Here is a 66,840-nt window from a genome sequence, read left to right as displayed (position 1 = left end):
CTTATGGTGGAAAATTTTTATGCGAGCTTTTCTTCAAGCGCGTGATTTTCAATCATGGGTATATGTTGTTAATGTCTATGATCCTCCCGTTGTGGCAGTTGGACATGTAAACGTTCCCAAACCTATTGGTGAATACATCCCTGCTGAGATACTTGTTGCAAAGCAAAACTCCGACGGTTTAAATGCGATCATACATGCCATTACCCCAAATCTTCAGCACCATGTGACTAATTGCACTAAGTCGCAAGAAGCTTGGGATATCTTGGAAACCGTATTCGAAAGTAACTCCAGTGAAAAGGAAGCTAGGCTTCAAAAACTTAATTCCGATTGGGAAAACCTTCGTATGGCAGATGAAGAAACATTTGATGAGGTTAATCAATAAGTGTTTGACATTGTTAATGCATCTTTTTCATTGGGTAAGATTATTCATGAAAAGGACATTGTGATGAAAATTCTCAGATCGCTGCCATCTAGATACGACTCTAAGAAGCATGCCATCGTTGAGGGAAATAACCTTTATAATCTCTCCAGAAATACGCTGGTTGGGAAGCTTAAGATCTTTGATCACGAACATTCATCCAAAACTAAGGATGTTGCGTTCAAAGCACAAAAGGACACTAAATTACTTGATAAGAGTAAAAAAGTGTATATCTCTGAAGATGATCATTCTGAGACATATTCATCAGATGAATATCTTGACAAGTCAGTCTCGATGATCAGAAGACAGTTTAGGGATCTTCTATTGAAGATAAGTAAACGGTTCTCCAGAGATAAGCCTAAAGCATCAGTTAAACCTCATAATCGCATTCCTCCTAAAAACAGGGAAACAGATGAAACTGATTATGAGGATATGCCTCAGTGCTTTAAGTGTAAAGGATTTTGTCATTTTGCAAACGAGTGCCCAAATCGTAGAAAATACACTGGGAACAAAGGTCTTGCTGCAACTCTTGATGAAATGTCTGACAGCTATGATTCTAATGAAGACGAGAAATCAAGTGTTGCACTTCTTGGTGAAAATATTGATTTTGATAATTGTATCAATACATACATCAATCTCAATATTCTTTCAGAAGATAATCCAACTAATCTGGAAGAAAAAATTGACCCATTTCTTGGAAACTCTGTTTGTAATGTTTCGGGTTCCACCATGTGTCTAGCTTCATGCACATCTCAGAAGCCTGATTTTTATCCTAGTTTGACGTGTTTGTATTGTTCTCTAAAGGGTCATGAACTTTCAAGGTGTTACAAGTAAAAACACCAATTAAGGCACGTCAACAAACTTCAACGAAGAGCAAACCATTTAACAAGGAATATTAAACTTGCCCAGAAGACCGCTGAGGTATGTAGGATCTTATCTTCGTCTAAGAAGTTAGTTTCCAAGGATAAACCAAGACCATTAGAGAAGAAAGTATAGACAGAAGTCTGAGGATTTATCTCAAGAGGAAAATGGTGGACAAATTGTTGTTCACTGCAACGCAACTTGATTATGTTGATTTGGAAATCTTGTCTCATGTGCCTGATCAAAAGAGACAATGATTTTGTACCTCTCAGGCTTTAGGAAAAGTTTTCTTTCTTTTTGTTAGTTTTTGTTCTTCCCTGTCTATCAACAAAGGAGGGTTATTATCGACAATTCGATTCTTTATAGGGTTGTGAGTTGGACATGTACGAACCTGTTTAAAGGTTTCTAAACCCTACATTCCTTTTTCCTTCCTCAAAACCTCCTTTTATCTCAAGACTACTTGTTGAGTTCAATTTGTGATTTCCTCTCACAAACCCATACGTTATGGATATCCCAAGCATGATGTCTTCTGATGGAAAAGATGTTAATATGATTGTGAAGCCATCAATCATGAAGGAAAAAGAAAAATCTCCATTATCTCCTACCTTGAAAAAAAAAGAAGGAATGTGAGTAAGCCAAGAGTCGTTCCCTCAAACTCTCAGAAGTTTTCTGGTGTTCTTGAAGAGTTGAAGGAAATGCGAAAGGAGATTCAACAAATAAAGGATTTTGTGTATAAGACGCATGAGATTCAGAAGACCCTGGTTCGACAACATCAGTCGAGAAGGTTTATTGATATAAACTCCTACCTTAATGAACCTTATGTCCCAATGGCTGTTGAAGACAAGGAGTTCGAGGACGATAAAGAATTCTTCAAAGGTCTTATTGTCTAGTAAATATTATATTTTCTTGTTCTTATTAGAAGAATAACTAGAGTTTGGAATAGCCATTATTGTGATTACACATAGCTATGTCCAACATTTTTATCTTCATGTTTTTAGATTTATTGGTTTAAATTCTAAATTTGTTTGGAAGATGATTTTTGCGGTATTAATATTTATGATTTTATATATTCCAATATTGTCATGGGATGTGTGTGTTTACGTCCGTGAACTTGACCGTTCCATATCTTGTCAAAAGTAAAGTCTTTCGAATGTCGATATTCATATGTTGATAAAAGAATGAATGGACTTTTGACAAATAAAAAATTAAGCCTATATTGTCAATTTTTTATGGACGATGGGTTAAAATCTTTTGTTTGCAAGGATTATGTCTATTAAATGTCGTTATGCAAATAGTGATGGAATATAGAATGAATCCTTGTGTATTCCGCAGTAATTGATCTTCCCTGATCCATATTTTATGTATTACTGTGAGGCTCCATGAAGTGCCTTCTGTTGAGCATTGAACGACCAAGTTGATTATTTTCATGATTATCTATGTTGTTGTTCCGTAAAGTACTTTATGTCGAGCATATTCAACTAAATTGATCTTCTTGTTTGGTTATTTAGTTGTTGCTCTGTAAGTTCATTTATGTTGAGCATTTGCCGATTAAAATAATCATGGGTTCTCTTGTGTTTAGTTTAATTGAATATTTTGGATTCAAATACATAATTGTATGTGATTTGTTATGTCCAAAGAAATCCTTCTTTTCTTTCGAAATTAAGGTCGCTCTTGTTGTTCTCTCGGGAATGACATTTTATGGGGGAGAGTTCTTTTGAACTTGTGCTTAATTACCAAATCTTTGTGGTGAGTGTGGCTGTGGAATATTGTAGGAGTTATATTGTATCTTTACAAACTCCTTGATGAATGCATTTAGCTTCGGCTTTATGATTGCATCTAAATAAGATGATGCACTTTTGCTTTTTTTTGGTCAAGAAATGTCTCTTTCGGAAATTTCATTAGGATCCCGTTCTTGTACCTTTCCCAATTTTATTGACAAAAAGGGGGAGAATTTAATATGTAGGTCACACTACAAATACATATGGTTTTCGGATCATTATGTAAGGGGGAGTGGTTTCCATGTGAGTTGGAATATTGACTAAGGGGGAGTGATACATATCACCATAGTATTGTTGTTGAAGTTGTGATACAATTGGACTTTGACGCTGTGTAATGATACTATGACATTGTATAACAATGATTGAGGACTTTCGTTTTCTTGTTGTTATAGCTACGGATTTTCAACAACGATGATACTAAACTTACAACCTTTGGGATCATTGGAGTACTTTGAAGTGACGAAGATTTCGAGTAATGTTGAAGATTAGGCATGTGGAATAGGAGCTACAAAAGTTAATTTATTTATTTTTTGTATTCCATATGTATTAATAGTTTTGTCACTAAAATTGACAAAGGGGGAGATTATTAGAGCATTGCTTGGTCGAACTCGCTTGCGTTGCTATCTCAAGCATGTTTGTCAATGTTAGTGATCAAAACTATAAAGTCTTGATTTCTATCCTACTTAGCTAAAGGTCTCGGACTAGGATATAAAGTGTAGTGGAGCTCAAGACTCCATGGCAATCATCATACATGAAGAAGGACTACTCAAGGAACTGGTGGATCTTCATCGACTAAAAGGTATGTGGAGACTTGAACTTATCTGTCACTCAAAAGTCTATCTATTCTATCTCCTACTCTTGAGACAAAAGTCGTGCTGATGTATAGACTTTCATTATACACATTTGTTATTTCGAGCCGATTTTAACTCGCCTATCTATTTCTCGAAATATGTGTTGGTAAGCTTTCGCTTTAGCCAAATACATCTTTACCTAGTGACGAATTTCATGTTATGTTTCAATCACTTTGAAAATTGCTCTGACGAAAAATGGTCTGTGAATAACGGCTACATAACGTCCTCTGAGAATGTTTCAATGATTGAAATGATAGTTTAGATTACATAACCATTGGTAGGATATAAGCATTGTTGTGGAAACACATATACGTATAAGTCCTTATTCCTTGAACCAAAGTTTGCGAACTTTGTTGATCAAGAGAAACAGAATGTGGCGTGAGCCAAGTACGCGAACTGGCAGAAGTTCTCGACCCGAGAATTTCTGCTGGAGTTTGTGAACTCCTTCCGTGAACTTAAGTCCACGAACCCATCCCGCGAACTTGAGCATGTTATATCTAAAATCGGTTGTTCTTGAACTCATGTTTATTTAAACTAAGGAATGCTTTTGCAAACCGTGGCCATAAAGTTCATGAAACGATTGAAGTGAATCAAACCGTTTTTGCTTCGATTGTGTCTTGTGTGGTTACATAAGATCTAAGAAATTTAAAAACTCTCTAACTAGTTCATTTGAGTCATTTGAACTAGTTATGGTGAAGAAGAATATGGTGGATATGAAAGTGATCATATGGCTAACTTGAAAAAGCGGGGGTCTAACTACACCACCCAATATTTCGCTTAACAATCTGTATGGACTAACTTTGAAATACTTTGCTAGAGAATCAACTAGACAGTCAGACTCAATCTAGATAAAAGTATCCCAAGGAGTTAATTTCTCTCTCTTGATTTGATTTTTACTCAAGTTAAAATCAATAGAGAGTCTTTATCAAATACAAGGAATAACTTGGATGGTACCAAAGACCAATGTCCAAGGATCAATCAATATCAATCAACAACCAAAGGTTGGATTTCCAATTGATGATCACGAACGCACAACCTGTATTATTTCAATTATATAAAATATAATGCGGAAAAGAAATAAGACAGACACCAGAAGTTTTGTTGACGAGGAAACTGCAAATGCAGAAAAACCCCGGGACCTAGTCCAGATTGAATACACACTGTATTAAGTCGCTACAGACACTAGCCTACTCCAAGATAACTTCAGACTGGAATATAGTTGAATCCCAATCAGTCTCCCGCCGATCCAAGGTACAGTTGTACTCCTACGCCTCTGATCCCAGCAGGATATTGCGCATTTGATTCCCTTAGCTGATCTCACCCACAACCAAGAGTTGCTGCAACCCAAAATCGCAGACTTGATAATAAACAAATCTGTCGCACACAGAAAAGTCTATAAAAGGATAAATCTGTCTCCCAAAGATGAACCCTAGGGTTTGTTCCGTCTTAATATATGAAATCAAGGTGAACAGGAACCAATTGATAATTCAGTTTTATATTCCAGAAGAACATCCTAGATTAATCAATCACCTCTCTACAATCCTGCCTGACTACACAGGCGGTTTGCCGAGGAATTACAAACAGTGAGACGAATATGTTTGTGACTTTTTTTATCTTGCCTATCGGAGAACTCTCACAATCTCAAATCAATCAAAGATTGTACTCGTACGATAGAAGATGCAAGATCATATCATACAACTATGATAAAAGTAATATCGGTTTGGATTCACAATCCCAATAAAGTCTTTAAGTCGTTAACCTGGTTTTAGAGCAAAAAACCAAAGGTTAAAGGAGAATCGACTCTAGCGAGCGCACTAGTATCATACAGACGTGTGGGGATTAGTTTTGCACAATGCTAGAAGTCTCCTTTATATAGTCTTCAAATCAGGGTTTTGCCTTAGTTATAAAGCAATCCATATTCACCGTTAGATGAAAACCTGATTTAGATTCAAGCTAATATTTCTCAACCGTTAGATCAAAAACTTAGCTTGTCACACACACTTGGGTGGACGTTTACTGGGTTTGTGAAAACCATGCCCAAACGTGTACGTGTATGTTGGTTTAACATGGCAAACCAAAAGGTTAACCATATGAGCATTTCATATTAACCTTGTTCTTCCTCACCATAACTAGTTCAATTGACTCAAATGAACTAGTTAGAGAGTTGTTCAATTGTTATGAGATCTTATGTAACTACACAAGACACAATTGAAACAAAGATGATTCAATTCGATTGAATTGGCTCATGAACTTTATAACCACGGTTTGCATAAAGCATTCCTTAGTAATTTAAGTTTCATGTTCAGATCACATCTTTAGATCATAACCTCTTAAGCTCACAAACAAGTTCGCGGACTTAAGACAACCGGTGGAGTTTTCCAAACTCAGCAGAAAATCTCGGCAAATAGACTTTCGCCAGTTCGCGGACTTACACGCAAACGAGTTTTTGGAAAATCTCAGCAGAAATTCTCGGTACAAGAACTTCCGTCATCTCGCGGACTGAGTTCGCAGACTGGGTTCGCGGACTTGGCAAAGCCAATTCCTCCGGTTTCTCTCAATCAACAAAGTTCGAAAACTTTGGATTAAGGAATACATGGTTATATAATCTAAACTCCAATTCCAATCATTGAGACATTCTCAGAGGACATTATATATCCGTTATTCACATACTGTTTCGCGTCAGAGCAATTCTCAAAGTAATTGAAACTTTTCATGACTTTCGTCACTAGGTGAAGATAAACTTGATCAAAGCGAAACGCTTTACCAACACATGATTTCGAGATATAGATAGGCGAGATATACTCGACTCAAAATATTAAATGTGTATGATCCAGTCTATATAGCATACGACTTTTGTCTCATAAGAAGTAGGAGATAGAAGAGATATACTTTTGAGTGATAGATAAGTTCAAGTCTCCGCATACCTTTTTGTTGATGAAGTTCCACGGTTCCTTGAGTAGATCTTCGTCGTTGTATGATGAATCGCCATGAAGTCCTTGAGCTCAACTACACTTTTCTATCCTAGTCCGACACTTAGCTTTGTAGGCCAGAAATCAAGACTCATAGTTCTGATCACTAACATTGACAAACATGCTTGAGATAGAAACGCATGCGAGGTCGACCGAGCTATGCTCTAACAATCTCCTCCTTTGTCAATTTTACTGAAGAAACTATTAATACATATGGAATACAAAAAAGATAAATTTTAGTGGCTCCTATTCCATAGTCTAATTTTCAACGTTCCCTGAATTCTTCGTCCTTCCAAGTACTCCAATGATCCCAAAGGTTGTAAGTTTAGCATCACCGTTGTTGAAGATCCGTAACTATAACAATGAGAGAAATCGAGATTCTCGATCATTATTATACAGTGTCATAGTATTATTATGTAACATCAAAGTCCAATAGTGTCACGACTTTAACAATAACACTATGGTGATATGTATCACTCCCCCTTAGTCAATACTCCATCTCGATCATGGAAACCACTCCCCCTTACACAATGATCCAAAAACCATACGTATTTGTAGTGTGAACTACAATATTTCTCCCCCTTTTTGTCAATAAAATTGGCAAAGGTACAAGAACGGGATCATAATGAAATTTCCACAAGAGACATTTCATAGACTAAAATAAAAATACATACCAACTTAATTTAGATGCAATCATGAAGACGAAGCTAAATGCATTCATCAAGGAGTTTTAAGATATAAGATAACCCCTATAAAATTCCACAGCCGCACACCCCGCAAGATATTACCATTAAGCACAAGTTAAAAAGAACTCTCTCCCATTTGATGTCATTCCCGAAAGAACAACAAGAGCGACCTTAATTTCGAAAGAAAAGAAGGATTTTTAAATTGGACACCAAAACCCATAGAAATGATTTTCTATATCCAAAACTCAACTAAATTAATCACAAGAAAACCCATGATTAATTTAATTGGAATACGCAACTAAATCAAACCACAAAAGTGATCAATTTAATTGAAGGTGCTCAACATAAGTAAACTTACGGAGCTACGACTAAGATAATCATACGGAGACGACTAAATTAATCGTTCACATACTCAACATAAGGAAAAACCTTACGGAATATACGACTACATTAACCAATAGAACATGATTTGTATAGCCGTTCATATACTCAACACAAGAACTTGTGGAATATATGAAAACTCAACTAGACTAATTACAAGAGAACTTATAATTAATCTAATTGGAATACAAACAACCAAACTAATCACAAAAGTAAATCAGTTTAATTGTCAAAGGATTTGCTCGGCAAAAGAAGACTTTCGGAGCAAATAACTAAATAACCAACCAAGATGATTAATTTAGTTCATAATGCTCAACATATAGCATCTTATGGAACAACCAACAAAGCCAATAAGAATAATCTACTTAGTTGTATCGTGCTCAACATAAGACACACAATGGAGCCTTCACGGTAAAATATAACAAAATGGATCAATGAAGATCAATACCGTGGATAACATACAAGGATCTATTATATTTTCCATCATAACGACATAATAGACTTTATCCTTGTCAAACAAAAGATTTCATCTTATTTTCCATCAAATAAATGACTGCATAGGCATAACTTTTGTAATTGTCAAAAGTTCATCCGTCCTTTCATCAATACGAATACCAATTCATGAACGACTTTACTTTTGACAACATATGGGACCTTCAAGTTCACGGACGCAAACAATACATATCCCATAATCAAATTGCAATATCGCAAAATCATAACGATCAATACTGCAATAACATCATCCTCTAAATATTTTTAGAATTTAAAAACCTAATAAATAATATAAGAAGATGAAAACAAAAATAGCTATGTGTAGTCACAATCATCGCTATTGAAAGCACTATTTATTCTTCCAACTAATCCAAAAGAAGACATATTAGGCATATAAGAAGATGCATTACTCATCACTTTCATCATCGGACAATTTCCAAGTAGCTTGAATTGAATCCAACTCTTCCTTGAGCTTGGGACACTTGGTTCCAATTAACGACACTTGATCTTTTAAGCACTTTACTCTTGCATTCACCTTGCATACACCCTTGTAAACTTTTTGAATAAGCCTCAAGGTGGTAGGGTCTTCAACATCAAGAGGAGTACCTCTTTGTCGCTTGCGAACATTTTCCCTTATACGCCGAAGGGTACATGGACAAACAAGTTTGGGAAACCCAAGAGAATTTCCAATAAAGTCAAGTCCACGATCACGGCAAATTTGGCTAATCAAACAAGGATAGCCTAACATCTTGATGTGAGAAGTCATCGTCATCATTTGAGAGATGATAAAACCACAAATATCAAGATTTGTATTGCCGAATGCAAGGAAGAAGACCAATTCTGCAAACTCATAACTCCACCAAGAATTCTCAATTGTGGAGGGACAAAGGTTAGACATACCGAGTTTTCCAAACGCCATCAAAGAAATACTAAGATCATTAGTAGGAAACTTTCCTTGACTCGAAACAACCTTCTTTCCACAAAGTCCAATAGAGATATCATCATATGATGGACTTTCATCACTTGGTCTAGGTAACTGTACGTTGCCCAACGGTATTTCGGTGACCCTTGAAATAAGCTTTCTATTAACAAGAAACCTTTCTCTATTTATCATGGATTTGAATTCCATCTTTTTAAAATCAACATCATGAATGTTGGCATAGAAAATCCTTGTTAGAGAATCAAAACCTTCACCAAGGCCATTAAAGATATTCCCAAGATTGAACTTTTTGAAGCAAGCTAAATCCTTTTCATGTCCACTAAAGGTTTCCGATTTCTTTTCTAGAATAAAACCTTTGTAATCAATCCTATCAAAAGTTCTAGCACAAGAATCATTCACAAAACTAATTCTAAGAGAATTTGATCACAAGGAGGATTCAAACTAGAGGATTTTGATCTTTTAGAACTCCTTTTCATGCTTCTAGAAATCATCATAAAGAGATATACAAGAGGAAATTACTTACTTGAAGAGAACCTCAAACACCCTTCCTTTTGGTTTTGCTTTAATGGTGGAGAAGCACAAACCCTAGTACGAAGACGGAATATGAGAAAGGAGGAGGTATGCGGACCACCAACATATATAAATTCCTCATTCATGGGCTTGGGTTGTACAATAACTCACAAGACTTAAGGAAAAATCTTAGACCTTTCCATATTAGAGGTAAACAACCAACATAAGTGTGGAAGATAACAGAAGCAATAGAAAGTTAATCAATCAACAACATAATTGTACATACATCAAGCCATTTCTTGTCCCACTTCAAGATATGTACAAATGGGAAAAGCCAGTCTTGTTACCAAGAGGCATAATGCGCAGAGGAGTTCTCATGCGACACGTCTGGTTAATAAGTGTGACAGTCCCTGTAGTATAATCAAAATAATGATGATAGTCAGGGCAGCTTGATCTTTCTATTCTTCGTTGGTTCGGGCTAGAAGAAGGATATTTCCGATTTCTGGGTTGTTTAGTATTAACAGTTTTAACACGACCCACACCCTTTCCGGAGAGATTCTTAGACTTAACAAAATTAAGTTTTTCTAAGAATTTAAAAACACCTTCGAACGCTTTAAACAGACCTTTATCAATTGATCCATCATGATAGTATTCGTCATAGAGATCAAGAGTTAATCTAGTGAGGTTCCATATCCTTGAGCTTATTGAACGTTTTCCCAGTTTTTCCTTCTTTTTATTTTTTTCCTTCAGATTGCTTCTTATCATCTAAATCTCCCCTTTTAGATGAAGTAAGATTATCATGAGAACCCAGAGGTTTTAACCATAACAATCTCTGAACAATCTTTAAGGAATTTTGGCGTGCGTTACAGATGCCAGGAGCAAGTTTTCCAAAGAAATTTCCCATAGGGCAATTTATATGGAACGAACAAACACAAACTTATTAGGTTTACCGTGTTTTCCTGCTCTGATACCAATTGAAAAAGCGGGGGTCTAACAACACCACCCAATATTTCGCTTAGCAATCTGTATGGACTAACTCCAAAATACTTTGCTAGAGAATCAACTAGACAGTCAGACTCAATCTAGATAAAAGTATCTCAAGGAGTTAATATCTCTATCTTGATTTGATTTTTACTCAATCTAAAATAAATAGCGAGTCTTTATCAAATACAAGGAATAACTTGGACGGTACCAAAGACCAATGTCCAAGGATCAATCAATATCAATCAACAACCAAAGGTTGGATTTCCAATTGATGATCACGAACGCACAACCTGTATTAATTCAATTATATAAAATATAATGCGGAAAAGAAATAACACAGACACCAGAAGTTTTGTTAACGAGGAAACTGCAAATGCAGAGAAACCCGGGGACCTAGTCCAGATTGAATACACATTGTATTAAGCCGCTACAGACACTAGCCTACTCCAATCTAACTTCGGACTGGACTATAGTTGAACCCCAATCAGTCGCCCACCGATCCAAGGTACAGTTGTATCCTACTCCTCTGATCCCAGCAGGATACTGCGCACTTGACTCCCTTAGCTGATCTCACCCACAACCAAGAGTTGCTGCAACATACCGTGTATAAAAACCTACCATGCTTTCTTTCGTTTTCGATCAAAATGATCTCACGCAATTTTACTCCTTATTTAAATCCAAGCACATCCTCTTTTGTTATCTGATTTTTTTTCAGGCTTAGTTGACAACTCTATACAAACTTGGAATCGAAAATTGAAATGTTAAGAAGCAAAAACAGGGTAAACAAAAAAAAATAAAAAAAATCCAACATCAGGGTTCATCAAACAGTTTAAAACAAACTTCGAAATTATCAAAATCAAATTGTATTTATCAATTGTGAAATTTTATATCTGCACCCAAACATCTTCAGAAATAATTGCTCAAATTTTTACTTCAGCATTCTGTGAAGATAGGAAAAGTAAAAGACTCATAATAGTATCAATGAATCTCATCACCCTTCGAACATAAATCTTTAACATCATTACAGAAAATATAAATATAAATTTTCCAATTTTTACTTACAAAGAGTAATCCTATCCAATCTTCTCATTTGTATCTTCAATTAAATTTGTGCTCGCCAAAAGACTTAAATCAGAAACATGAATTCCTTACTGATGAATCACATGTTTATCAGATAGCATTCACCTTTGAAACCCAAATGATTCTATCTGATTCATAACCCAACATCAGGATGAATTTCGTAAGAATTAAAAATTTGATTCTTTTCAGAAAAATATTCACGTTTGATCTAATCTGATTTTTTTAGGGTTCTTGAATCAATTTTCTTTTTCTGCACATCGTTAAAAGCTTCTACTTATACTCCATCAGTTTATAACAACTCAAGAATGGTTATGCAGGGAGGGGAGACGATCGGTGCGAGCAGCCAAAATATTTGCTTTATTGCTTATTTTCAAGCAAATAACGCCACACGTGCGAGTTGTAGGGTGTGGCACAAAGAACAACAACCACTGATTTATATTTGTCTGGACAAATCCTGACCACCACTAACACAGGCAAACTTAGCCTAGCTTTGTTTTGTACTAATGATAATTTTTGGGACCAAATGTAGTGATCTACACTAAAAACAGCTAAATTAGGGGTTCAATCTTACATGATCTACACTGTAAAGATTGGGATAAAAACCTCAAAGACGCAGAGATAACTCTAACATAAAAATCTTCACTGGTTATTGGTTAGGGTTACAGAAACGAATAAAAGAGAAGAGTGTTTTGGTCACACGATCCAGACACACACACACAGGAGTTCACCAAAGACACTCAATACAATGATAAGGACACCCCCTAAGTATCTAAGTCAGACAAGGCTATGACAATGCCCACCCCTACAACATATCCTTGTCCTCAAGGATGAACTTAGGGAAAGAAGATCTGATGAAAGCTGTGTTTTCCCAAGTAGCATCTCCTTCAGTAGTGTGAGACCATTGGACCTGCACCTGTGGAACATGTTGGCGGCCCTTGATAAGAACACGAGTAATCAAAACCTTAACAGGCTTGACCTTGAATAATCCATCTTTGTCCAAGGTGGGAAGTACTGTTTGTGGAAGAAGTCCTTGTCCAATTTTCTTCTTTAATTGTGAGACATGGAAAACGGGGTGAATCCGAGAAGAGACAGGTAACTCAAGTCGATAAGCAACAACACCAACTCTTTCTAGTACCTTGTAAGGGCCAAAGAACTTGGCTGCTAGTTTGAGATTCTTGCGTAGCTGAATTGATGTCTGCCTATATGGCTGAAGACGTAAATATACCCAATCTCCTACTGTAAATGATCTCTCAACCATGCCCTTGTCAGCTTGCTGCTTCATTCGATGTTGAGCATTAAGAAGATTCTGGCGCAATACATCTGTCATAATGGCTCGCTTGTGTAAATAATCTTCTACTAAGGAGTTGTGAATGGTCCCAGCAGCGTGTAGTCCAAATTGTGGTGGAGGATAGCCGTAAAGAGCCTGAAAAGGTGTTAGCTTGATGATGAGTGCCAAATATTGTATATATTTATCCCTTTTTGTTGGCATTTAACTCATCTTTTATGCATTAATTCTACATTTTATCCCATATTCTGTATTTTCATTGTTTTCAAGAATAAATATTTTTCTTACTTAATTTTGCATTTTTAGGTAATAAATAAAGATTGGATGAGTTGCGGAGCAAAAAGAGCAGAAAAGTGGTGAAAAGCCGGGAGAAATTACGCAAGGAAGCCGCAAAGAATGGAGCGCACGTCCAAAAAGCTGGAAATGGGCTCAAGAAGAAGAAAGTTGCTCTTAAAGAAGAAGTGGGCTCAAGGTTTTCCAAGCCCAAACTCATTTCCCAAACCCATATTCTATACCCAAAAGCCTAAAACCCAAATCCATACCCGCTTGCGTCTTCAGCCGTCAGATCAGTTCTCAGAAGCATCCGACGGTCGCTCCCTTGTTGTACATCGAAGTTTGATATCTCCGCCTAACACTACAACACCTAACTCCATCTGGCGTCGTTGATTTTGTTGTATTATATAATCCAGCGGTCGCTACAAGCTTCACTCCATCTCGCCGTCAGATTGTTCTGCCATCTTCCCATCCATCGGTCCAGCTTCGCGAAACATCAAAATCCTCTACACCTGCTCAACACCCTAGCAACCTATACCTATACCCTAAACTATCGACCCATTCTTCTCCTCTTTCTTTCTTCTTCTTCCCCTCTCCTGCAACAGTACCACCATGTCCGTCTCCATCACCACTACCTTCCCCCAAATCACTCCATTATCTTCTCCCCAAATCACTCTACCACCACCACACCTAAACCCATCATCACTATCACGTTTTACCTCTTTTTCATCAACTAATCTCCTCAATTTCTCATCTCTCATCACTGAAACCCTAGGTGAGAAATTGGGGATATAAGTTGATGTTAGAGCAGCAATTGGAGCAGGAGATGAACGAGAAGAAGTAATTGGAGAGTGGGTCGACGAGATGGAGCGAGTATCTCATCAACATTAGGTAAATCAATTTCACCTGATTTTCTGATTTTGGGGAAAAGGGGCTGTGAACCCTAATTCTGATAGGGGGGGTATAAATTGGTGTTATGTGGAGTGTGTGAAAGACACTGTGTATCTCTCTGGATTAGCCAGTAGAGAATTGAGACCATTTTTAGTTAATGAATTTCAATTTCAGTTGCTTATCAGTTAACAGTTGAAAGTTGCTTATGTTTTTAGTTATCTCAAATGTTGCTAGTTGTGTCTGAATTATCACATATGATGAATGTTATTGCTTTATCCATGTTTAGCATGAGCTAAATAGCACTAAGCTAAGGCTCAGTTGAAGCCTTGTGTACTGTCAATTGACAGGTTGCTAGGATAGTTCTTTTGTGCCCTGTTTTGCTTGAGCAAATGGGAGATACCAATGCACATAGTGCCTGTGATTGGCTGTGCTGTCAAAAGACAGCCAATGCTAGGGGCAGACTATAGAGCAATTTAGTATTCTTCTATTTCTAGATGTATGCATAGGATCAAACTCAACCTAGAAACATGTCATTTGGTTAGGACACAAGGTGGATCCTAAGCCTTGGCTTACCCACCAATTCCTTCTCAGTCACTTACATTTTCAGTTCTGTGTGCTTTCAATTCAGTTTATTTTCTTGCCTTTTTTTTCTTGCACTTTGAAGCCTTTTGTGCACTGAAGTCAGTGCACAATCCTCACCTGGCCCTTGGCTTCCAAGCCTTGGTTCTTTGCTGCTTTACCTTGCTGTTTTCTTAGCTGTTTCTTTGCTGCTTTACCTTGCACCCTTGGTTCATGCTATTTACCTTGCTTTGCTCACTGCCATAGTGCATTGTCACCATTGTTAGCTTAGGTTTCTCTTGTATGCTCCCACTCCCTGTGGACTGACCCCCTGCTTACCTTCTATATCATAACTTGGCCTTGTATACTTGCAAGCTTTTGTGTGTCTTTGCTTGTCACACCAAGTTTTTGGCGCCGCTGCCGGGGATAATTTTTAGGACCTTTTAGAGGCCTGCCAAGTTTTTGGCGCCGCTGCCGGGGAGTGGTGTTGCCACTGCTGAGTTCCATTAGCATCTCTGCCTTGCAATCATTGCAGGCCTGCTTCACTATCATTGCAACCCTCTGCTTGCAATCATTGCAGCAGATCATTGCACACTTGCCTGACTATCTTTGCACTCTGTGATCATTGCAGGTACCACCTTGCCTGAGCTGCTGCTGTTGTTGCTGCTGCTGCTGTTGTTGCTGCCAAGCCTGCTGCCAAGCCAACTGGGCTGCCAACTGAAGCTGTCAACTGGGCTTGTGCACCCTCTGCTGCTGGGCTCTGATCCAACCTTTGTTGCTGGGCTTCAACCAACTGAGCTGGGCTTAGTAACCTCATTCTCTGCTGGGCTTCGCTGCAGATTCTGCTGGGCTTGTGTTGCTGAGTCACTTCAATTTCTGCTGGGCTTGAGCGTGAGCTGCTTAGGACGATCCTAAAGCCCAACTGGGCTGTGCAACTAAAAGGGGACTAAAAGCCTATTTTTGGGCTTCCCTCCAAAAACCAAGTAAGCCTAACCCATGAGTTAACCCACTTGGGCCTCATTTAAATTCAAATTCGGGCTTGTAATAATTAATTTAATTATTTATTTGGGGATTATAATAATTTTTATTTATTTTCTTTTTCTTTTCTTTTTTTATATTTGGGACTGTAATTATTTTTTTGTTTTTTTGTTTTTCTTTTATTTTTCTTTTTCTTTTATGGGCTTGTCTTAATTATTATTATTGTTTTTATTTTCTTTTATGAGTTGTGCTAATTTATGCTAGGTTTAGTTCAAAAACTTTTCCAAAGCCCAATTTTAAACCAAAAACAAAATCCCTTATTAAAACCAAAACCCATTCAAAACCAAATCTTCGTAACCCTTGTGGGCCAAATTGTTTCCGATTGCTCTGTCTGACCAACATGTTAGTTAAGGTACCTACTAGGACATGATTGTGACCTACAGAGACCAGACAAACAGACTTGTTAGAATTAACCCAGACGAACCTATCGAAATTCTAAGTTATGAGGGAGACAGTCCAGATCAACCAGAAACAATGGGAGAACCCCGTACCCTCAAGGATTATATGTACCCAACTAGAGCCAGTCAACCTTCTTGTATTTTGCTGCCCGAGGCTAATGGCCATTATGAGCTGAAATCAAGCACAATACAGATGCTTCCTATTTTTAGAGGTGTTGAGAATGAAAACCCGTACCACCACGTGAGAGAATTCGAGGAAATTTTTGGAACTCTGCGTTTCACTCAAATGACCGACGAAACCCTAAAGTTAAGGCTTTTTCCTTTCTCCCTGAAAGATAAGGCAAAGGCCTGGCTCTATGCTTTACAGCCTCAATCCATCATGACATGGGATGACCTCATAAAGGAGTTTTTCAAAAAGTTTTTCCCGAACCACAAGACTGCGACAATTCGTCAAAGTCTGAATAGCTTTGTGCAATTAGAAGGTGAGACCTTAGCTAGATACCTGGAGAGATTCAATGAATTATTGCTCCAATGTCCCCATCATGGTTTTGAAAAATGGAGACTTGTGCAAATTTTGTATGAAGGTCTAGATGTGTCCACCCGAACAACGGTTGAGTCGATGTGTAATGGTCTATTCGTAGATAAAACTGCTGACGCGTCTTGGGACTTCTTGATTGAAGTAGCTGAAAAGACGCAACAGTGGGAATCCATCCGTGAAACCAGAAAGACTACATCCGAAGCAAAGGCTTTTAGGATTGAAGCGGATTTTGAGGGTAGAGCAAACATGGCATCAATAGTTAGGAGATTAGAAGAGTTAGAACTACATAAAAATTCAAAACCTTCCACCACTACTCTCCGAGAACATGTCGCTTCGTATGTTTGTGCTGCTTGTAACGACCCCAACCATCAATTCCAAAATTGTCCCGATTTGCTTGCAGTCCAGGAGTCTAGGCTTGAACAGGCACATGCCATGTTTCAAAAACCAGAGCATAACCCTTATTCACAGACCTCTACAATCCAGGATGGAGAAACCACCCTAACTTTTCATGGTCAAAAGGACCCACTCAAGGAGGACCATCTCAACCCAATCAGAGTTATCAAAACAATCAGGGATATCAGAACAATCAAGGTTATCAACACCCGAGAAACCCTCAACAACAATCAAACTCTCAACAACAATCATATCCTCAACACAATACCGACAAGAGATTATCCACCTTAGAGGAAATGTTCCAGAGTTTGATGCAAAGTCAGAAAAATCTAGATCAAAAGATGGATCAAATATGTGAGAGAGAAAAGGGTAAACTTCCGAGCCAACCCCAACAAAATCCAAAGAGGATATTTCAAACAGGCACAACATCCTGCACTGAAACCTCACCTGATCAAATCCATGTCATTACCACCCTCCGAAGTGGTAAAGTCATCGAGAACAACGTGGGCGAACCTAATGAATCTGATACAAATTCCACGCTGTCTCCACAACCCCAGAAAACCAAAGAATCTGAGCAAGTTGGAAAATATGACAATTCTACTGCTGTGAATGTCCCTTTGCCAACTCATCTTCCTGTTGCCCCATTTCCTCAAAGATTGATCTATCAACAGAAAAGTACCCATTACAATGAGATGTTAGATCTGTTCAAGAGAGTCAACATCAACATTCCTTTTCTTGAAGCAATCAAGCAAATCTCTGCTTATGCCAAATTCCTCAAAGACTTGTGTACTCAAAAGCGCAAGCTCAATGTGCAAAAACGTGCTTTCTTAGCTGAGCAGGTGAGTTCCATCATTCTGAACAAAACTCCACCCAAGTTTAGGGATCCAGGATGTCCAACAATTTCTTGCACTATAGGAGAACACACGGTCAATAAAGCGTTATTAGACCTAGGTGCAAGTGTTAACCTACTGCCATATTCTGTTTATGAGAAGTTAGGTCTTGGGGAGTTGAAACCAACATCTATCACTCTACAACTGGCAGACCGATCTGTCAAGATTCCTCGTGGAGTGGTCGAAGACGTTTTGATCAAGGTTGACAAATTCTATTTTCCCGTAGACTTCATTGTCTTAGACACTCAACCTGTACAAAACCCAGACTGTCACATTCCTGTCATCTTAGGACGTCCTTTCTTGGCTACGTCCAACGCGATCATCAACTGTCGGAATGGAGTGTTAAAACTGTCTTTTGGTAACATGACGGTAGAATTGAATGTGTTCGATATTAGTCAACAACCTGTGAATCTTGATGATGATGGTGCATGAAGTTAATATGATTGAAGGATTAATGCAAGATTCGTTGACTAACATTCTATCCGTCGACCCCTTTCAAGCATGTATGGAGAACTTTAACCCAGATTCCTATGATGATGCATACTGTAGTGACGTCCTATCTCTGCTCGAATCTGTACCTCAAATGGACATCACTGAAAGGAAATATGAAGTGGAACCACCCTACTCTCTGATTCCAAGCTTATTCCATCCATTGTTGAGCCACCCAAGCTTGAATTGAAAACATTGCCTAGTACGTTGAAGTACGCATTCCTAGGTTCTTCTGATACTTTACCTGTCATTATTTCATCATGTTTAGACACGGAACAGGAAAGTAAGCTTTTAGAAGTACTTAAGGAACACAAAGAGGCCTTAGGATGGACCATCTCAGATCTCAAAGGAATTAGTCCCACCATTTGCATGCACCACATTAACCTTGAAGAGAATGCCAAACCATCGAGGGAAATGCAAAGGAGACTTAATCCTAACATGAGAGATGTAGTCAAAGGAGAGATCCTGAAACTACTTGATGCGGGTATCATATACCCAATTCCCGATAGCAAATGGGTTAGTCCCATTCAAGTTGTGCCTAAGAAGTCAGGCATTACTGTAGTTCAGAACGACAAGAATGAATTAGTCCCTACTCGTACAACCACAGGATGGCGAGTATGCATCGACTACAGGAAGTTGAACACAGTAACAAGGAAGGATCACTTCCCGCTCCCTTTCATTGACCAAATGCTAGAACGTGTGTCTGGACACAGTCACTACTGTTTTCTAGATGGCTTTCCGGTTATAACCAAATTCACATTGCTCCGGAAGATCAGGAAAAAACTACATTCACGTGTCCATTTGGGACGTTTGCTTATAGACGTATGCCCTTCGGGTTGTGTAATGCACCTGCTACTTTTCAGCGTTGCATGATGAGCATTTTTTCTGACATGATAGATAGTTTTCTCGAGATCTTTATGGATGATTTCTCTGTTTTTGGTTCCTCGTTTGACGAATGTTTGAAGCATCTTGCCCTCGTGATATCCAGATGTAAAGAAAAGAACCTTGTTCTAAATTGGGAAAAATGCCATTTTATGGTGAATTCAGGAATAGTTCTAGGACACATCATCTCAAAAAGGAATTGAAGTGGATAAAGCTAAAGTTGACCTCATTCAACATCTACCACAACCTTGCTCTGTGAAGGAGATCAGATCATTTCTAGGTCATGCTGGTTTTTACCGGCGATTCATCAAAGATTTCAGCAAAATCTCCAGACCTCTGTGCAGTCTTCTCTCCAAAGATGTTGCCTTCAATTTCGATGCTGCTTGTGTGAAGGCATGGGAGGAATTAAAAACCCTTCTCACCACCGCTCCTATAGTCCGACCACCCGATTGGAAGCTTCCGTTCGAACTTATGTGTGATGCCTCTGATTATGCTGTTGGTGCTGTTTTAGGACAGCGAGTTGATAGACTACCATATGTGATATACTATGCTAGCAAAACCCTTAATGATGCCCAACTCAATTATTCAACTACCGAGAAGGAATTGCTTGCCGTCGTTTTCGCATTAGACAAGTTTAGATCTTATCTGATAGGGTCTAAGATCATCATATACACAGACCATGCGGCTTTGAAGTATCTTCTTTCCAAGAAGGATGCTAAAGCTCGCCTTATTCGATGGATACTCTTATTACAGGAATTCGATCTCGAAATCCGTGATAAGAAAGGTTGTGAGAATGTGGTTGCTGATCATTTGTCTAGATTAACTTTAGAGTCTATTGATGAATGTGAGCTGATTAGAGAATCATTCCCAGATGAACAGCTGATGTCTATCTCAGACCTTCCTTGGTTTGCTGATATTGTTAACTACCTCGCTACAGGTAGGATGCCCTCACGTTGGTCGAGACAAGACCGCTCTAAATTCCTGGCTGAAGTCAAACATTTCCTTTGGGATGACCCATATTTGTTTAAGTACTGTCCAGACCAAATCATTAGGAGATGTGTCCCCAACACTGAACAGAAAGATGTGATATCTTTCTGTCATGACCAAGCATGTGGAGGCCATTTCAGTGCCAAGAAAACCGCTGCAAAGATCTTGCAGTGTGGATTCTATTGGCCATCATTGTTCAAGGATTGCCATGATTATTGTGTTGCTTGTGAACGCTGTCAAAAGCTAGGAAGCATTTCGAGGAGAAACATGATGCCATTGAACCCCATTTTGATTGTGGAGATTTTTGATGTTTGGGGGATAGACTTCATGGGTCCATTTCCCATGTCTGACAGCAAGTTGTACATCCTAGTCGCAGTTGATTACGTTTCTAAGTGGGTAGAAGCCATAGCAACCAGAACAAATGACCACAAGGTGGTACTTTCATTTCTAAAGGAGAACATATTTCACGTTTTGGTACCCCTAGAGCTATCATCAGTGACGGCGGTTCACATTTTCGTAACAAGTACTTTGAGTCTTTAGTACGCAAGTATGGCATAACTCACAAGGTTGCTACTCCGTACCACCCTCAGACTAGTGGACAAGTGGAAGTGTCTAATAGGGAAATTAAGCACATTCTGGAGAAGACGGTCAACCCGTCCAGGAAAGATTGGTCATTGAGATTGAATGATGCTTTGTGGGCCTATAGAACAGCTTATAAGACACCAATTGGCATGTCCCCCTATCGTCTAGTGTATGGAAAGCCGTGCCATCTACCTGTGGAATTAGAACATCGTGCCTACTGGGCAATCAAAGCTGAACTTTTCTCTGGACGAAGCTGGAATTCAAAGGAAACTTCAACTCAACGAGTTGGAAGAATTGAGAAATGAGGCTTATGACAGTGCCAAGTTATACAAGCAGAAGATGAAGATGTTTCATGATAAGCGTATTCTGCGCAAATCCTTCACTCCTGGTCAGAAAGTCTTGCTGTATGACTCCCGATTACATCTTTTTCCAGGAAAACTGCGTTCCAGATGGAAGGGTCCGTACCTAGTACGCACAGTTTTTCCTCATGGAGCTGTAGAGCTGGAGGATGTCTCCAACAAGAACGTTTTCAAAGTCAACGGGCAGAGATTAAAGCCATTCCTTGAGCCATTTCCACCCGACATTGAAACAACCAACCTGGAGGACCCAGTCTATGTGGACTAAACTGGTCCAAATCTTTCCCTAAAACCAAAAAGTTTCCAAATCTTTCCTAAAAACCAAAATTTTTCGTTTTCCCATCAAAACCAAATGTTTCCCAACAAAACCAAATTTTTTCCAAAAAGTCCAATCCCATTAAAAACCAAATTTTCTTGTAGATAATGTGTTAGTTAAATTTCCTTTTGTATAATTTTGTGCTCATCCATTGTGACTCCTAATATGATGGATTTTTGCCTTGAATAACGGAGTTTTAATCGAGCTTCGCCGTACAATCGGGTATTCTCTCTCCTTTTACTCTACTCAGCATGTTCCTCTTCATATATTGTTTTATAATTCTTTCCATATTTTGAAACATTGAGGACAATGTTTAGTTTAGGTTTGGGGGTATAGAGTAGATACCATGATAATGCTATAATTGAAAACGAACTCCTTCTTCTTTTGAAAAAATTGAAAAATTCCAAAAAAAATTAAAAAAAAAAAAATTAAAAAAAAATCATAAAAAAAGGAGCTCATTTACCTTGAAATGTTGACTCTTGTGCAAATATGTATTATTAGGAGTCTTAGTCTAGATATTTAGGCACCCTGATTCTAGCACAATTCACATAGTGATAAGAAATTTGCACGCGCACGATCTACCAATACATGTATGGCCTCGATCTTCAAGGTGTTTGATAGGAAGTTACGATTGCCAATCACTTTAGAATACTGAACGAAACTTGACTAGCTTGTTCTTTGGTTGGTTGGGATAGAAGGTGGAGGTTACATTAAGAAAGACAACCATCGAATTTAACTGGGTGCATCAAAAAGGGCTACCTCTTGCAAAGTGTCATGTAATTTTTGTTTCCTTTTGTATATGTATCAAAAGTGTTTCCTTAAAAAAAAAAAAAAAAAAAAAAAAAAAAAAAAAACGATGTATATATTCAGAAAAAAAAAAAAAAAAAAATCAAAAATACAAAAATCAAGTATTTATCAATTCCATCATCTCTTGTTCCAAAAATAAAAAGAGAATAGTCAATGTAAATAAGAGTCATGTAAAGTCATTTTTGTTGTTTTTGTAATAAGCAAGGAGGGTGTATGCCATTGATGTACAACGCGAGTAATTGTGAAATACCTCCAACTCATTCACAATTCTCGTAAAGTCCGGACAGCTAGCTAGATTTCGACCTCAGTTCTTAGCCTGAGAAACTATCTCTTGGTGATTAGTAGTCATACTTCAGATCTTTCTTTACACATGTGTAGATACACTTTACACTCTTATCACATGTCTTTTTTTGTTATCAGTGCTAGGATTGTGCCTTCGATAGCTAGATTGACATCTCCATTTTGCTGTGAGCTTAAACTGTTTTGCACATGTCACATTTGATGGAATCTGAGCTTATATTTTGACCTAGAACTTTGTAGGTACGTTCTAAGCAAACCTTCACGAGACTTCAACTCGTCCACTAGGGACACTTAGTGGTTTAAAAGGCTTAGTGCATACGCTAAATGCATTCGAGAGACCAGCGACAGTGGTATAGTTAGGATTTCCTTAGTTTTGTTTTACTTGAGGACAAGTAAAATTCAGGTTTGGGGGTATTTGATGAGTGCCAAATATTGTATATATTTATCCCTTTTTGTTGGCATTTAACTCATCTTTTACTCATTTTTGCATTAATTCTACATTTTATCCCATATTCTGTATTTTCATTGTTTTCAAGAATAATATTTTTCTTACTTAATTTTGCATTTTTAGGTAATAAATAAAGTTGGATGAGTTGCGGAGCAAAAAGAGCAGAAAAGTGGTGAAAAGCCGGGAGAAATTACGCAAGGAAGCCGCAAAGAATGGAGCGCACGTCCAAAAAGCTGGAAATGGGCTCAAGAAGAAAAGTTGTTCTTAAAGAAGAAGTGGGCTCAAGGTTTTCCAAGCCCAAACTCATTTCCCAAACCCATATTCTATACCCAAAAGCCTAAAACCCAAATCCATACCCGCTTGCGTCTTCAGCCGTCAGATCAGTTCTCAGAAGCATCCGACGGTCGCTCCCTTGTGTACATCGAAGTTTGATATCTCCGCCTAACACTACAACACCTAACTCCATCTGGCGTCGTTGATTTTGTTGTATTATATAATCCAGCGGTCGCTACAAGCTTCACTCCATCTCGCCGTCAGATTGTTCTGCCATCTTCTCATCCATCGGTCCAGCTCGCGAAACATCAAAATCCTCTACACCTGCTCAACACCCTAGCAACCTATACCTATACCCTAAACTATCGACCATTCTTCTCCTCTTCTTTCTTCTTCCCCCCCCCCCCCTCTCTGCAACAGTACCACCATGTCCGTCTCCATCACCACTACCTTCCCCAAATCACTCCACTATCTTCTCCCCAAATCACTCTACCACACCACCACACCAAACCCATCATCACTATCACGTTTTACCTCTTTTTCATCAACTAATCTCCTCAATTTCTCATCTCTCATCACTGAAACCCTAGGTGAGAAATTGGGGATATAAGTTGATGTTAGAGCAGCAATTGGAGCAGGAGATGAACGAGAAGAAGTAATTGGAGAGTGGGTCGACGAGATGGAGCGAGTATCTCATCAACATTAGGTAAATCAATTTCACCTAATTTTCTGATTTTGGGGAAAAGGGGCTGTGAACCCTAATTCTGATAGGGGGGTATAAATTGGTGTTATGTGGAGTGTGTGAAAGACACTGTGTATCTCTCTGGATTAGCCAGTAGAGAATTGAGACCATTTTTAGTTAATGAATTTCAATTCAGTTGCTTATCAGTTAACAGTTGAAAGTTGCTTATGTTTTAGTTAGTTATCTCAAATGTTGCTAGTTGTGTCTGAATTATCACATATGATGAATGTTATTGCTTTATCCATGTTTAGCATGAGCTAAATAGCACTAAGCTAAGGCTCAGTTGAAGCCTTGTGTACTGTCAATTGACAGGTTGCTAGGATAGTTCTTTTGTGCCCTGTTTTGCTTGAGCAAATGGGAGATACCAATGCACATAGTGCCTGTGATTGGCTGTGCTGTCAAAAGACAGCCAATGCTAGGGGCAGACTATAGAGCAATTTAGTATTCTTCTATTTCTAGATGTATGCATAGGATCAAACTCAACCTAGAAACATGTCATTTGGTTAGGACACAAGGTGGATCCTAAGCCTTGGCTTACCCACCAATTCCTTCTCAGCCACTTACATTTTCAGTTCTGTGTGCTTTCAATTCAGTTTATTTTCTTGCCTTTTTTTTCTTGCACTTTGAAGCCTTTTGTGCACTGAAGTCAGTGCACAATCCTCACCTGGCCCTTGGCTTCCAAGCCTTGGTTCTTTGCTGCTTTACCTTGCTGTTTTCTTAGCTGTTTCTTTGCTGCTTTACCTTGCACCCCTGGTTCATGCTATTTACCTTGCTTTGCTCACTGCCATAGTGCATTGTCACCATTGTTAGCTTAGGTTTCTCTTGTATGCTCCCACTCCCTGTGGACTGACCCCCTGCTTACCTTCTATATCATAACTTGGCCTTGTATACTTGCAAGCTTTTGTGTGTCTTTGCTTGTCACACCACTTGAGGCTGGTGTGGTAAGAGGTATTAAACCACCACTCCGCGAGAGATATCCATGACACCCACTTGACAGGCCTGTACTACTCATGCTATGAAAATAGGATTCTAAACAAGCATTAACACGTTCTGTTTTTCCATCCGTCTGCGGGTGGTAAGCCATGCTCAAAGGTAGAGAAGTACCCATTGCTTCCACTCAAAAAAACTGCATCTCTATCGGAAACAATGGTTTCAGGGATGCCATGTAGTTTAAGGATGGCGTTGATAAAAACCTTGGCTACTGTTTGAGCTGTGTAAGGGTGACTTAACGCTATAAAGTGAGAGTATTTTGTGAAACGATTAATAATTACCAGAATTACGTCTCTATCCTCAGACTTTGGCAAACGAGATATGAAATCCATGCTAAGGTGCTTCCATGCTTGTTCAGGTACAGGAAATGGTTGTAGCAAACCAGCACGTATCTGATGTTCCACTTTATGTTGTTGGCAGATATCGCAGTTGCGGACGAATTCAATCAAGTCTTTCTTCAAGTCAGGCCAACGGAAGAATGACTTAGCTCTATGATAACTGGCTTGCATTCCGGAGTGTCCTCCAATGGCTGATGAATGAACAGCTGCAAGAATCTTGTGCCGAAATGCACCACTAGTGCCAATATATATCCTTCCCTGCAACTTCAGAATACCATTAGTGTAAGTATAACCCTCATCATTTTGGGGGGAAACAATGAGCTTTGGGATCCAATCTGAGGCAAGTGGGTCAGCCACATAGCTAGTGATCACTTCTTCAAGCCATTTTGGTTGAGTCGTAGATAAGTAAGAACAACTAGCACGATACAGAGCATCAGCTACACGATTCTTTGAGCCTTTCTTGTAGCACAAGGTGAAGTTGTACTCCAAAAGCTTAGTGAGCCATTTTTGCTGGAGTAAGGTGTGTAACTGCTGCTCCATGAAAAACCTGAGGCTTTGATGATCTGTAAAAATCTTGAAATGGGAACCCAATAAGTAAGTTTTCCATTTGGTGACGGCAAGGATGATGGCCAATAACTCTTTTTCGTAAGTGGAAAGTGATGTGTAACTGATGCCCAATCCCTTGCTGTGGAAAGCAATAGGCGTACCATCTTGCATTAACACTTCCCCAACACCTGTATCACTAGCATCTGTTTCTACCACAAACTCCTTACTAAAATCTGTTAATACCAACACTGGAGTAGAGGTGACCACTTTTTTGAGTAGCTCAAAAGCTGATTCTGCAGCCGCATTTCAAGAGAAATTACCCTTTTTAAGCAATGTTGTAAGTGGTTGACAAATAAGCCCATAGTCCTTAACAAATTTACGGTAATAACCTGTCAGTCCTAGAAACCCGCGGAGACCCTTAGTGGTAGTTGGTCTAGGCCAGTTCACCATACAATCAATTTTGGTTGGGTCAGCTGCGACACCCTTGATGCTGATTACATGACCTAGATACTCTATTTGTGATTGACCAAATGAACATTTACTACAGTTAACAAACAGGGAATGACTGTGTAGGATAGAAAGTATAATATGCAGATGCTGACAATATGAAGCCATGTCTTTACTACAGATTAGTATGTCATCGAAGAAGACGAGAATAAATTTTTCGAAGGTATGGGAGAAAAATATCATTCATGAGTGATTGAAAAGTTGTCGGGGCATTAGTGAGCCTAAAAGGCATTACTCTAAACTCATAATGCCCGTGGTGTGTATGAAATGCAGTCTTAGCAATGTCATCTAAGTATACCCTAATCTGGTGGTACCCAGCAAGAAGATCTAGTTTGGTGAATACAGTAGCACCAGATAACTCAGCAAGCAATTCATAACTGGTATAGAGTACTTATCTTTTATTGTGATTGCATTAAGCTTATGATAGTCGACACAAAATATCCACCCTCCGTCTTTCTTCTTGACTAAGATGACTGGTGATGCAAAAGGGCTACGGCTGCGCTGTATGATATCTGCTTGTAACATTTCTTGAACTAGGTTTGTAGTTGCAGGAAATCCTACACTACACCCCTCATAAGATTTCATTAACATTCAACTCATTTTTAGATTAACAATCCTAATTTTATTGATGAATCTTTAAATAATCTTACAAGAAAAGATAAAGGAATCAAGAATGACCACTGCTCTAAATTTTCTCTCTCCTATTTACTTGCTTCTCACTCAAAAAAGATCTCTCTCCTTTTCTTTACAACTGAATGACTATTTATAGGGAAATACATAGTGGATGACAGCTAATCGGTCCTTTATTTTCGGATATGACTTGCGACATTCTCGCAACCTTACAAATATCAATCTCGCAAACCTCCTTATTTTCGCAGGATCGTCACACTTTTCTCATGATTTGGATGATGTCATTTATTATGTCGTTTCTGAAGTTGTTCTGCGACACTGTCGTGTTGTGTTGTTAATAATTTCGCTGAGGCATTATTGCTGCGAGATTCTGATCTAGCATTAGTTTTCTGCCATTCTCTGCTTCTTTGTTATTCTGAGCTAGCATTAGTTTCGCAATTCTTATTTTCGTTCGATTGCATCCACCATCAATCTCTCACTTTTTTGTCTCTTTGATTTTGTGTCGCCAACTTTCCTTCTTGTTTGCTCTTCCTTCGCAGGATTCTACCTCAATTTCGTAACATTTCTTTCTTTCAACCCATTCTCATTTTATGATTCCTACACCGCTGGGGTGAGGGAATTTGATACACTGGTGAAAAGTTGAAGCTACACCTAGAGTCCCATGTAGCCAAGGTCGACCAATTAATGCATTGTAGGGTGACTCTACGTCAACAACACATAACAGGATTTCAGAAGATATTCCCTTCAATGGAATTCGTATAGTAACCTCCCCTTTAGGCTTGTTGGAAGTACCATTAAAACCATATATCTTATATGTAGATGGTATAAGATCATCATCTCTCCCTCCCATGGTTTTATAAGTATGATAGAATAAGATGTTCACAGAACTTCCGGTATCGATTAGAATCCTATTAATTTCCCATGAATCTTCAGCTTCATCATTCTCATCTTCTTTCGGTTTTGGATTAATTTCTAATTTTACCACCAATGGATTGTCATGTACCTCTCCACCTTCAGGGACTTCTTCTGCGGTAAAAGAAATAGTTTGTTTCTGTTGTTCCTCTAGGGCGAGATTTTCGCAATGTTCATAATTTCTCTTCCATCATTGTCTCTTGCGAACACTCTACTCAAAACATTGTCATGAAAATCTTCAATTGTCTTGTATGAATGTACGATAGAGTGACAGAATAGATTCTTTGCTTTTGCACCAATTTCTACGAAGAATTTTTCCTTTTCTTTTACCGTGTTTACTCTGTGATGCTCTAGGGGTGGTGGCGGCAATGGTTGAGATTGTGGGTGACCTACCAGAAAGTGGTGTAGTTTTCCTTGATCTATCATTCTCAGAATAATTCTCTTTACATTTATGCAATCATTTGTAGTATGTCCGTGAAAATGATGATAAGAACAGAACTCATGACTTCTGCGGCTTTGAGGTGGTTCCGTTCCCATGTTCCATGGTGTTGGTATATTCTCCATCAAAATTATAGCTTCTCATATTTTCTCTACATTTACATTCAGAGGCGGCATTTTGATTTCTTCCCATACTACTTTGTGACCTCCTTGTCCTCTATTATAATTTTGTCTTTGACCTCCATAAGTTTCTTGCGGCTGATCAAGTATTTGAATCTTATTATTTCCACTACGATTGTAGAAATTTCTTTCTCTTTCATATTCTTCTTGATCTCGGCTTCCCATAGACACCAGCTTCTGGTGATTTTTGTTGCCCGTAACCTTTTCTCGTTGTACTTGCGAAGTGCTCGCCACTGTGTTTATTAGTTTAAGTAATAATCTTGCATTCGCTGCTTGTGAATTGGTGTTCGCAACCGGATATGATTCCATTTCATTTTTCCTTTCCTCTAGAGGAATATACTCTTCCTGAAGTTCTCGCAGTTCAGTCATTGTGATTGTATTCTTGACTCTTAAAATTTGGATATACAATACATTAGTTGCGAACATAGCATTGATAAATGATAAGATAAGATATCCCTCATCCACACAGCCAGTCATTTCGCTACACATATTCCTCAATCTTTTAGTTAGGTGCTTCAAACTTTCACCAATCCTTTGTTTTAATTCAAATACGTCTTCAATACCAGGTCGCGAAGAATTATTACTTATTATGCCCCCAGGAATGTAGTCTGCAAATGATTGAAGGATGTTATTGTATTCTTTGGTAAACCTTCGAACCATTTTAACGCCTCCCTTGTTAGGCTGGATACAAAATACTTGCACAATACGACATCATGATTTTCCCATTGTAGCATGCACCTCACATAGGCTTTAATGTGTTGAATTGCACAAGTTGTTCCATCAAAAATGTTGGTTAATGCAGGCAAATTGCATTTCGGGGGGTATTCCTCCTAGCTGTACTTCTCTTGAAATGGAGTTTTCGCAGCTTCCTCTATAGCTCATAATTGTCTTCTGCTACTTCTTCTCTATTGTTCATCATTCCTTCATTCTTCAATTCTTTAGATTTTTCATTTACGTCTGAGTTTTGCTCCATTGGTCTCTTTAATTTCTCTTCCCTCTTCTACGTATGTATTTCTTCTCTTGTGAAATTATGCATTTCTTCTTCATCATCCTATCTCGTCTTCTCCTGCGATTTCTTCCTCATCTTTATCTTGAATTCGCATATGATGATATCTCTCATTTTTCCCTCCATGATTTTGTTCATTTCTTATTCAATTCCATTCGTTGTCTTTCGCACTCCTCTGTACTCTATCATACTCTTCATGAGATTACCGTTATTCCGGTTTTGTGTACGCCTTCTTCTCGATTGTTTGGTTATTCTGGCGAATCGCTCCTGCATCTTGTTCTTCCATTTCCGCTCTCAATCTTCACGTTCGAGAGTTAAACGTGTTTGTTCAGCATAGTGTCTTTCATTTCTTCTTCTATCGTTTGTTGATTTCTTTGAGCTTCTCTCTCATGTAAAATTTCCTTCCTTCCTCTCGATTCCCTTCGCCATCTTGATTATTTCGTCTGTGACGTTGTCATTCTCTTGATTTCTATCATTTGCCTATCATTAAAAGTTCATTTTGTGGAACGTAACGACATCACTCTTTCTCATCTTCGCGATGTTCTTCATTAGGATTTGGTATTTCTTATCGAATATTATTTCCAGCATTAACTTGGGTGAGTTTCACCTCATTTCTTCTAGTCGATCTTGAATATGATCTTGTAGGACTCTTCTCGATCTTCTACTCTGTAGTCTCATATTTTTCCATCCATGAATTCATGATTTTGCCTTGTTAGATTTGCACGTTCTTCTGCTTCAGCTCTTCTTTCTTCATGTATTCGTCGTCTCAGCGTTTCTGACGCTCCAATTCATCATCTCATGAATTATTCCTTCATCTGCTTTTTGATTTCTCTACCTGTCATGGTCCTGGTTTGCTGACTCTTCTTCTACTTCTTATGCTGAATTTGATCGCCAGTTGTACGCGTCACTAGATCATAATCCATAGTTCTATTTTGTACCGGTGTTTGTGAACTGGTTGTTGAATTTGATTTTTCTCCATCATTTCTCTTTCTAGTTTATTCTCCCATTTCACTTCTCTCTCTTCCAGCAAGTCTTTATCTTCTTCTAGCAGTTGTCGGTTGTTCCGATACATTCTCCTTCTAGCTATTTCTTCAATACAATGAATTGTAAGAGATTCCGTAAAATTCTTCACCAGTTATTCTAATTTCCCACAAAATCAGAACATTAATCTTCAACTTTTTTCTAGGTTGATCTTCAATCTTGTCCCTGTGTTTCTAGCACCAATTATGTCGTTGCAGGAAATCCGAACTACACCCCTCATAAGATTTCATTAACATTCAAACTCATTTTAGATTAACAATCCTAATTTCGGAATATTTAAACAATCTTACAAGAAAAGATAAAGGAATCAAGAATGACCACTGCTCTAATTTTGTCTCTCATGTTTACTTGCTTTCCACTCAAAAAGATCTCTTCTCATTTCTTTACACTGAATGACTATTTATAGGGAAAACATAGTGGATGAACCTAATCGGTCCTTTATTTTCGGATATGACTTGCTACATTCTCGCAACCTTACAAATATCAATCTCGCAAACCTCCTTATTTTCGCAGGATCGTCACACTTTTCTCATGATTTGGCTGATGTCATTTATTATGTCGTTTCTGAAGTTGTTCTGCGACACTGTCGTGTTGTGTTGTTCATAATTTCGCTGAGGCATTATTGCTGCGAGATTCTGATCCTACAAGGTTCTCAATCACCTCCTTTTGCAGATATGGTACTCTATAAGGCCGCATATTTGGTGGAGTAGCATTGGGAAGTAAATTGATGTGGTGATCATGAGCTCTCTACGGGGGCAGTGTGGTAGTGTTGGCCTGGAGAGAAAAGAATTGTCCAATGAGACCTTGGGTGCCTTTTTGAAATAGTATTTTCAGCATGGAGCCTGACATTTGAGACAAGGTAGCTTCTTCTGGTTGTCCTTTCAATTCGATCTCCTTACCTTGGTGATGAAATTTAATAATGAGTTTCTTGAAGTCGAAGACCATAGGGCTGAGTTCACGCATCCAGTCTACACCAAGCACCATATCATAACCCCCAACTCTAGAATGTGCAAGTCATGAGAGAATTTATGACCTTGCATACTCCAAGTGAACTCAGGGCATTTTGCTTGACTAAGCAATTTGTTACCATCGGCTACTGCCACTTGTAGGGGCTGCGTAGAACTAATCAAACTTCCACTCTTACTTGCATCTTTGGGGTCTAAGAAGCTGTGAGTACTGCCACTGTCTATTAAGATGGTGAGTTCATGTTTCTTGACCAATCCCTTGATTTTAATGGTTGTATGGGAAATTGATCCAGCCATAGCATGTACAGATATCTTCATGTCTTCCTGCATTTCCACAATAGTTGGAGTAGACCCTTCTCTTGCCTCTACAGACTGTGAGACATCTTCATCATCTGCTACAATCAGATATAATTGCTTTTTATTGCATTTATGAACTCTAGTGTAAGCTTCATCACAGTCATAACACAGTCATTTCTCTCTCTTTGCACGCATTTCAGCATAAGTGAGTTTCTTCATAGACTGCAATTCAGGACTTGTTGTTGGACTAGTAACAATTGGTGTAGTGACCAATGGAGTGAGATTACGAGGTTTGTTGGAGGTAGGTAATTGGCTTACCCCCATAGGAAAACTTGCCTGAATATTTTGGTTGAGCTCTAGCTGCTTTCTCCCTGATGCACTCATGTCTTCTAGATAAAAAAAATAGTTTGTTGCAAGGTAGTATGGGTGAACATTTTTACTACCATTCGGATATCCTCTTTCAGCCCACTAATAAAACTCTGAATGAAGTAATCTTCAGTCAATGAAGGATTCTTTGCTAACATTAAGTCCTTCAAATTTTTCTTGATAGTCTAAAACTGAGTGTGTTTGATCTAGTTTATTGAATTTTCCTATAACACTATAATGGCCCAATTCTTGAAATCTAGTGCAAACATCAATAATGAAATCCTCCCATTACAAAATACCCTTACCTATTTGGTGGTCTTGGAACCAAATATATACTTTTCCCTCCAAGTACAGGGTTGCCATATGTACCTTTTGTTCATCATTCATTTGATGTAGGAAGAAGTACTTCTGACATTTGCGGATCCAAGCTCTGGGGTTAGTGTCATCAAAACGTGGAAATCGACTTTAGGTCGATAATTGGAAAACTGACCTTCCCCCATCTGAGTAGTTTGAATAATCCGATGATGATGAACCGGTTGATAATTCTGGTAGTTGTTATTAGACGAAGGATCTGGTACTTCACCATCATCCCATGAAGTATTCGTTTCACCACCATGATTATACCTTTGAGGAAAAACTGAATTGTCGAAAATCAATTGAAACTTCTTATCCAAAGAAGATTGAAGAAGTTGAAATTGATTTTCCATATCGGTTTTCATTGTTTGTACATATCCTTTTTACAGATTTGAGTGATTGAACTTCGTCACGCAAGTCCTTTAGTTCAAGACTCAGTAGCCTATGATTTTCCTCCAACTGCTTCGATCTAGTGCCATCCGCCATTTTGTGTGCCAAGGAAATACCTAATCTGATACCACTTGTAGTGATCTACACTACAAACAACTAAATTAGGGGTTCAATCTTACAGGATCTACACTGTAAAGATTGGGATAAAAATCTCAAAGAGGCAGAGATAACTCTAACATAAAAATATTCACTGGTTCTTGGTTAGGGTTACAGAGACGAATAAAAGAGAAGAGTGTTTTGGTCACACGAGCCAAACACACACACACAGGAGTTCACTAAAGACACTCAAATCAATGATAAGGGAACCCCCTAAGTATCTAAGTCAGACAAGGCTATGACACCAAACTCTTATTAGTTTATATAAATAAAATCATTAGTGGGACCCAACTCTTATTAGTTTATATTAATAAAATCACTAGTGGGTCCCTAAAATATCAGATTTGTTCATTTTGCCTTGTTTCCCATAGTGGAAAATGTAGTTTATTCATCCACGTGGCTCAACAAAATAATAAGTTCGTTGATTGTCATAGGAATTGCCCTTAGGTTACGAAAAAGGTCATGTTTAGACAATGACTATGAGTGTTCAAGACATGTTTATTAGAATTTCAAGCATAACTTGACTGGATAATTCCATGTTGCACCCAGAAAATGAAAAGAATGTTCAAATATTAATAACAAAGGTGGCACAACCCAAGTAATGAATGATGAATCTAGCTAATTTTTTTACATTCACTTTTCAGGGTCAAAATTTGTGGTGAAAGCCCAAGCCTTGTTTCTAATGTAACTTGTAGTCGTTGTTATTGCAGCAATAGACTGGTAAACAAATATCTAATCAAAAAAAATTTAAGAATCGGTATTGAAGTGCTGACAATAGTAGTATACCGGAATAGAAGAAGAAATGTTAACCAATTAATCATTGCAGAAAAATGCATTATTTTCAGCTGGTGCAGGTGTACTAAGATTTTTGAAAACATTTTTTTAAGCATAATCATTTGTAACTGGAGGCTGTACTGACTTGATTTTAAGCCTTTTATTGTTTTTTCTTTGCCGTATTTAGTCATGCCTTTATGACCGAGTATTTTTTTAATGAAATTTGTCTTTGTCAAAAAAAAAAAAAAAAAAAAAAAAAAAAGCAATAGTAGTAGTATACAGTAGAATTGAGCAAAACAAAACAAAAACAAGTCACTTTAGAAAATAAGCGTCAATCATCGAGAGATCACCGGTTTAATGTGCCATCTCTAAGAGATACATGCCATTGGTAGTGCTCCTTTTCAAGCAATTGTTTGAGCAGTATTAAACACGTCTTGAACAATCTTCAGTAGCTTCTCCTCGATACTGGAGTGCAAATAGTGATAGACTCAATCTTTCTCCGTTTTCAAACATTCCTCGGCCTTCATGGAATACTCTTCTCGCGTCCAATTTAAAGCTTTCCGAGTATAATAATCTGTTATATCATTCAAAAACTGCGTTTCAAAATCATTAACGTAATATTCCATATTTTGTGCGTCATTTTCATTTCCAATGTCAACAAAAATCTCTAAAACATTCTTGAGCAACGTTTGATCGATTTCTTATCCTTGACGTTCTTGATTAATCAACGAGATAACTGCATCCTTAACTTGAGCTTTAGTCTATGCGCCAACAATTTTACGGAAGCAACCAAACCTAACATCTTTGAACATCGGAAGGTTTTTACGCGCAACATAATTGCGATTGAGAAAAATGAAAGGTTGAGAAAGCTTCCTTACCATATCTCCACCCTCTTTAATGCCAACAACAGAAATTGAAAACCCTAACCTATTTTTCGTTGCCACCGAATTTTTTCGTCTGCGCACGTATTATTGGTACGTTGCACATATTATTGATCCAACCTATTTTTTTAGTTTCATCTCCAATCACGCCCGTTGGATTAGATTCATCTCCAATCACGCCCGTTCGATCCAATTATGCGATAAAAATTAGGAAACTACTTCATCTTCGATCATTCTTCTTCTCCTCCCTCAACGCCCTCTCACCCTCTTCTCTAACAGCTAAAATCCCACAAGAATCTTCGGATGACAAATCAAAAAAGACTATGTAAATCTGTCTCTATCTTTCTTTGTAATTGCTTAGGATGGTTGGTAATTGATTTTGAGGTTGTCATATTGGCTTGTGAAATTTCATAGGTTTGATTCTCTTAGAGCATTCAGGATTATGTATAACTCCTTAGGACCTTTAGATACAAGTAGTAAGGCTGCCACATCTAGCAAAATTGAGCATGTATTCTTAATAGAGCTAACCTTGATAGGGAGCCGCGTTTCTCAGATGGTGAACGCTTCGCTGGAAATGCCTTGATCTGGCGGTGATCATTTCTTTGTTCAAATATAATTGTTCTGTGAGTTTTTTTTTTTTTAAGATTGTAAAGAGGTTTGAGTGCAGATAAGCCTCAACACTTTCAGATTATGCTTTGTAGATTTCTGTGTTCATTGTTTATGTAACTATTGGTGTCATCTTATTGGTTTTATAAAATCAGGTTTCATTATCATCAACGGTACCAGTATAGCAATGGTCTATATCTTGAATTTTACAATAGACCTGTCGCTGGAACTATTGATCTCTTCTCAAGTAAACCAGTCCAAGTACTTACTTAATGTTGGCAATCTTGTGTATAAACTGCAATAAAAAAAACAGAGAAGAAGAGAAACGCAAACCCAATTAAACGAAATCAAAGTTGAGGCAAGGATTATATCCTTTAGTCTTAAGACAGATTCACCCCGCACTGGTGCTTACGGATTATCGATGTCTGTCTCCCAGGATAAAACGACTATCTTCTTGATGTAGTAGCACTCCAAACTTCGAGAAATGGCGAACCAAACTTAAAGTGATGAACTCTCTCTTTAACACAGAACTTGAAAGATGATTTTAGAATGCAATGGAATGATAATTAGGTTTCTAATTTATTACTATCTCTGATTGTGTGCAGGGTATTTATAGAATTACTATAACACATAACTTGAAAGATGATTTTAGAATGCAATGGAATGATAATTAGGTTTCTAATTTATTACTATCTCTGATTGTGTGCATGGTATTTATAGAATTACTATAACACATAACTTGAAAGATGATTTTAGAATGCAATGGAATGATAATTAGGTTTCTAATTTATTACTATCTCTGATTGTGTGCAGGGTATTTATAGAATTACTAGTACCTCTTCAATGAAGAATCATGATGCTTCAAGGATTTCTTCAAGGGGTGTGTCTCTAGAATTCCAATTTGAATTCTGGAAGAGTCGTTTCTCTTCACTTCTGGTTTTAGGTTTCCTACCGTTTCAGACTTGGAACTTCTTAACCTAACTAATAGGCCAAACTAGGATTAAGCCCATAACTACTAAACCACCCCAACACCAAAATCCACACGTACTAGTTATATGAATTTTCCATTCATATATAGAAAATTGGATCCAGTTTTCCAACACTTAAGAAAATAGTCCAAGAAATTGGGAAGCCCGAGTTATTAAATACGGAAAGAAGAGAAAGGTCGTAATGTTTGAGAAAATAATAAGGTATACATCAACAAAAGTGTATGCATAAATTAGACCTTTCTCAACCTGTTCAAACCACCACATACACGCCCGAGTATGCATAAATATTTAGCCGAGATTAGTATGTTATAATGATTTTTATTTCAGAGCATCATACTTTTGCAGATGGAAAATGCATATGAAAAACCAAGGTTTTCCCACGTGCAAAGCAGGTGCACTCCACTCGTCACAGTAATTTGAGCAAAGCAAAGCAAAACAAAGAACATTAAAATTCGTGTCAAAGAAAAAGTAAATTTAGAAAAATGGCGTCACATCAAGAGATCATCGGTTTAATTAGTACACTAAGAGATACCCCATTAAAAGTGTTCCTTTTCAAGCACTTGTCGGAGCAGGATTAAGCACACCTTGAACAATTTTTCATAACTTTTCCTGAGTACTGGAGGGGAAATAGTAAGATACCCCATCTTTCTCCTTTTTCAAATATTCCTCGTCCTTTACCGTACATTCTTCTGGAGTCCAATTTGAAACTTTCCTAATGTAAATAATCCACTGTGTCATTTAAAAACGCCGTTTCAAAATCATTGACATAATAGTCCATATTTTGTGTGTCATCATCGTACCCAAGTTCAGCAAAAACCTTTAAAACATTCTTGAGCAAAGTTTGATCGATTTCCTCTCCGTCGCGCTCTTGATTAATCAGCGAGATAACAACATCCTTAACTCGAACTTTCATCTCCACACCGACAATTTTACGAAAACAACCAAACCCAGCGTCTTTTAACGATGGAAGTGATTTTCTCACAACATAATTGCAATCAAGATAATGGAAAACTCGAGAAAGCTTAGTTACCATAACCTTGTGATTGTCCCACCTCTTAATGAGTTCTTGCAACATAGATGCATCATCACGACGCTTCTCTTGAATAGCTAGTAAAACTTTAGAACTCAGGTAATCATTAAAAACGCCTTCGTACCTTTTGTATAGCTCTTCGGAATAATCAGGAGGAGGAGAGCCCAGATTGTAAACTGTTGTGTACATCTTCATCCTAATGTCCGCATCCATTGGTGATTCAGGGACACCTTCAATAATATTAATCAGCTTTGTAATCCTCGTCTGCATTATTGCCCATCCTTATTCCAGCTGATCTAGCACCATCTTTTCCCCTCAACTCTGAACCCTAAGAATCTCAGGAAATTTTAAAAGAGACCGAAGATAGAAAAATGAAAACAACACTGATGAGAAAAACTACAGGCCAAGAACTTGCTTTTATAGGGAAAGAAGGGGAGTCCTATTTTGAATGACATTCCTTTTCCGGTACAGTATATATCTACATAAGGAATAACCATGCTTCCTAAACCGAGTAGGACTAAAAAAAATAGAGAAAATTATATATTGACTGTGGAAATCCACCGTGAGACACAAAAAATGCCCCCCTATAAATCCCTCGGTGGTGAGTCCCAAGAGAATGTTCCTCTCGGTACATACCACAATGTAACATCACGGTGAGTATATTTGAACGTAACTGGACGAGAAACAGATAATCTTGATATTATTGAAAAGAATAGTAGTTTTCACTACAAACATAGAGTTATTAAATATTATTTAAAGATAATGATTTGTTGTAATAATAGTATGGCCAGACACTTACAACACAAGCCAAGTCAACATTGACTAGTTGACTTGACACAGACTGTTCACACACTTTATATCTCTAATACACCCCCTTCAAGATGATACTGGCAGATACAGTATCAAATTGACAACCCAGAACAGTAAAGTACTATAAGCAAAAATAAAAAAATACTAAGAATAAATCTCTGAAATATGAACAAAAAAAGTAGTTGTAGCAAATGGTGATGAAGAACCTAAAAGTAGAGACAACGATCTTGAAAAAGTATGATAGCATAAGCCTTTTGTAAAGATATCTTCCAACTGATCTTCTGATGAAATATGTTGGAGATGCAAAAATCTTTCCTCTGCAAGCTCTCTGACAATATGATACTGGATCTCTATATGTTTGGTTGTGGCATGAAAAACTGGATTAGATGCCAACAATGCACTTGTATTATCAGATTACAATAATCTAACTTAACAATCTGAAAATCAATCAATAAGTATGTAAACTACTATAACTCGGCAGCAGCAACAATAAAAAGGCAGTTATATTCAGCTTCTGCAGAGGACTTGAAGATTGTAGGTTGTTTTTTTGATGACCGATAAACTAAATTTGAACTCAAAAAAATAGCAAAACCAGAAGTAGATCTTCTTGTATCTGGCCATCCTGCCCAATCAAAATTAGTGCAAGCCTTCAAACTAGTTATATCACCTTTTCTTAAAGTATTCACATACCAATATAATTGTACCCTTCAAATACCTTAAAATTATCTTGACAAGTTCTAAGTGCATATCAGAAGGAGAATGCATGAACTATGAAACATAGTTCACCCCTAAGCAAATATATCAGGCCTAATTACTGTCAAATATTGTAATGCCCCCACAAGTGTCCAGTAATGACTTGGATTATCAAGGTTAACTCCATCATGAACAGAAAGTCTACTGAACTAAATAACTGGTGTATCACATGGCTTACAATCCAATAAATTTTCTTTTTCCAGTAACTCTAATGTGTACTTCTTTTGTGTCAATAAAATAAAATCATTATCTCTAACAGCCTCAATACCAAGGAAACGGCCAAGTCCCCTAACTCTTTCATTGCAAACTCTTGCTTTAAGGAATTTGTTAAATCAACAATCAACATAGATGAACTACTAGTTAACAATATGTCATCAACATATAACAGTAAAATAAGAATGCCACTTGCAGAAAACTTCAAAAACATTGAATTATATGAAATAGACTTCTTAAAACCATAATGAACAAGAAAATAATTGAACATGTGAAACCAAACCCTTGGAGCTTGTTTAAGTCCATACAAACTCTTTTGGAATATATAATGAAAAGGATAATCAGGATTAAGAAACCCTTGGGGCTGTGACATATAAACATCTTCATCTAAGTATCCATGCAAAAAAAAAAACATTACTCACATCTAATTGTTTTACTTACTAGTTATAAGTAATAGCCAAACAAAGAACCACATTGACTGTAGGAAACTTAACAATGGAATTGAATGTTTCATTAAAATCAATCTCATCCTATTGATCATATCCCTTAGATGTTAATCTAGACTTAAATATGTCTATAGAACCATCAAACTTCTGTTTTATTCTATACATCCATTTAGAACCCAAAATATTCATATGAGGCTCAGGAGCAACATACTCCCAAGTGTCATTATTCATCAAAGTAATATATATTATTCTATACATCCATTTAGAACCCAAAATATTCATATGAGGCTCAGGAGCAACATACTCCCAAGTGTCATTATTCATCAAAGTAATATATATTCTTCCTTTATTAATACTTTACACTTAGGATTTTTTTTATTGCTTCGTAAATGTTTTTGGCTCAGTTAAAGTAGTCAATTATGTTGTATAATTACAAGAAGTAGGATGCTTAACAGAAAGATTAGAAACATGATTTGGAAGAAAAACATTTGGCTTTGGAATGCCTTCTGAGATCTAGTAACCAGTCGAATGAACAACTGGAACAGATGATGAAGAACTAGAAATATTTTCAAAAGAAGACAATAAATCTGAAGTAGCATTTATAAAAGAATAATAAAATTGTGGTAATTGAATTATTGTCCCTCATTTTGATGGCCTTCATAAATATCCCTAGAAAACTTTACAAATATCCTTAGTGGCATAATTGAAATTTTCATTAAAATTCTTTTTCACCAAAATTCCTTATTTAACCTTCTGTTCTTATTTCACCTTCTTCTTCCCAACACCATTTCCATCTCTCCCACAACAACATCAGTCGAACCACCTCCATATTTATAGCCACTACCACAAACATGAACGCCACCGCCTCCACCAAACCACAATTTCAAATAACGGATTTGAGGTAGAACAGATTTCAGATCTGAGATTGAAAATCAAACCAAACCCACCACCACCATCTTCATTGTCACTAGCTCTGCAACTACCACCACCTTCGCCGTCGTTAACTGGTTCGCGATTTGATCCACAAATATCAGCATCAAATGAAACTTTCTTCTTCTGTTAAACATTAATTTTCAAAATCAAGTTTAAATATGTCGAGATCTGATTTTAGCGTCATCAAAAACGATTGAACAGATAAGTATATCATTATCCTTGTAAATCAATTCAACCAAAAATATCATTTGATCGATTTCAGATCTGAACTTCCTAGAAACGTATTTTTATTGTTTTAATTGATCGATTGTGGTGGTTCTGGTTGGAATGATAAAATTGGATATAGAGATGGTGGTGGTTGTGATTATTTTCGGTAGTGGTGGCGGCGGCGGCGGTGAAGATTAAGTGTGATTTTGTTGCCTTTGGGACGGTAGTGGTGCTTGTCTAGGTTTGGGAACTTTTCAGAGAGACACAACGATGGTGAAGCTATAGGTGATGATCATTCTGTTATTGTTTTTTATGTTTTTATGGGATCAACTATGGTTGTTGATCCAATTTTTTATGGATCAACTATGGTTGTTGATCCAATTTTTTATGGATCAACTACGATTGTTGATCCCATTTATGGGATGAACTCCTGTTATTGACCCAATCTACTGTTATTGATAGAATTGGAGATATAGATAGTGGTGGTTCTGATTGTTTTTGGTGGTGGTAGTGGTGGTGGCGGTGAAGATTAAGTGTGATTTTGTTTCCTTTGGGACAGTGGTGGTGCTTGTCTAGGATTGGGAACTTTTTATAGAGACACAACGGTGGTGAAGCTACAGGTGATGATCATTTTGTTATTGGTTTTATGTTTTTATGGGATCAACTGTTGTTGTTGATCCATTTATGGGATCAACTACGGTTGTTGACCCAATTTTTTATGGATCAACTATGGTTGTTGATTCCATTTATGGGATAAACTCCTGTTGTTGATCCAATTATTTATGGGATCAACTATTGTTGACAACATTTTCTTGGATTAGTACACTAGTGGAAAATGGGGCTTCTACAACCCACAGGAACGACCCCCGATCAACGGTCCTTTGACCTTAAACCGATGAAAGATCGTAGCGGAATAAGAAAAAACACGGAAAAATTCTCAGATGACTAAAAGCAGTCTCCGAATAAGTATTATTTTATCCCTAATAAATCTATTATAGATTTTTATTATTTGAGAAGATAAATACCTCCCTCTCTCCCATTTCCAATCTCATTTCCTCTTTCTTCTTCAGCTCTCGGTCTCCATTTCACCTAAGGAACTAGCTCCATGGAAGTGGAGAAATCAGTATCCCAAGATGCTATTTCAACCAAACTAGTAAACCTTCTATACATTCGTCTTCTGAAATCCCTCAAATCGCTAGTCGAGTTGTAGATCTCAAATCTGCTGGGAACAGATTCAGCTTCATTATTTCTCTATTCTTCTCAAAATCGAAATTGAAAAAAATAATATGGTATCAAATTAGATGTGAGATGTGATTTGAATCTAAGAGGTTTCATGATTAGTGTGATATGTGATTTGAAGCAAGGGTTTTTGTTCGTGTTTTTTTTCTTCAGTAAATGGATAATGAGCTCCCGGATCCATAGATCAGCATCAAGAACTCTTAGACCACTTACCTCTTATCTAAAAGCTCATCTCTTTTCAGCGGTGAGTCATATTTATATTTTTTTCTTTTTCCTTCTATTTTTGGATTTTTTTTTTTTTTATGATCAATTTTATTTTCTGAATCTTAGAGGTAGAGAAGGCAATAGAGGAGTCAAGTTGGTGGTGGATATGATGTTATTGTCGATGTTATTCCCAAGGAGGGATTATGTGGTAGAGGAAGATTATAAAGTACTCAATTCTTAGTTTATCTCAGTATCTCTATAAGGGTTTCTCTTTGTGCAGCCACTAAATTTTTTTCTTTGTGTTTCTAGTAAGAACAAGAGTATCTCCGATGAAATCAGGGTGGAGGTACCAAGGTAATGGTGTTACATATTTAATGATCTTTCCTTGTATGCTGTCAAATGATTAGTGCTTTAAGGATGTTGTTGCTAGACTAGTTAGATCTCAAATGGATATTTTTGTTTGCAAGCTTTATAACAAATGGGTATTCTCTCCTGTATATTCCTAGGTTCTTGAATTAATTATCTGAAATTTTAGTTAGTTGGTGTTATAAGATGTTGTCAAATGGGTATTTTTCATCTGTATCGCGCATGAGTTATATGATTAAATTTCGAAGATAGGATACTATTTAGTTGCTCTGCAAAGAAGAAAACCATTTCAAATATAAGTCACTACATCATGTGTGCCAATGTTTTTGGAAGATTGGTACTTGTTTTTGAAATTTCGAAGACTCGTACTTGATTTTGAAGTCTTACTCTGATGATTTTAGAGTAAAAGCCCGATGCAACCTACTGAAACCCACCACTTGCGCCAATCTTCTGAATTAGCTTGCTTACCTATATATTACTCTCTACTTTATTCACGTTCTGGTACTCTTACAGTGTCATATGCCCTGTATTCTTTTTGAACTCTAGATCAGTTCATCATCGAGAAGTTAGTCATTACGAGGATGCAAAACCTTGGAACGAAAGGTGCGATCTTGCATTCTACTGCACAACACGGAATGAAATCGAGAAATCTGATATTGTTAGTTTGCTCACAGGCTCAACTATGGCTTGTACTTCTCAAGCAGTTGATGTACTGAGAAAAGCTAATTTCTCCAACAAAGGCTGCTGGAACTGGAGAGGTATGAATTACTATCCCAAGAGTTCTTGTCATATTCATTTAGTTCTAAGAAATATTGCAGAGTAATTTCAATTCTTCTTTATTTTGGCTATTACGTAGTATTGTTTCTGAATGTAACTTGCCTTTCTAGGTATGTCATTGATGAGAGGTGGGGATTGAGTAACATAAATATTGGATCAGCACCGCTCTGACTCAGGTAAATCACAAGAACCTATCCGAGCCTTGTTTCTTATTATCATTTTAGTAGTTATTAGTTTCTCCAAGTCTCATTACAAATCGTATTAAGTTTATAGTTCGACTTTCAGGATTTAAACTTGGGTCTGTTGAACATACATCAGAAGCAATAGTGAAGAAGTATGGTGCCGTAAGGTTAACTTTTGAAGTTGAAGGCCTAACTATTCTGAGAACAACCCAGGTAACTGTTCACCACTCTTCTCGTATCTTGGTCGTTGTAAAGCAATGTACTAGTTAAGCAGACTTACATTACAATACATTAAACAAAGTTTATCGATTTTGAATCTCAGTTATGTGGTTGTTATCCACATTTGACAATGAGCTTTTGCATTTTTACTCGGAAAGGATCTTGAACATTTCTATGCTTATGTATGCTGGGATTTGCTATGAAATCTCAGGCTTTCTGAATAGTTCAGTTTTTCTCACAATTAGGTGCTTGCTCAGGTGCATAATCATAGCCATAATCCAGACATTGGACTCTATAACTGTTATGCATGTTAGGCTAGGAAGCAACCATTTTTCTTCCTTCCATATTACAGATAAGAGATGAAGTCATGAGCGTAGGTCATCAATGACAGATTAGGCATTTTTGAGGGTCTCATGACCACTGTACATGCAGTGACTGGTTAGTCTAGTTGTCTCTATTGCGATTTATTGAAATTAATTTCAAGAGTTATGGCTCTGTATCTTCTGTTTACTCAATCATGTGTTTTAGCAAAAAAAAAAGACATTTGATGGTCCATCACGCAAGGACTGGAGAGGTGGAAGGGCTGCTTCATTCAGTATCATTCCTAGCAGCACTGGTACATCCTCAAGTGTACTTTCACTTTGTTTATGTAACATAGGCAGTTAAGTTGAGACTTTTTGTTAAATGAACCTGCATTTACTGATCTTTATTAGGAAAGTAACCTCTAACCATAGTCATATTTGTTCATGGTGCTCGCTTTTTTGTTTTTTCTTTCCATGCTTAATTTGCTAATTAAATTTTCGCTCGGGCATGTTTGTACCCGCCATAAAAGGACGTTCTCTAGGGCATGTCTGTACAGGTAGTTAGTCAAACATTAGGTTCGGCATATGACTTTGGGTTCATATTTTAAGTTCATGAGTACTTCGTTCTGATTCCAACTATCCATCGTATGAGTTCTACCTTTAGTTTCCCCAGCTTAGTACCTATGAAAAGGGAAAAACAAAGTCATGTACCCTTACATTATTTTATTACCACATTCCTTAATGTCACTTAACTTTTTTTCTACTTTGCTTATCCTCTAGTCGTTTCGTTTTTGATGGAATTCTATTACATTTTGTGACTAACTATAACATTTTTTTCTGTATATACGTAGCTCAGTTGAGGGAAAAGTTGGTGTGCATCATTTGGATGAGGTTCTGCGAGAGGAAACTTCATCGTCAAATGCCACAGAGGGGCATGAGATACACTCGGTGAATTCGTTAAATTTTTATCCGGTAAGAGCCTTGGTGGGATTATTCTTGCTAAGTCATCTGTTTTTTACCAGTCGTGGCTTGTCAAGTTTACTTCAAATATCGTCAATTTGGACCTTGTTGGATTAGACAAAATGCTTGTTGATGGTATCTGTGATGTTACAATTACCAACGATGGTGCTACGAACTAAAGTTGTTCGAAGTTCTAAGGTAAGATATATACATTTGAGATTTAATCGGTTTGATAAATTTTGCAGGTAACATCCAATTTTGTGAATTGCCACTCAATGCTTGTGTCAAGATAGTTTGATTGCAGTTGATGCGGACATTAGATAAACATCTAAACATCCTCGGTCATCAGTATGTTGGGATGCTTGTGAAAGGTAAGAAGTAGATCTCCATCTCTTACAGCGTACTGTTGAAAACAAGTTAACATGATACAATCTCAAAGAGTTATCTTTATCACTACCTTTCAACTGAGCATTTTAAATATAAAACTATGATATTAGATGTCTACTTGGATACATTTCTTAAGATTTGTTTCTCTCCCGCCCTGTAAACAAACTAATGCAGTCTTTGTTGTGTCAGTGGGGAAGAGCTTAATATCATTAACAAAATGTTATCGTGTAATCTAGTGTTTTTATGAAGTTATAAGAACTTGTCTGCTTGTCTTTTTGTGTTGGTTGTATTGATTTTGGAAACTTATTTTATGCTGCAGGTACTCTATTATTGCCTATTGGGTGATTCTGTTGTTTGTATGGGTGCTGGTGGTGGTTTGTGGGGATGGAATTGGGAAACACTCTCCACATTTTATTGAGTATTGTGACCTCCCCGCATTAATCAGCTGATGGCGGAACTTATTTTTGCAGTAAAGGTAACTTTTCGAAGTATGGGCTAGCTAAGTTCATCATCATCGGAGTTCACCGTTTGCTGTTTAATCAATCGTATATTAGTTTATCATCTTGTAACGAAATCTTAGAACTTAATTATTTGTCTTGTTGAATGAACTTTTATTGCTCTGAACTCAATATTTTATTCATTTTTTGTGTGATTTGAACTAAGTGAATCGATGAATGTTAAATTGGAAGATTATCTTTGTGCAAATTTAATTTGATTCTTATTTGAGTTTGATTTGGGTCTCATTTGAATTATCATTTGAGTTTAATTTGGTAGTCAGATTCAGTCAGGCAATCTGAACCTTTTCTTTTTATATTAAAATTTATATCTACGACAGATAAAAGTTAGCCTTAACACCTAGACCGTTAAAATCGGTCGTTGATATAAGATTTTCAACGACCCCCAGAGACACGTAATAGATGAAAAGGACGCTCAAACAGCGACCCTTTCTTCGACTGACAAAGCAAGTCATAGATACGATTTAAATGACCTGCTTTGTCGGTCGCAACTGCTGATTTCCACTAGTGGTATAATCATGCTTGTAGTTTAAATCATGTAAATTTCTTCCAATGTTGAACTTGTGGTACAATGGTAGCATGACTGACTCCATGTCAGATGATGCGTGTTCGACTCACGCCAAGTTCACTCCATTTACAACTTTCGTTGTTGATCCAATTTTAGTGGATCAACTACCATTGTTGATCTACTAAATTGTATCAACTTCTATTGTTGATCCTTTTTTTTGGATAAACTATCGTTGTTGATCCACTAAACTGGATCAACTTCTGCTGTTGGTTCTATTTTTATTTGGATAAACTACTGTTGTTGATACAGAAATATCTGAACCAGTGATGGCGGCGGCGGTGACGGTGGTGGTGGCGACGGAGTAGTGGTGGTGGCGACGAAGAACTAGTGGTGGTGGAGGACTGGTGGTGTAATGGTGGTGGTGAAGGAGTGGTGGTGGAATATTAGTGGTGGCGGCGGTTGGTAGGTGGTAGTTGTTGAACGGTGGTGGTGGGATGGTAGTTGAATGTTGTTGGTGGTGGTGAAGTAGTAGAGGAAGAAATTTGTTGCATTTTGAAATAAAGAAAAATATTATATGGGTGAGGGTATTAAGGGAATGTAATTTTAAATGGATAAGGTTATTAAAAAGTAGGGACATATTTATTATTGTATAAGGATATATTTGTAGGGTGTTAAAACTAGGGACATATAATTAATATACCCAATAAAATTTTGATCCAGAAAAGACAACATGTCTCGAAACATGAAGCTTTTTAGTAACTGGATTATAACATTTATAGCCCTTATAAAGTGGACTATAACCAATGAAAATGCATTTAACTGATTTTGGGGAGAGTTTATCTTCTCTTGAATGAGCAAGATGAGGATAACGTATAGTTCCAAAAGTTTTAAGAAAGCTATAATCTGGATGAACACCAAATAAAACTTCAAAAGGAGACTTAAAATTCAAAACTTTAGTTGGAGTTCTGTTAATAAGATAATAGGCAGTAAGGAAAGCATCATACCGAAACTCTTTAGGAAAATAAAAATTAAACAAAAGTGTATTGCCCATTTGAGTAATATGACTATGTTTTCTTTTTGCAAGACCATTCTGTTCTGGTGTTTTTAGGACAACCACTAGATTGTAACAAAACTTGAAATGGTCATTTGACAAGTTCAGCTGCACCATCAGCTTGTTCTGGTGTTTTAGGACAAGAAATTCTTACAGTAATTCCACTAGATTGTAACAAAACTTGAAATGGTCCTTTAACAAGTTCAGTTGCACCATCATCTTGAAAAGATGGAATTTTAGTTGAAAACTGATTTTCTGTGTGAATTTTAAAATGTTGAAAACTAATTATAAATAAAGGTGGGCTAAGTACTAATTTTGAAAAGATTCGGGCAATATCAAAGACCATAAAATAGCGTTAAAAAGTCGATTTTGTTATAAACGTGTAATTATGTTAAGAATATCTAGGGTGAATCTCGTTTATTAATAGGATGCCCTTGTGTCTATCCCTATAAATAGAGGCTCTAATGTTTGTCTACAATACACATCTAATGTATATGGTTTCTATTTACTTACAAGAAACCATACATCGACCAAAAAAGTGGATATTCCCTTTTACGATGACTAAACGACGATTTTTATTTTATTTTCTCGATAGGAGATTTTGATAAATCGTATAAAATAATTGGTGAAAATTTTATCCATCATTTCCATAAGATTGGCATATTTTCTAAACTTTTGTCAAAAAGGAGTGAATTTTTCGACCACATAATGGATTTTGTTCTTTCAAAGTCGATAATGACAATGATTTCTTTATTTTCTTAAAAAGAATCATATAAGCCAATTGAAACCGGTTCTCTGTAAATCCTAAAAGGATGAGATGTCGTTATCATGTATTCACAATTGGAAACATCAATAAGATGGAGAATTGCTGCATTCCTGAGAGATGTTTAGCAATTTTAAGTTCCCTTCCTTGTATTATTCTCCAAAATTTAAAGTTGTTCCATCTGTAGTTGGAATTGGACACCAAAGATCAGAGGGTGCGGACCCGGATTGTTATCCAATATCATTAGTCCTTGTAATGGCTAAATTGTTCCTAATTTAATTTTCTTTTGATAAAGAAAAAAAGTGTCTATCGTCGATCCTGCAGGTGACCAAAGTATTAGAGATTTGTTTGCATATATTATATTCTTTTTGGTTGTAACCAATAAATTTTCATGTTTAATGTCAAATTTGTATGTCAAGAAGACTACAATTTTTATTTTATTTTTAGGACAAATTCTTATGGCTACTGAAGTCATTATCTGTAGTCCGACTGGTATTATTAACATCCAGAAATTATTATAAGTATACGTCCTTGAATTAATCGGATAATACTTTACGGAATTTGTTTTCGTATATGAGATTAAAATATTTCCGCCATAATCAGGGGGAGAGTATACACTATCAAAATTTTGTGTTAATTAACTTAAATGTTATATCAGTTTGTCTCCCATCAAGATCAAATTGGTAATGGTTGTCATTATATGATTGGTGTGAAATATCTCATTTTGCTTTTATATAAGTGTTTGCTTTTTAAAAGGAACATCCAATTACATATAGCAACAAGTAGCGTTTTACAAGAGGCTACAGATAGTACTCCAATTTAGTCTATCAAAACATGATCCACATTCCTATTGTTCATATCTCCTCAATGGAAGATGGGGAGATTATAATGCCCGCGGGCGCTGGTACCAGTAATTTTGAATTTTTCAAAGTATGCATACATTGGAAATTGTGTGAGATCGTATAAACTAATAAGTGTCAAATATTCATTTAAAGTAGCTACTAGAAATAAATGGTGGTCTTGAACCCCTCTGCAGAGGAATATTGACAAATGTGATTGGTTGGCATGTAATCCAAATTAGTTTGGATTATCATAATTTCTCAATTGACGCAATATAAGGATCCTAGTTCGACTTGACACCTTAAAATTTCCAAGCATGAAAATTACAGGCTGGTGTTAGTCATATTGCATATTAAGAGAAATATATCGTTTTAAGAGCGATTTGGGGTTATATGTCCAAACCCTAGGATTGGTTCATTAACACTTTGTTCTTCTTATATGATGCATTTGCGTGGTAGTCTTGAAGGACTCGTATTGTATTCACACAAGATGTGTTTGGAGAACATTATCGAATTTGTAATCCTTGGTGGATTAAAGTTATATTCATGCAGCCAACTAACTCGCTTACGTCAGATTTAACAATCCTTTGTGTTTTTAGAAATTTGGTACAAAACCAAAAATTCGGATTAATGAGTTGATCATATCAACTTTGTAGGTCTCTTGAGGAGTCCTTTAAAAAAACCAAAATCCACGCTTTAGCAGCATAGATTCTATTTTCTTTCTTTCTTTATTAAATCTGCAGTTAGAATCCATAGACTAGACTAGAGTTATGATTTGATGCTCATTTTCTGTAATACTCATATAGTTGAGTTAGCATCCATAAATCGTCAAAAGTTGTACTATTTTTCCTTCGTTTCAGGTTTTGCCCCATGTGGTTTTCCTGACAAGGTTTTGATGAGGCAACATCTCCTTGACATTTATTTTATTTATTTTTTCAAAATGTTGATATTTGTGCTCTTTTTCCTTTGTCCAAGTTTTTTCCATTGGGTTTTACTGGCGAGGTTTTAGTGAGGCAATTTAATTCAACATGGTGGTCATCCAAGGGGGAGTTGTATTAATTTTGGTTATTTGGTGGATTCCCACCATTAACTAGGTTATTTTGTTATACCTCATCAACATAACTATCTCCTATAAATTTAGATATCATTCTGATCCATATAAGGTATGACTACAAATTTGTACACCTATGGAACTGTAAATTCGTATTGGCACTTTGTTGAAGAAACTGCATCAACTATTTCTGCAAATCATCTCCGAGAAGCTAGCGATCCAAGAAGCAAGTCCTCAATGAATTTGAAGAAGCATGAAGACTCGAGAACACTTCCATTAGAAGACCAACACAAAATAAGACTTCATCAACTGGAAAATTTCTCTCGAAAGCATTGCTATCTCCAGCATTCAAGAAATTCGTTCACCGAAATTGGGAAGTCTCGACTCAAATATTTGCAAGCCAAGAATTTACTGAAGTACTCATCAAGGGGGAGCACCATCACATAAGGTGCATTCAATTGGACTTATCGCGTTGTACTCTTTTTCCTTCATCAAAGTTTTTCCCACTGGGTTTTCCTTGTCAAGGTTTTAATGAGGCAACATTTGTGTGTCCAAATCTTTTCTAAGTTTTGTTAATTGTACTTTTTTCCCTTCGATCGGGTTTTGTCCTTTTGGAATTTCCTGAAAAGGTTTTAACGAGACAATTAGCTTAGACACAATGTCATCAGGGGGAGTGTTATAGGCGTGTAATTATGTTAAGAATATCTAGGGTGAATCTCGTTTATTAATGGGATGCCTTTGTGTCTATCCCTATAAATAGAGGCTCTAATGTTTGTCTACAATACACATCTAATAAGATTTTCTCTCCTTCTTCGTCTCTACTTTGTGTCTTTCCTTCTCTATTTTCTAGTTTCATAACAGATTTCTATAACTAGAGAACAATAAGGTGGCGAAAAAAGATGGTTGTTCAGAGGTAAATGAATGAATGTGTCGTGGGTGCTTCAGAAGCGGTGTAGGCTTTCCAGCCTGAACTCCTATACACCTGAGCCGGTGTAGTGTAGGCTTTCCAGCTTTCCAGCCTATATACACGTGAGCGAGTTGATTTCAAGAGTGCTCTACGGTTCGTCCACCATATATTCTACATCTTAAACTCTAACCCTACTTCCTAGGCCTGTCACCACCAGGGCATGCATTCATCCACTCCCACTAATTAATTGTCCAACCATCTTTTAGCCCCCACTTGGGTTACAAGCTAACGTTGGTTAGCTCGGTCGTCCAAATCGATTTTTAATTCTTTATAAGGATCGCTTTTTTATTCTGTTATTCGGACGTGGTACTAAAATTCTTAGGATATTATTTTTATAGCATCCATCTGTAGGGCACTCTGTAGCAACTATACAGGTCTCAACTCCAAACAGATGAAGTGCCGGCCGTATTCATCATCCAGAAACAATTTAACGCCCAGAAACTTGTGAAATACTACGAAGGTCAAGCTTATGAAGGCACCCAGAAACAACTTCACAGCACACGTCTGGGTGCCTACATATAGAACAAGCTTGTTGATCGACCTACAAAGTTTTTTCATGCTACAGATTCTCTCAACCCAAATAACTGAGATCATGTTGAATTCGGGGCAGAGATTACATTCATTTCTACTGCATCATGTGATTGTCAGAAATTATTATGGTTGGTCATAATAGAGCTGCACAACTTGAACGTCTTAAGAGTGTAATTATGCTAGTTTACATAATATGGGATATGTAAGTCTCGAGTATGGAAGGATCAAAAAGCTTGATGATGGGTTACTTCGATCAATTGATGTCAGAAAGGCCATTACCATTTAACATTACATTCTGTGATCATTTATTGGGATCATTATCCAAAATTAAGTGTTATTAGGATGTGAACGAAGCAAAACAAAACAAAGATAAGTAAATTTAAGAAAAATGGCGTCACATCAAGAGATCATCGGTTTAATTAGTCATCTGTAAGAGATATTACTAATGTCCCTTATCAAGCAACTGTTGGAACGGTATTAAGCACATCTTTCTCCTTTTGCAAACATTCTTCAGCATTTACGGTATAGTCTTCTTGAGTCTGAAACTTTTCGGGTATAATAATAATCCTTAGTATCATTCAGAAACGCCATTTCAAAATCATCGACATAATTTTGATTTCTTGCCATTACAAAAATTTCTAAAACATTCTTGACCATTGTCCGGTCGATTTCTTCTCCGTTGCGCTCTTGATTTACGCACCATAACCTTGTGATTGTCCCACCTCTTTACGAGTTCTTGCAACATAGATACATCATCATCACGCTTCTCTTGAATAGCTGGTAAAACTTTTGATCGCAAGTAATCATTAAAAACGCCTTGGTACCTTTTGTAAAGCTCTTCAGAATGATCAGGAGGAGGAGAGCCCAGATTGTAAACTGTTGTGTACATCTTCATCCTAGTTTCCGAGTCCATTGGTGATTCAGGGACACCTTCAATAATATTAATCAGATTTGTAATCCCCATCTGCATTATTGCCCATCCTTCTTCCAGCTGATCTAGCGCCATCTTGTCTATTGAGCACAAGATACCTTAACTCCAAACCCTAAGAATCTCAGACAATTTTAAAAAGAGACCAAAGACAGAGAAAATAATAATAAAAGAACACTGATGAGAAAAACTTTCAGGCCACGAACTTGCTTTTGTAGGGAGAGAAGGGGAGTCCTATTTAAGATGACATTCCTTTTTCATAGCCATGCTTTCCTAAACCGAGTAGGACTAAAAATAAGAAGCAAACCGAGGGAAAACAGTTCAACTGTTAAGTGAGAGAGGCTAGAAACAGGGATTAAACCTGTGACCTTGTGGTTAAGGGCCACACGCTCTAACCAGCTGAGCTATTCCAGCTTTGTTGAACAACAACAAATCACTAATTAGAATATCACGTCAAAACAGCTTCCGATTTGCTTTGATATGGCAATTGCCTTTACTCCCTTGTAGCTAATGAATTTTAGTAACGAAAAAGGTCATGTTTAAACAATGAATGTTCGAGGCATATGTTCATTAGAATTTCAAGCATAATGTGAATGTATAATTCTATGTTGCACCCAGGAAGTGAAAAGAATGTTTAAATATTAAGAAAGGGTGCACAACTTGATTTAGCTACATCACAAATTGGTTGATCTTACAGTTATCAAGAACAACCCAAGTAATAAATGAATGATGAATCTAGCTAATCTTTTAGCTGCACTCACTTTCCAGGGTCAAAATTTGTGGCAAAAGCCCAATCATTGTTTCTAACGTAACCTGTAGTCGCCGTTATTGCAGCAATAGATTGGTAAACATATCTCTAATTAGAAAAATTAAGAGTCGCAATTAAAGTGCTGATAGTAATAATAATACAGTAGAATTGAGCAAAGCAAAACAAAAAATGGTTCATTAAAAAAACAAGCGTCAATCGTCAAGAGATTGCCGGTTTGATAAGAGATACATGGTATTGGTAGTGTTCCTTTTCACGCAATTGTTTGAGCAGTTTTAAACACATCTTGAACAATCTTCAGTAACTTCACCTCAGTACCGGAATGCAAATAATGAGAGACCCTATCTTTCTCCATTTTCAAACATTCCTCGGCCTTCACCGCATACTCTTCTCGTGTCCAATTTGAAGCTTTCCGAGTATAATAATCCGCTGTATCATTCAAAAACGCCGTTTCAAAATCATTAACGTAATATTTCATATTTTGTGCGTCATTTTCATTTCCAATGTCAACAAAAATCTCTAAAACATTCTTGAGCAACGTTTGATCGATTTCTTCTCCTTCACGTTCTTGATTAATCAACGAGATAACCGCATCCTTAACTTGATCTTTACTCTCCGCGCCAACAATTTTACGGAAGCAACCAAACCCAACATCTTTGAACATTGGAAGGTTTTTATGCGCAACATAATTGCGATTGAGAAAATTGAAAGGTTGAGAAAGCCTCCTTACCATATCTTTATAACTTTCCCACCTCTTAACGAGTTCTTGCAACATAGATACATTATCACGCTTCTCTTGAATAGATGGTAAAACTTTTGATTGCAAGTAATCATTATAAACACCTTCATATCTTTCGTAAAGCTGTGTGATATAATGATGAGGAGGTTTCTGATTGCACATATTGTAAGCTGTTGTGTATAGATTCATATAACAAGCCGCGTCCATGGCTGTTTCAGCAGGGATACCTTCAATAATATTTATCACCTTTGTGATCCCTGTCTGCAGGATTGCCCACCCTTCCTCCAACTTTACCACTGGCCTGTTCATTGTGCCCAAACTACCTCAACTCCAGACCCTACACTCAGACAACTTAAAAGTGACCAAAGACAAAAGAAGAAAAGAAAGCTAATGAGAAAAACTTCAGGCCATGAACTTACTTTTATAGGGAAAGAAGGGTAGCCCCATTTGGAATGTAATTCATTCCCTTCTTTTTTTGGTACAGTTTCTATACTAAGGAAACAGCCTGCCATGCTTCCTAAACCGAGTAGTGCTGGAGTTACATGGCCCATGAGTCCCTAACCTTTCACATAACTGCATGTCCTTGGTCTGGTTACTATAGGTAGGCTTGGTTGCAGGGATTGTTGCTAATGAACAATGAGTTATCCTCGTTACTTGAACCATTCACTCACACTTGGCTGTTGTTAATTCTAGACATACCTAATAAGCATAAACATTTAGGGAGTTTTGGAGTGCCTTGGCGCAATTTGTTAAAAAGCGAGTTCTTGTTGTTCAATAGTTTGCATCTTCATTGATTTCAGACATGGCCAATGTTCAATTCCAGTTAGCTAGCTAAAAACTAAAAACATGTTTCCATGCCGAAAAATTGCACTAATTTGCTCGTGAACATAACTAGATATGCAAACACAATGGAACGAGCAAGAAAAACACTTATAAAATGCTTCTGCTAAAAATTCCTACCTTATTTTCCATTAAAGGTCTTGTTTAAACGACTGATATCCAAGATGTGAGTATAACGTTCATTAGAATTTCAGAAACAACTTGACTGTAAAATTCCATGTTGCACCCAGGAAGTGAAAAAAATGTTTTGAAATTAATTTAAAAGGTGTCACAACTTGATTTAATTACATCACAAATTGGTTGATCTTAACCAACTTTTTACATGGCCTCTACATTTACTTCCCAGGGGCAAAAATTTGTGGCGAAAGCCCAAGCATTGTTGCTAACAGGATCAGCAAGATGATCAGCCAAGTTTTCAGCGGTCCTTTACCGGTCACAATTGCTTGCACAAAGTATCCGAACATGGAAAACATTGCCAATCTTCCGTTCTTTATTTCCTTCACCTTCAACTCGGCGAAAGCCTCTGGATCATCAGCAAGTCCAAGTGGGTCAAAACTGCCACCAGGATAAAGTGGGTCGACAATTTCACGAAGTGAGTGGTAAACCGGCAACACGGTAACCCTCGACTGCTCCCATCAAGATAACTTGTGTAGCCCAAATAGCTAAAATGCTTTGAGCATGTACCAAACTTGAGTTCCCTAGGTAGTCCAATCCACCCTCACTGAAAATTTGCGCTCCTGCTTTGAACCAAACGGCCTCTCCGAATTTTACACCATTACGTGAGAGTAATTCGGGAAAGATGCATCCTAGAGCTCCAAGCATTGCCCATCTACAGTGAATCACTTAAAGCTCACGGTTCTTAGCAAAAGTTTCGGGATCGGCAGATAGCCCAGGGGTATCCCAACCGTAATCACCAGGGAATTCACCATTGAGGTAAGATGGAGATTCACCGGGGAAGGGTCCCAAGTATTTAACTCGGTCAGGACCGTACCATGGGCTATTAGATGAAACTGCTGGTTTGGATGATTTAGCAGGTTTTGCCACTGTCTTTTTTCTGGAAGAGCATGGTGATTCTTCCTTCACCTTCTGGAATGATGGTGTCAGTTTTACTGCCTTTCCAGCAAGAGAAGGAGAAGAGAGAGCCATTGTTGAAGCAGCCATTGATGGATGTGATGGAACTAAGATTCAGAAATGAATTAAAAGATTGACAGTTAGGTGAGTTTGTGTTTTGAAGCTGTTGATTTTGAGTTGTATAAATAGAAGTGTTACTTATCTTTGAATATCTGAATGTATCCTGTAATTGGCTAATGAAGTTCCGCGGTTCTATTGATCAAAAAAAAAAAAGTTCAATGGTTCTGCATAACTGCTGAACAATTGGCATCCTTTCACCCACAGCTTATGAAAATCAAAGATTATGAATACCAGCCATGGAATACTCCACTTGCTACTTGTTATATCTTTTACAGGATCTGATATTTGTTCTGGACCACCAGAAAAGATAGCTTCACCTCTTAACCTGTCTCGTATTTCTTTTTTAATATATCCTACTCCCTCCATCCCACTATTAAGTGACCTAGTTCAAGTTTGCACAATTTTTAAGGCAAGCAAGGAAAAAAATATTTTTAAACACTTTTTACAATTATACCCTTATGGATAATAAATAGTGAAATTTTGAGATGATTTATCTCAAATTACACCACGGATGTTCTCAAACTTTGTACCATTGAAAAGCATTTTAAAACACCTACGTAACGAATATAAACATGACTATCAAATTATGCATATTTCTTATATTTCTTATAATCAATTAAAAGGATAATTTTAGAAATATCACCTTGTTTAGTGATATAGGTCACTTAATGGTGGGACAAAATCTAAAAGTAACTAGGTCACTTATTAGTGGGACGGAGGGAGTAACATTATTGAAGGCTTATCAAACATGCAGCACAAAAATATGTCAAACTAGATATCTTAGGAGAAAAATCTAATGTTTCCTTATATGGTTCGCCGGGTTCTGATAAAGAAACTAAACCTCTCAAGCATGCTCATACATGTGGTCTATGGAAGAAATTCAAAACACCGGGTACTGTTTAAAGGCAACTCCCTTATCAGAGTTGGAGATGGTAACTCAGTGCTTTTCCTGGGAACATTGGGTCTCAAATTGCCTCAACTAAGAAATGGACTATTTGCAAATGTACAGCAACTGTTAATGCAGATGGCTCTTAGAACTTGGGTCTTGACAGAAGATTTTCTCAGGACTCAGATTTAAATAGAACAAGTTTGTTTAAACTACACTGTCGAGATGTCTTTTAGTGGAATGGGTGAAGACACTTATCACATGGAACATAGATCAGGGTTACCCACTGTCAAATCTTGTCATTCAGCAATCCAGAAAGAAAGAAAAAAGCAGGCACAAAACTTAATTTTAGTGTTTGGTCTAGCCACAGTCTCACAAGATAGGGTTATTTATTTCTATGGCTGGCGTACTACAAAAGATTAGTCACCATGGATACCATCTACAAGAGAGGGAAGCTGTTGATAAATGAGCTTTTCTTTGTTGCTTTGTAGGTGAGTTGACTACTCATCTCCTCTTTCACTGCAGAGTGCAAATTCTCTGCTCAGGTTTGGGACTACTTCATAAGCAGTGGTGGTCGCCAATGGTTCCTTCCTAACTGCACAGATTCCATAATCTACAGTGTGTGAGTCAGTGCACCTCTGCCCCCCTATCACTACTGGTATATGTTGGTCTATTTGGAAATGAAGAAAGGCAACTGTTTTAGAAGACCCTACGCGCTACAGTTGAGGTCAACAAAGTAATCAAACAAGTCAAAATCCATGTCTTTTGTTTGGCTAAAAATAATGAAGATCTTAAAGGCTCTAGTTGAGATATTGTGTTAGCTAGATGGCACAGTTTCTAATGAATGCTGCAAATGTCCCAAGTACTCTTATTCCCATTGAGATACTGTGTTCTGCTCTAGAACTTCCGTACACAGATGCATAAAACAACAAGGTTTTCATCGCATAGCTCCAAGTTTAACTTCTTCTGGAACAATGGGAATAAGATCACGACGCCTACTCTTATTGTATGAAAGAACGCTCAAGAATATATCTGCTATAACTAAGTTTGATGACCACGACTATCAAATGTTTTACATTCAAATCCCATTTGTGTCCAGAAATCATATACAGACAACTACTTCTCTTTCTCGACATACGTGACCCAACTCATAAATGACTCTTTGGTGAATCTGCAACGATTACTCAACTACTTTAGCTAGTGTATTCGTTCAAAATTTTGGGCCTTAGACACCAGAGACTGTAAAACGTGCCGTGCAACTTAGTAGATCCACAGCGTAATGTCTGCCCGAGTTAGTGTACAACTAACTTAGGCTCTCTCAACAACTGTAACTAACCTATCAGTAAAACTGAGCAGGCAAAAATGCATAAGAATAACGATTTACTATGAGGAGACAAAGCTACTCAAGCAGACTAAACCCCTGACTTTTAACAAATTATGATAAATTAACAAGTCAAGGGAAATCAGAAAATACTTTACAGTGCATGGTCCTCAAGCAAGTCTCCAAGTTTCTTTCTTCTTTATCAAAATGCCAACAAGCCAGAAGAATCGCAAGCCCCCACACTAACAACAGAAAACTGACAACTTATAAAGGTTTCGATTTTTCTTTCCCGCCCAGCTAACAATTACAGCTTCCCTGTGAATGAATTTTGAATCAAATCTTTAAAGAAAACACTGAAACTCTACACTTTAAATTAGAACTTTGTGCCTTAACAACTTCAATTAGATTTTGCAAGAAAATGTATGTACCTCTTACAAACACCATCACAGCAGGATCCCATAACGCATCCCCATCTCACAGAACCCACTTCAGAGCATCCAGAAGAAACAAAAGCCAAGGAAATTGCACACTCACAGTTAAAAAGAAAACAACATACAAAACCTCTCTATGGTTGTGTTGCCCTTCTTAGTAGTTAGGGACTCGGGTTGAACCTCGATGCTGCAGATTATCTAAAGTTTGGCATAAGAATAAGCTAAGGCCACATGGTAAGATAACCTGAACTAATTGACACATTTCGTTTCACTTAGAGCCCCTAACAATTCACTAGTCCTAAGCAGAAATCCAACCAATGAAGCCAATAATACTCTTTGTTTTTACTTATTTGTGTCTATTTAAATGAAACGGTGAAAAATAAATAAAAATGCAATATATGTAATTCAGATTCAGATAAATTAACACTTCCAGATTTCAAAATGGGTTTCAATTGATTCATTTCAAAAAATTAAGACACTTGATTCCACAAACAAGATATTGGATTTGAAATTGACATTCCTCCGAAGATTGACAAGACAACTAATTACATATGTGAAACCATAACTCCCAAATATGAAACCACTAAGACAAAAGAACAGAAGAAACCCCAATTCCTAAAACCTAAAGAGCAGAAACAGCAATTAAGAACTAGTAAACTTAGTAACAGCTTTAGTACCCTCAGAAACAGCGTGCTTGGCCAATTCACCAGGAAGAACAAGACGAACAGCAGTTTGAATCTCTCGAGAAGTAATAGTTGGTTTCTTGTTGTACCTTGCCAATCTGGACGATTCGGCAGCAAGTTTCTCAAAGATATCGTTAATGAAACTGTTCATGATTCCCATAGCTTTGCTTGAGATACCAATATCAGGATGAACTTGCTTTAGAACTTTGAAGATGTAGATCTTGTAAGTCTCAATTGATTTCTTTGATTTCTTCTTCTTCTTATCTGTTGATGAAGCATCCTTGCTTGGTAATTTCTTCTCGGCTCTGGGTTTCTTCTCTGCTGGTGCTTTTTCAGCTTTCTTTTGCTCGGCGGGTTTCTTTTCAGCTGGCTTCTTCTCTGCTGGTTTCTTCTCTGCTTTGGGTGCCATTTGAACGGAAACTTGACCAGAAATGAAATGTTTTTCAGAGAAAGAAAAGAGAGTAAAGGTGTTGTTCGGTGTGAAATTGAAACTTGAAAGAAGACCAGAAGAGAGTGGGGTTGTTTATATAGGGGAGTGGGTAGAGTATGATTGGTGCGACTTGTTTCACACGGATCGACAGTATTCACCATTGATTATAGGTACTTTATTTCCTACGGATCGAATAGAGAATTCAACAATATATTTTGTTTAAACAATAGTATAAAAAATTGGGACTAACGGAGTCAAAAATTTCATGTGTGGGAAATTGGTGAAGGGCTAAGGTTAAAGCTTTACTGATAACTAGATACCTCGTTGGGATACCAATTTTTGGGTTCCGATCACCTGTCCCCTACTATGGTGTCTCTACATGTCCCAACCAATCAGAGTACGCCACCCTTTTTTATTCTAAAAATGAAAAATAATCGTTAAGGGCGTTGAATATAAACTACACTGTTTGTCTTCATCGTTCTCATGAGACAATGCCCATTGAAATTTCTGTTCACATGGTTACAATTGATCTTCAGTAGCGGTTCAGGAAATATATTATAAATTTTCTAACTTATTGACATAAAATCCCAAACCAAACATCTATATCAATCCAGAAAATATCTAACTAAATTGAAAACTAACAATCCATGGATTATGGATTGTACTTTTGCTCCTAATTCTATAACTCCACAATAGTGTTATACGCAGTTGTATTGGGAGATTTTAGGGACCTAATTTTTTGTGCAGAAATTTGTGGATGGTAATTTTAGTTCTGGATATAAAAACTCTAACCCGTCTTTTTCAGTTTTGAGTTTTCTTAAATATTCAAAATCCTTTTGTTTGTGGTAATCAATCAACAAAGGTTTGAATCTTAATCATATCTCCACTGATTGTCTTCCTCTTCCGCCTCTTTTGGATTCTTCGTTCATTGAATTCAAGCGGAACGAAATTGATTTTATTTAAAATCGATCACTACCAGCATTCCCCAAACCCGGAATTGTGGATCTGAACAAGGTTTTTGTTTTTGATTTTTGTGCTTTCTCAAAACTTTGAAACTGTTGTATAAAAATTCTTTATTTGAGATCCTTGAGATATGTTATTAAACTTTATCATAGAGATTAAATATAAATTAAGATGAAGTGCCAAAAGACGAAAAACAGAGACGACAGGAACCAAGATGTTTTAATTAATGACCAATTTAACGACGTTAGGGTTAAGTAATTTTTGTCGTGAATTATTGAATTACTAATAAAGAAGCATAGTGAAAAATAGGTGGCGTACTCTGATTGGTGGGGACAGGAAGAGACAGGAAAATAGGGGACAAGTGATCTGAAACCCCAATTTTTCCACATCCCAAACTATAACCTAGTCAGAAACAAAGGTTAGTTCTTTTTATTGCTCCTCAGTTGGTTTCTTGGGACATCACTGCTCTTCAACAACATTATTCTCCACTCCAAGTGCAAGCAATTACTTCGCTTCATCTTTCATCCAATAGTCAAAATACTATGAGATGGTATATTTCCAATTTTTGTGCTTTTACTCCTAACTCAACTTATAGAGCTTTAGCCTCTACTTCATCGTATCCCTCCTCTATCTAATTTTGTGCATTCTGATAAATTTCGATTCAATCTCTGCATTTACACATCCCTTATAAATGCCAGTTGTTTTGTGGAAGCTTGCTCATGAAATCCTTCATGTTCTTCATACCTTATCTCTGCGTACATACCATCCTAATACAATAATTATTTTTATCACATTCAAGAGGAAACAATCACTCATTTATTTCCGCATTGTCCTTTTGTTTTTACCAATTGGTTTTCTATGTTACCAGGTTGGTCTTCCTTTACAAGTCTGGACAAATACTGATAGTATGTTTTATTTAAAAAAAAATTGATTCAAATATGCTTTATATCAGAAGAGAAGGTTCTCATAATAAACAAACTAGGTGCAATAAAGGTTTAACAACCATTAGTCAATCAAATCAATAACGAAAACTAAAATAACAATGAAAATTCTAGCTTCCCACCAATAGTACTATCTAAACGCTTCTTGATCCCACGGAAATCTTTAAACTAGCTGACGTAAGAGATTTCGTCTAATTTGGTTGCTCTCATCTCCAATATAGCATTACAAGTAATATTAATTAGTCAACTACAACAGTGACTACAAAATGAAGTGCCTACCTCAGGATAAGTTTTTAAGAAGAACAAACTTCACTATTCATAGACCAAGGTAGTTTGGACACCAAGGAATTTCCATAATCGGAAATATTATCAAGATATGCAATATATTTACATTTTCGGTTTTGTCTAATTCCAACCAATATCCAAGTGTAATACCAAAGTCCCTCTTGGAATACAACTCAATTATTAGCTAGCATTACAATTATAGTTTACTAATATATCTTCCAGAGATATGTTTTACTTGCTGGAAAAATAAAATATATGTATTCGAAAATCTTAATAAAAAGATTCTGAGACATTTCCGTTTGGGATCTCACCTTGAGTGTCGACGAATATCTTTAAATAATAAAATATAAGATTCGTACACATGTTCAAATTACTCAAAATGTCGACATCTGGAACTTTCCTATTTTGCACACCCAACTTCCAAAATCACGTAAACCCTAAAGTATACGTAATATCGGATATCTGTTTTTCAATAGGGATTGGTCCTAGTATTGATCCCCAATAGGTAGGGATCGGTCCTGCTAGATATCCCTAAGAATCGGACCACCAATCCATTATTTATTTCAACTATAAAACAAGTTTCGTAAGTCTACTTCCTTAAACTCATGTAATCAAACAATAGTTTTCTAGGCATGAAATCAATCCTAAATTAATTACATAATCTAGTAACAAGTTGGAAAGATAGTGTCTATGTCGTAATTACAGAGCTCAAAAGATAAGCATTATACTTCGTAATTCAATATACATAAGTTGTAAAATAACATGCATATTCTTCCTTGAAACTTTAATCATAATAAGAAATCAAGTCTCTAATACTATAGTTTCATACATATAAATTTGCATGTTATGTTTTTAATCTAAACGACTTGAAAGTAACGTATATAGAAATGGAAACAAGTTAAGTCTTGTATTATTAGCCTCAAATAGAAGGATGATGTGTTTGCTGATGTCGATACGTCTTCAGAGTAATACTTGTATGTCTCGACATTTCTAGACTTCCTAGTCTAACCTAACGAAGTTGGCTCTAGTAATCTATTCAAGCGACTTTGAGTTTTAAAACTAAAATATGACAACCAACCTTGACATACCAATGCTTGGTGGGTACAATCGAGCAATTCTCTAACAATCTTCCCCTTTGTTAATTTTAGTGACAAAACTCTAATATATATGGAGAGTGCATGAATTAAAAGATAAAGATAGTATGATACATAAAAACAAGTATGACAAGTGGGTTTAGGTAAGTAAGATACTTAGTGGACTTGTAAGTAAAAAGTCGATATCTATAATTACACAACAATAAGGTGACGAAAAAAGATGATTGTCCAGCGGTAATTGAATGAATGTGCGAAAAAAGATGGTTGTTTTTTCGGTGAATGAATGAATATGTCGTGAATAAAGTGTCGGCCGTATTCATTGTCCAGAAACAATTTTTACACCCAAAAACTTGTGAAATACTACGAAGGTCAAACTTATGAAGGCACCCAGAAACAATTTAACAACACACGTCTGGGTGCCTACATATAGAACAAGCTTGTTGATCGACCGGCTACTATAAAAAGTTTTTTCATGCAAGCTACAGATTCTCTCAACCCAAATAACTGAGATCATGTTGAATTCGGGGCAGAGATTACTGCATACAAGACCAAACTTTGATCATTCACTTCTACTGCATCATGTGATTTGAAAAGGTGGGGGTACAACAACCACACCAAATATTTCGCTTAGCATTCTGTATGGAAAAACTCCAATATAATTTCTAGAGAATCAACTAGACAGTCAGACTCAATCTAGATAAAAAGTATATCAAAGAGTTTATATCTCAATCTCTCGATTTGATATATACTCAAGCAAATAGAAATCTGCGAGTCTTTATCAAATACTAGAGAGATAACTTGGATGGTACCAAAGACCAATATCCAAGTGTCAATCAATTTATATCAACAACCAAAAGGTCGGATAATCTAATTGACTGAACAACGCACAACCTGTGATATTTCAATTATATAACAAAATATAATGCAGGAAAGAAATAACGCAAACACCGGAATTTTGTTAACGAGGAAACCGCAAATGCAGAAAAACTCCGGGACCTAGTCCAGTTTGAACACACACTGTATTAAGCCGCTACATACACTAGCCTACTCCAAATTAACTTTGGTCTGGACTGTAGTTGAACCCCAATCAATCTCACACTGATCCAACGTACGGTTATGATCCTACGTCTCTGATACCAGCAGGATGCTACGTACTTGATTCCCTTAGCTGATCTCACCCACAACTAAGAGTCGCTACTACCCAAAGTTGAAGACTTTAATAAACAAATCTGTATCACACAAAAAAGTCTACGGTAATAGATAAATCTGTCTCCCACGAATATACCTACGAGTTTTGTTCCGTCTTTTGATAAATCAAGGTGAACAGGAACCAATTGATAAACCAGACTTATATTCCCGAAGAACAGCCTAGTATTATCAATCACCTCACATAATCCTAATCGTCGCAGAGAAAAAAGATATTGTGGAATCACAAACGATGAGACGAAGTGTTTGTGGTTTCTTTTATATCTTGCCTATCGGAGAAATCAATCTCAAGCCAATTATTACAATTGTACTCGTACGATAGAAACAACAAGATCAGATCACACAACTACGAGAAAGTAGTATCGGCCTGGCTTCACAATCCCAATTAAGTCTTTAAGTCGTTAACCTGGTTTAGAAGAATAAACCAAAGGTTCAATGAGAATCGACTCTAGCTTAGCACAACTAGTATCACACAGAAGGTGTGGGGATTAGGTTTCCCAATTGCTAGAGCTCTCCCTCATATAGTCTTTCAAATCATGGTTTGCAATCAATGTCAGCTTGGTAAGAAAGCATTCAATATTCACCTTTAGATGAAAACCTGATTTAGATTCAAGCTAATATCTTTCAACCGTTAGATCGAAAACTAGCTTGTTACACACAAATGAAATGCACGTTTCTAGGCTTGTGTAACGGTACTCAAACTTGTACATTTGTTGGTTCAACAATAGTCAACCAAATGGTTAGCCATATGATCACTTTCATATCAACCATATTCTTATTCACCATAACTAGTTCATGTGACTCAAATGAACTAGTTAGAGAGTTGTTAAATTGCAAGGAAATCTTATGTAACTACACAAGACACAATTGAAGCAAAAACGATTTGATTCACCGAATCGGTTCATGAACTATATAGCCACGGTTTGCAATTTGCATTCCTTAGTTTATATAATAAGTTCACAAACATCGTTTTTAGATATAACCTACTCAAGTTCGCGGACTTAAGTTCCCGGACGGAGTTCACAAACTCCAGCAGAATTTCTCAGGAAAAGAACTTCCGCCAGTTCGCGGACTTCGCTCACGCTACCGTTCCGGTTCTCTTGATCAACAAAGTTCACAAACTTCGGTTCAAGGAATAAGGACTTATACATATATGTGTTTCCACAACAATGCTTATATCCTCCAATGGTTATATAATCTAAACTCTCATTTCAATCATTGAAACATTCTTAGAGGACGTTGATATTCTATAGTTGTTATTCACAAACTATTTTTCGTCAAAGTAAGCAATTTTCAAAGTGATTGAAACTTGTCATGACTTTTGTCACTAGGTAAAGATGAACTTGGCTAAAGCGAAAGCTTACCAACACATATTTCGAGAAATAGATAGGCGAGATAAACTCGGCTCGAAATAGCAAATGTGTATAATCTAAGTCTATATAGCAAAACGACTTTTGTCTCAAGATATGAGATAAATATACTTTTGAGTGATAGATAAGTTCAAGTCTCCACATACCTTTAAGTCGATGAAGATCCACCGGTTCCTTGAGTAGTCCTTCGTCTTGTATGATGATTTCCATGGAGTTCTTGAGCTCAATTACACTTTCTATCCTAGTCCTAGACTTTAGCTATAGTAGACTAGAAATCAAGACTTATAGTTTTGATCACTAACATTGAAAAACATGCTTGAGATAGAAACGCATGCGAGTTCGAGCAAGCAATGCTCCAACATGATTGTCATAAATTATTATGGTCATGATAGAGTTACAAAACTTGATTTTTTTGTGAGGGATATGTGTAAGTCTGGAAGGATCAAAAAGCTTGATGATTCTGTCATTTATTGGGATCATTATCCAAAATTAAGTGTTATTAGGATGTGAACGAAGCAAAAAAAAACAAAGATAAGTAAATTAAGAAAAATGGCGTCACATCAAGAGATCATCGGTTTAATTAGTCATCTGTGAGACATATTAATAATGTTCCTTATCAAGCAACTGTTGGAACACTATTAAGCATATCTTTCTCCTTTTGTATTCCTCAGCCTTTACGGTTCAACATAGATGCATCATCACACTTTTATTGAAGAGCTGGTAAAACTTTAGAATTCAAATAATCATTAAA

At 37.0% G+C, this 66,840-nt stretch overlaps 2 protein-coding genes, 1 long non-coding RNA gene, 1 other non-coding gene and 1 pseudogene across 14 annotated transcripts; 1 reads left to right on the top strand and 4 right to left on the bottom strand.

Moving 5' to 3' along the window:
* The first annotated feature begins 42,179 nt into the window (after positions 1–42,179).
* Positions 42,180–46,495, top strand: LOC113319550. Of its 11 annotated transcripts, XR_003345609.1 has the most exons (11): positions 42,185–42,637; positions 42,724–42,823; positions 42,907–42,951; positions 43,510–43,566; positions 43,638–43,721; positions 43,851–43,916; positions 44,026–44,135; positions 44,670–44,757; positions 45,295–45,415; positions 45,649–45,774; positions 46,110–46,495. It is a non-coding gene; the product is annotated as an uncharacterized LOC113319550 (long non-coding RNA). The 11 variants fall into 11 exon arrangements; XR_003345603.1 differs by having other exon boundaries at positions 42,181–42,443; positions 42,547–42,637; positions 42,907–43,721; XR_003345606.1 differs by having other exon boundaries at positions 42,181–42,637; positions 42,907–43,566.
* Positions 46,496–53,283: 6,788 nt separating this feature from the next.
* TRNAK-CUU lies at positions 53,284–53,357 on the bottom strand. The gene has a single exon. It is a non-coding gene; the product is annotated as a tRNA-Lys (tRNA).
* Positions 53,358–53,962: 605 nt separating this feature from the next.
* LOC113315901 (cullin-1-like) lies at positions 53,963–54,757 on the bottom strand. The gene has a single exon (XM_026564143.1). It carries the CDS (start codon positions 54,755–54,757, stop codon positions 53,963–53,965), a length of 795 nt encoding a protein of 264 aa, XP_026419928.1.
* A 765-nt stretch (positions 54,758–55,522) lies between these two features.
* LOC113319370 lies at positions 55,523–56,697 on the bottom strand (annotated as a pseudogene).
* Positions 56,698–59,551: 2,854 nt separating this feature from the next.
* On the bottom strand, positions 59,552–60,281 carry LOC113318722 (histone H2B.3-like). The gene has a single exon (XM_026566942.1). It carries the CDS (start codon positions 60,207–60,209, stop codon positions 59,760–59,762), a length of 450 nt encoding a protein of 149 aa, XP_026422727.1. The 5' UTR covers positions 60,210–60,281; the 3' UTR covers positions 59,552–59,759.
* Between the last annotated feature and the right edge of the window lie 6,559 nt (positions 60,282–66,840).

The sequence above is a fragment of the Papaver somniferum genome, chromosome 10, assembly GCF_003573695.1.
Source record: "Papaver somniferum cultivar HN1 chromosome 10, ASM357369v1, whole genome shotgun sequence".
In the NCBI taxonomy this organism is placed as follows: Eukaryota; Viridiplantae; Streptophyta; class Magnoliopsida; order Ranunculales; family Papaveraceae; genus Papaver; species Papaver somniferum.
This window is presented reverse-complemented; position numbering and strand designations above follow the sequence as displayed.

Bases quoted from the DNA above. Each gene is read 5' to 3' on its own strand.
- LOC113315901 (XM_026564143.1), bottom strand. From the start codon at position 54,757: ATGAACAGGCCAGTGGTAAAGTTGGAGGAAGGGTGGGCAATCCTGCAG.
- LOC113318722 (XM_026566942.1), bottom strand. From the start codon at position 60,209: ATGGCACCCAAAGCAGAGAAGAAACCAGCAGAGAAGAAGCCAGCTGAA.